Source organism: Gossypium arboreum, chromosome 9 (assembly GCF_025698485.1).
Source record: "Gossypium arboreum isolate Shixiya-1 chromosome 9, ASM2569848v2, whole genome shotgun sequence".
NCBI lineage: Eukaryota > Viridiplantae > Streptophyta > Magnoliopsida > Malvales > Malvaceae > Gossypium > Gossypium arboreum.
The window spans coordinates 76999923-77070424 of NC_069078.1; the positions used below are offsets into that span (position 1 = coordinate 76999923).

General features: G+C 32.9%; 7 protein-coding genes across 15 annotated transcripts; 6 read left to right on the forward strand and 1 right to left on the reverse strand.

Moving 5' to 3' along the window:
• Positions 1-3982: 3982 nt before the first annotated feature.
• Positions 3983-6160, forward strand: LOC108456271 (aluminum-activated malate transporter 8). The gene is made up of 6 exons (XM_017754866.2): positions 3983-4334; positions 4425-4565; positions 4655-4927; positions 5000-5112; positions 5254-5400; positions 5486-6160. The coding sequence occupies exons 1-6, from the start codon at positions 4049-4051 to the stop codon at positions 6014-6016; spliced, it is 1491 nt and encodes a 496-aa protein (XP_017610355.1). The 5' UTR covers positions 3983-4048; the 3' UTR covers positions 6017-6160.
• A 17958-nt stretch (positions 6161-24118) lies between these two features.
• On the forward strand, positions 24119-26495 carry LOC108457416 (protein LEAD-SENSITIVE 1). The gene is made up of 3 exons (XM_017756467.2): positions 24119-24334; positions 24447-24520; positions 25646-26495. The coding sequence occupies exons 1-3, from the start codon at positions 24315-24317 to the stop codon at positions 26317-26319; spliced, it is 768 nt and encodes a 255-aa protein (XP_017611956.1). The 5' UTR covers positions 24119-24314; the 3' UTR covers positions 26320-26495.
• Positions 26496-27604: 1109 nt separating this feature from the next.
• On the reverse strand, positions 27605-30276 carry LOC108454757 (uncharacterized). 2 transcript variants are annotated; one of them, XM_053018697.1, is made up of 10 exons: positions 30053-30276; positions 29832-29951; positions 29673-29740; positions 28990-29098; positions 28851-28919; positions 28666-28723; positions 28271-28506; positions 28134-28185; positions 27974-28037; positions 27605-27887 (listed from the first exon to the last, which is right to left on the reverse strand). In XM_053018697.1, the coding sequence occupies exons 1-10, from the start codon at positions 30053-30055 to the stop codon at positions 27620-27622; spliced, it is 1047 nt and encodes a 348-aa protein (XP_052874657.1). In that variant the 5' UTR covers positions 30056-30276; the 3' UTR covers positions 27605-27619. The 2 variants fall into 2 exon arrangements, with proteins under 2 accessions (XP_052874657.1, XP_017608813.1); XM_017753324.2 differs by having other exon boundaries at positions 27742-28037; positions 30053-30269.
• A 3472-nt stretch (positions 30277-33748) lies between these two features.
• LOC108456743 (receptor-like kinase TMK3) lies at positions 33749-38182 on the forward strand. 7 transcript variants are annotated; one of them, XM_053018865.1, is made up of 3 exons: positions 33749-34827; positions 34915-37169; positions 37474-38182. In XM_053018865.1, exons 1-3 carry the CDS (start codon positions 34817-34819, stop codon positions 37518-37520), a joined length of 2313 nt encoding a protein of 770 aa, XP_052874825.1. In that variant the 5' UTR covers positions 33749-34816; the 3' UTR covers positions 37521-38182. The 7 variants fall into 7 exon arrangements, with proteins under 7 accessions (XP_052874825.1, XP_017610871.1, XP_017610869.1 ...); XM_017755380.2 differs by having other exon boundaries at positions 34180-34827; positions 37484-38182; XM_053018864.1 differs by having other exon boundaries at positions 34180-34559; positions 34712-37169; positions 37484-38182.
• A 2007-nt stretch (positions 38183-40189) lies between these two features.
• Positions 40190-50647, forward strand: LOC108456744 (uncharacterized). 2 transcript variants are annotated; one of them, XM_053018866.1, is made up of 21 exons: positions 40190-40246; positions 40383-40443; positions 40530-40602; positions 40809-40931; positions 41131-41300; positions 42476-42625; positions 42998-43132; positions 43271-43331; positions 43850-44133; positions 44675-44806; positions 45987-46106; positions 46272-46358; positions 46466-46588; positions 46750-46867; positions 46957-47082; positions 47515-47649; positions 48066-48217; positions 48397-48537; positions 48838-49137; positions 49737-49855; positions 50249-50647. In XM_053018866.1, exons 2-20 carry the CDS (start codon positions 40387-40389, stop codon positions 49830-49832), a joined length of 2583 nt encoding a protein of 860 aa, XP_052874826.1. In that variant the 5' UTR covers positions 40190-40246; positions 40383-40386; the 3' UTR covers positions 49833-49855; positions 50249-50647. The 2 variants fall into 2 exon arrangements, with proteins under 2 accessions (XP_052874826.1, XP_017610873.1); XM_017755384.2 differs by having other exon boundaries at positions 40190-40443.
• Positions 50648-51390: 743 nt separating this feature from the next.
• On the forward strand, positions 51391-54507 carry LOC108456242 (protein CHROMOSOME TRANSMISSION FIDELITY 7). Its single transcript, XM_017754840.2, has 6 exons — positions 51391-51759; positions 51840-52104; positions 52389-52484; positions 52589-52657; positions 52924-53258; positions 54057-54507. Exons 1-6 carry the CDS (start codon positions 51587-51589, stop codon positions 54196-54198), a joined length of 1080 nt encoding a protein of 359 aa, XP_017610329.2. The 5' UTR covers positions 51391-51586; the 3' UTR covers positions 54199-54507.
• Positions 54508-55118: 611 nt separating this feature from the next.
• LOC108454884 (uncharacterized) lies at positions 55119-56728 on the forward strand. Its single transcript, XM_017753491.2, has one exon. The coding sequence runs from the start codon at positions 55684-55686 to the stop codon at positions 56374-56376; it is 693 nt and encodes a 230-aa protein (XP_017608980.1). The 5' UTR covers positions 55119-55683; the 3' UTR covers positions 56377-56728.
• The last annotated feature ends 13774 nt before the right edge of the window (positions 56729-70502 follow it).

Below are 70502 nucleotides of genomic sequence, written 5' to 3' on the forward strand. Positions count from 1 at the left end.
TCCACCTTTTTTATTTGGCCCCATTTCAATGATTATCTTTCAAATCGGTCATTTTTAGCTTGTTTTTAACTAATTGCATCCCTGACAAGATTAAATCATAAAAGCGCTTAATTAGCAAGGGGATTAAATCATAAAAGCACTTAATTAGTAGGGTTCAGTTCAAAAATAAACCAAATTAAACACAAAAAATATGCAAATTAACATGTTTATCGGCTAAAGTTTCATTAACATCACAAAACAATAACGAGTAGGAAACATCATAAATAAATAAATAAAAAGAAAAGACTAGTAGTATGAATGTAAAAAAAAAAATAGAACTCCTCTTCTATAGTTGCATCAATAGATGCTACCTCAATAAGATGTTTCAATAGGGGTGCAATGGATGCTAACTCTTAAACAACTCTATAAATATGAGTCACGAATTATGGAACAATAAGGATCTTTTCCACGAAATCTTGATAGAGTATTCATGATGTTTGAAATATCTTCATATTGATTTTCATTAGTTGTTATGTTGGTTGTAACTTCATGTTTGGTTTAAGCATCAATCAATCTATAAAGTTTTTGAATTAATTGCAACTATTGTAAACAACAAAGAAGTAAAAGCAACATGGTTGTTGATATTATCTTTGTCATCAACATCTTCACTTTTAGAATCACTCAAGGTAACTTCAAAATACTTCAACCTTTTAATAATGTTGTCACATTCAGCCTTGGTATGTCCATAGTGTTTGCATTCATGACATTTAGTTTTTTTTCTTCTTATTTCTATATCCACTCATAACATTTTTTTCTTCTATATCTGGATGACTTTCAAACTTTCTTCTAAGATCGCCAACTATTATAGCAAAACTTCCATAAGAGTTTCTTCTTTAATTGCAACTGGAGAAACAACTTACAAAGCAATGTTACTTTCTACCATTACTCTTCTTGAACTCATGAAGATTCATGTCAAAGGTTTGTTGGGATCCAATAAGCACATCAATCATCATTGTATCAATATCCTTTACCTCTTATATCATAGTCACCTTAATTGCAAAACGTTCAAGAACATATTGTAAAATCCTTTAAACCAACTTGGCACTCGAGTACTCTTCACCAAAAGCAAAAGCTTCGTTAAATATGTCACCTAGTTTAGGATAAAAAATCAGAAATTGTTTATTCATATGATAATCTCAAATTTCCAAATCTAGATGTTAACATCTAAAGTTTCAATTGTGTCACAAGTAGTCCATTCATGTGACATTTCAAAAGTGGTCCAAGCATCATGAGCAAAATTGCACTTGGAGATACTTAGAATTTCTAAGGATCTACACCATTGAAAATATCATTCAAGGTTTTTGAATTGAAACTGGTTACCTTGTCTTCATTTGCCGACCAGGTGGTTTTAGGTTTGATGATTTGAACTTCATCGATTTCTTGAGTAGGTGGTTCCCACCAAATAAAATAATCTTCCAAGCCTTTTTGATAAAAGGCTTTTGTTATAAGCTCTCATATGTGCCATCAAGCATAGTGGGTTTTGAGATTAAGAGTCCTGTCTCCTTTGGCTAATTCAATAGTAGAGTCGCTACTTAGAACACCAAGTGCCTAACTCTGATACCAATTGAAAATCAATAAATTTACCTTTTAGTTGCATGTTCAGTTGCAACTAGCTAATCTAATTGAAAGGGTAAAAAAGTTTCACCTAATTTTATAGCATTCTTCCTTTGGTGATTTGCCTAGAATTTTTTCTTTCTTTGCAATCTTTTTCTCAAGGGAACTTAAGAAAAAAGCTAGAAGAAAATAATGAAAAAAATGAGTATTGTCTTGATAATGTATTATAAAATAAAAAATAAAAAAATTGGAAAACAAAGAGAGAAATATGCATTTTATTAAGCTATAAAATATTTACAGATACTTTTCCAAAGTCTATATTTATATAAATAAGGAAGTATGAATTATACAAAGTTCTACTCCTAATAGACATTAAATTCCTAAAATACATCAAATTTCTCATCTTAATAGGCATCTATTTTATAATAGTAAAATATTTATAATAAATAAATTCATCAAATTGATGTGAAAAATTATATTAAAGTTGACAAAAGCGAGATTTCCTATCAAATAATCAAAATATAACAAAGCATTCAATTATATCTCGTCACAAGTAAGGTAATTCCATTGATTGAATTGATCGAATTCATTTTGAACCGTGCTTAAGAAAGAAAAAGAATTCAATCTCAACTCAATTTGATTCAACTTGAATTCAATGTAAATAATACTAATTTAAATTTATAAATTTACTCTTAAAATATTATATTATATTTAGATAATAAAACATGATATTTAAATAAATCAAAGGAAGGTAGATACGATTTTGAAAAAAGAAAAGCAAATTGTAACGTGACGTTACCTAGATCATCAACATCTATACATTAAATATACATTGGATTTCTTCACGTGGATTTCAGGCCATTCAAATGATATGTAAAGTTATAAGCACGATAGGAAGTAAAGAAAATAATTGGAAATCGGATAATGTTGAGATGGGAAAGCATGAGTGAGAGCAGCCTTATATATAGAATTCAACTACTCATTGCTTTGCTGTTTCCCTCTTCCACTCTCCTTAATTTCTTATTTCATCCACATTTTCAACCAACTTCAGGTATTTTATGCCAAATATGTAAGAATTTTGTGTAAAGGATGGAGATGAAATTCCTTCTCTAAAACTGGTTCAAATCTCCTTCCAACAAGGAAAATATAAGCATATCCATTGATACTATTTTCCTACCAACTGAAAGGAATTGCTTTTAAAAGATAAGACGAGTAGTGATTGTTGACGAATCATCTTTGGTGGGTTATGATTATAAGGTAACAAAATAAAAATATGGAATGTTTAAACCATAAGATTATCAGTGTTTACATCATTTAAGTTAGCTATATCTGTTTTTTTCATTGATTTTTTTAATATCTAAAAGCTGGAAAAGATAGTATGGAGAGTTCTAAGTATCGATTTAATAACATTACCTGTCATTCGCTATCTTTTCACTTCTTTCTTACTTTATTTCTTCTTTTATGCAAAGTCACCATCATCTAATGTTGTGCATCTATTTTCAATGTTAATAACTTACTGCAGGAAAGAATCATGGTGACTTACTTCTTAACTTTCGGTTCTGTTGAGAACTAGAGGCATACACTATGATTTGTTGGACATTTTTTGCTTTTTTAATTTCTTAATTGATTCCCAACTCCCACAGTTCATACTACTTAATGCTCGTTGTTATTGTTGAACCAAGTCTTTTTTTCCTCAAATATTTTGGCTTTAGGCTATATATAAAAATAAAAAAGGGGGGCAGCACTGATTGTTGTCCAATGCCATTAACACAATAGATTCTTTTGGCTAGATTATTTGGCAATAGTTTAAAGCTTTAGCCTCATCATCCTTCCACTTTGTTAATTAAAAGAATAAAAAAAACAAAATCCTAAAAAATAAATAAATAAATTTTTGGTTTGGATAATTCAATACCAAAGCTCAAAACAGATATAAACTGAGTTAGGAAATTGAGTATTGTTATCCAGCTGAGTTTAGGTAATTGACATACCCCAAATGCAAGTAAAAGAGATTTTAGAAAGAGGTCCAAATAAAGAAAAAAACTTGGCTGTCGAAGCCAATTTGACAGTGCCTATTTCTCAAGGAAAAAGTACAACAGATAGTGCTTCAAAGCCTTTGGTTCTGACTCCTGAATCCTAGTGGGCTAAACTAACCCACTGTGCCACTAACCATATATATTTGTGGTGTGAGAGTGGGCTAAACTCTCTATTCTTGTAATAAAGAGTGGGCTTCTGTTTGTAGTAATAAACAATGTGTTAGGTCTAGTCAGCACTAGAAAGTAGAAATCCCTCAAATTAAATGTTTGTCTCTCATTCCCCAATTAAATATTTTTTGGCACCCAACTTTTCTACTTATAAATATGAGGGCAGTCGAGGACAATATTCAATTCTTCATACACATTCCCTCTTCTTAGTTACCTTGACCAAAAGAAAAAGTAACAAGCACCTCTCCACAGCCATGGATATTGATTCAACAGCCCAAGATAAAGCCAGATTTTTTGCGGGTGCTTGGGGCAGGGTTAAGGCCTTGCCTGGCAAATTGAAGGCCAAGGTTACATCAACAGCTAAGAGCATCAAAAAGCTTGGCCAAGATGACCCAAGAAGGCTTACTCACTCCCTGAAAGTGGGACTTGCTCTCACATTGGTGTCACTATTGTACTATGCTAGGCCTATCTATGATGGTTTTGGGGTGTCGGGAATGTGGGCGGTGCTAACAGTTGTGGTCGTATTTGAATTCACAGTGGGTAAGTTACTCCAGGAGACTGTCAAAAAATCTCAACAGTTGAAAATTAGTGAAAATTACTCATATCTTTATCCTATATATATATGTCCAGGTGGAACTCTAAGCAAGAGTTTAAATAGAGGCTTTGCTACATTTCTCGCCGGTGCTCTTGGACTTGGAGCAGATTACTTTGCAAGTCTCTTCGGAAAGAACGGAGAACCCATTGTCCTTGGAATCCTTGTTTTCCTTTTAGGTATATATATGTGTAAAAAGAAACTATATATGTTTCTCTATATATGTTTTCACGTACTCATGCAAGTTGATTGGTTTTGATTATTACAGCGGCAGCAGCAACATTTTCAAGATTCTTTCCAAGGATCAAGGCAAGATATGATTATGGGGTGCTGATATTTATACTGACATTCAGTTTGGTAGCTGTTTCGGGGTACCGAGTTAATGAACTGGTAGTTTTGGCTCACCAACGACTCTCAACAATTATAATGGGAGGAGCAACCTGCATGCTTATATCTATATTTGTTTGTCCAGTATGGGCCGGTGAAGATCTTCACAAGGCCATCGCTTCCAACCTCGAAAAGCTTGCTACTTACCTTGAAGGTGTGCATTAACAAAAATAATATTGATATAAAATTAGAATACTGCATATATTAATAACAATACTAAATGCAGGATTTGGAGGTGTATATTTTCAATCCTCTGAAATTGATGGCATGGGCACCGGCAAGTCATTTCCTCAGGGATATAAAAGTATTCTCAACTCAAAGAGCAGTGAAGAATCTTTGGTGAGTTTGGCTTCTCTCCACTAAACTTGGCCATTGCAGTGTACATGCATGCCACTAACATTTGTACTTCCTCTAGAATTAACCTCTTCCTTTTAATATAATTAACACCATGATTTTGATCTAACGACATATAAAAAACAGGCAAATTTTGCAAGATGGGAACCTGGACATGGACGCTTTCGCCTCCGTCACCCATGGAAACACTATTTAAAGATTGGAGCCCTTGCTCGACAATGTGCATACCAGATTGAAGCTATTAATGGCTGCATCGGCTCTGATCATATCCATGTATATATTCTAAAACTTGTGTGTACAGTCTTTAAACAGCAAATTTGGAGAAAAGCATTTAATTTATGGTAGGATTAATTTGCAGGGATCAGAAGAATTCAAAGGTAAAATAGAAGGATCATGTACAAGAATGAGTGCAGAATGTGGGAAAACACTAAAAGCATTAGCCAAATCAATGAAAACAATGACAGATCCATATTCTTCAGCCAATACCCATGTGGAGAACTCCAAAGCCGCCATGAAAGACCTCAAGTTCGCCCTCAAAGCTGCTTCTTTAGAGAATGCAGACTTGGCAGCAATATTACCAGCAGCCACAGTGGGTTCGATCTTGGTTGAGATAGTGAAATGCGTTGAGAAAATATCAGAAGCAGTCCATGAACTTTCCCAACTAGCTCACTTCGAAAAGGAGACAGTGGAACCAACTGTTTCACCCGAGAAACCACCGCAGTTGCTTCATAGGGGAATAATCCAACCTGTTTTGGATGGTGATAGCACCGCCAACGATAATGCTGTTATCACAATACACGATATTATATCCACCGATTCGCCAGAGAATGGGAAGGCTTGTGATCAGCATCAAGTGCCAAAGCCTGGCCAAAAAATAGAAGCACTGTAAATATTTGTTGCTAACATGTGATTAGCTTGTCTTTCTTTTTATTTTTCTCCCTTTTGTTGCTAATCAAATTAGTTCTCATTTTCAATATGGGGCAATTGAAGAGGGAAAAAAACTATTAGTTAATTCTTTCCTCTTCTCAACTAAGTACACTCAAATTTTATTTTTCTTTTCACTTTTTAATTCAGTCAAACACATCTTAAAATTTTACATTTTGACACTCTTAGAGCATCTCTAAAATATTGAAACTTAGGCTTCACCAAAGCTTTGGTGAAAATATTGGTCATTTAATCATTGGTTTGAATACTTAATAGCTTAATCTCTTCACTTAGAATCTTTTCACAAATAAAGTGATGCCAAATTTAATGTACTTCGTTTGATGGTATTTAGAGATGAAAAATTCAATTTAATTGAAAAAATTAAAAATTTCAAATTTTGAGTTAATTGAATCAAGTTATTTAAGTTAACTTAAATAAGTAGTTTGAGTTAAGTTGAATTTTACAATTTGAATAATAGATTGGTATAAATACCCTTTGTTCCTGTCAATTTTGAAAATGAACAAATTGATTTGTCTCTAAAAAATTCAAAATAATTTTCAAAGTTCAAAATATTTATAAAAATTCCAAAATTTATATTTTTTTGAAAGATATAATCTTTTTTAATTCTAAAATTTATATAAATTTAAAATTTTTAAAAATAAAATAATAATTTTAGAGACTTAAATAAGTTAATCAATCATTTAAATTTATCATGCTAAAGTAATTTTTTTATTTAGCTTTGAAAATTTTTTCGGTTTCAAATTTATGTGCTCTAACATAAGAGTAGTTATACTGTAACAAGATTTTAACTTAACATGTTTATTTTTTTAATTTAACTCTAACAATTTCACTCGATCCGATAAAAAACAGAGCATAACTAACTTCTCACGTGTCTCCAGTCAACGTCTTCAACCAAATGCATTTTTGTGTAGCTATAGTTGTTGCCACCTATCTACAGCTTCAATATCAGGCAAAGCAGCTGCGTCTTGTTTTTTGCTACACCAAGAAACCATTGTTGAACTAATCTTGAAACAATATTTGAGTGGCATTCATTTGTATCTCCAATCCAATCTGCATCAATAAATTATAGAGAAACCATAATCAAGCATTCCTTTAACATAATGCATAATTCTTTTTGTTGATTGTTAACATTATGATTAATGGTAGACAATTTTAATGGCAAACAATCCAAGTGGTGCAAGTTTAGCACCCTAAAGTTGACTTTGAAAAAGTGGCATGGGATAATTTTTTTTTGGTCCTTGAGATAATGGGCTATTTATTGTTTGGTCCTTGAACCTCAACTATAAATAGGCCTTCTCATTTCTCATTTCAATTCATCCCAACCAATCTTTCTCTCTTAGATTTCTCTCTTCTCCCATTTGAGAATTCTTAAGTAATTCTATTTGTTTGTAATATTTTGGAGATAGTAAAGTTATCATCTGGTGTTAGTACCCGAGGACGTAGGTATAATTTACCGAACCTCGTTAAAACTCTTGTGTTCTTTTTTTTGTCCTATTTTTCTTTCAATATTTGAGGGTATAATAGTAGTATTTAATTGTGCTATTAAATTACTATAAAAGGGATATTCTGACTAAGGAAAGACTTGGTATTTAAGAGATCCTTGTGATCCACCTCTCTTTCCTGGGAATTGAACTTTGTGTGATTTTTTAGTACAATAATTTACATGCTTCCAAACCTATTGGAACAACAAGTGGTATCAAGAGTCAAGGTTAATCGTAGTATGCTCTGTGGTTGCGCTTTAACCGATCTTCCACATCGAAAAGATTTCCTTAGGTATATTGAAAGATTATGAAAAAAACGGTCGGTTTAGGAGCTTCAACATCGTTCTTGTGGACAAGACCGACAATTGCAAATGCAAGATTGGCCATGGAGATCTTTGATGGCACGGGCCATTTTGGTATGTGGCAAAGTGAGGTTCTAGATGCCCTTTTCAGCAGGTCTAGACATTGTCATTGATGAAGAGAAACCAGATGATGTACGGAGAAAGATTGGAAGGCGATCAATCGGTTGGCATGTGGCACAATTCGATCATGCCTTTCTCGAGAGCAGAGGTATGCTTTTTCAAAGGAGACTTCTGCAAATAAGTTGTGGGTGGCACTTGAAGAAAATTTTTTGAAGAAAAACAGTCAAAATAAGCTCCACTTGAAGAAAAGACTGCTTTCGCTTCACTTATGTCCCAGTACCACAATGAATGATCACATCACCAAATTTAATCAGTTAGTCACCGATTTGCTAAATATGGATGAGACATTCAAAGATGAAGATTTGGCTTTGATCTTTGTTGGGGTCACTTCGAGGAGTTTGAGTTCCTAGAAACTACTCTACTTCATGGCAGGAGTGATATATCTCGAGCGAAAGTCATGCGGCCTTATACAGATTATGAGCAGAGAAAGAAGGACAAATGAAAAACTCAATCAGAGATACAGAAGCTTTAGTAGTCCGAGGTCGTTCATACACTCGGAAGAAAACTCAGAAGGGGAGATCAAAGTCAAAGTCCAGACTCGGGAAAGATGAATGTGCCTTTTGTCATGAGAAAGGCCACTGGAAGAAAAATTGTCCAAAGTTGAAGAATAAGGGAAAAGCTGTTGTAGATGCTTGTGTTGCAAAGCATGATACTAGTGACTCTGAACTATCACTGGTTGCATCATCATCGTCATTCCATTCAGATGAGTGGATTTTGGATTCGGGTTGTACCTATCATATGTCCCCTAACCGGGAGTGGTTCTCTGATTTAGTAGAACTAAATGGAGGAGTTGTTTATATGGGCAATGATAATGCCTGTAAAACTGTTGGGATAGGTTCAATCCAATTAAAGAATCAAGATGGATCAACCAGAGTTCTGACTGATGTTCGGTATGTGCCCAGTTTGAAGAAAAATCTCATCTCATTGAGAGCCTTGGAATCCAATGGTTCAGTTGTTACTATGAGAGATGGGGTTTTGAAAGTGACATCTGGCGCACTTGTGATATTGAAGGGCATCAGGAAAAATAACTTGTATTACTACCAAGGTAGTACAGTTATTGGAACAGTCGCTGCAGCTTCCGGTAACAAAGACTTGGACTTAATGCAGTTGTGGCATATGAAGTTGGGGCATGCAATGAAAAATCCTTGCAAATTCTGGCAAAGCAAGGATTGTTGAAAGGTGCAAAGGCTTGCAAATTAAAATTTTGCGAGCATTGTGTTCGGGAAAGCAAAAGAGAGTGAAGTTCGCATCGCTATCCATAATACAAAAGGTATTTTGGAATATATTCACTCGGATGTGTGGGGCCTTCCAAAACACCTTCGTTGGGAGGAAAACACTACTTTGTTACTTTTGTTGATGACTTTTCCGAAGAGTTTGGGTGTATACCATGAAAACTAAGGATGAAGTGCTTGGAGTTTTTCTTAAATGGAAAACTATGATCGAAAACCAGACTGGCAAGAAAATCAAGCGGCTTAGAACGGACAATGGAGGCGAATATAAAAGTGATCCGTTCTTCGATGTGTGCCAAGAGTATGGTATTGTTTGACACTTCACAGTTAGGGATACACCACAGCAGAATGGAGTGGCAGAGCGTATGAATCGAACATTGCTGGAGAAAGTTCGATGTATGTTGTCCAATGCTGGGTTGGGCAAGCAATTTTGGGCTGAGGCTGTGACATACGCTGGCCATCTTGTTAATCGTTTGCCATCATCTGCATTAGAAAGAAAAACTCCTATGGAGGTATGGTCTGGAAAACCGGCTACAGATTATGATTCCTTACATGTGTTTGGATCCACTGCATATTACCATGTGAAGGAGTCAAAGTTAGATCCGAGGGCAAAGAAAGCTCTCTTTATGAGAATCACTTCTGGAGTGAAGGGATTTCGTCTTTGGTGCTTAAGCACAAAGAAAATGATCTGTAGCAGAGATGTTACCTTTGATGAATCTGCCACATTGAAAAAGGTAGCAGATAAAGATATTCAGACGAGCGATACTCCACAGCAGGTGGAGTGTACTCCAAAACAGGTGGAGTTTGAGCAGATGGGGATTTGCCCAGTTAATAAGTCTAATTCTCCCGCCACAATAGAGGAATTAGAGGTTGAAGAGGTTCGACCCAAGAATCGTTAAGTACACAGAACCGATTTGGTTGCAAGGCCACGAGAGAAATTCGTAGAGACCTGCTCGATTTACTGATATGGTAGCCTACGCCCTTCCCGTTGTTGATGATGATATTCCTATCACTTATCAAGAAGCAATGCAAAGCTTAGAAAGTGATAAATGGAAAAGCGCCATAGATGAAGAAATGCAGTCTCTCCGTAAGAACAATACTTGGGAGTTGGCGCAATTACCGAAAGGTAAAAGGGCAATCGGATGCAAGTGGGTATTCGCAAAAAAAGATGGATCTCCTAGCAAGAAGGATATTCGCTACAAGGCAAGATTGGTAGCTAAAGGCTACGCTCAGAAGGAAGGAATTGACTACAATGATGTATTTTCCCCTGTTGTGAAGCATTCCTCCATTAGAATTTTGTTGGCCTTGGTAGCACAGTTGAATTTGGAGCTAGCTCAACTTGATGTTAAGACGGCTTTCTTGCATAGTGAGTTAGAAGAGGAGATCTATATGACTCAGCTCGAAGGATACACAGATGCTGGTGGTAGAAATTGGGTTTGTAAGCTGAACAAATTGCTATATGGATTGAAGCAATCCCCGAGGCAGTGGTACAAGTGATTTGATAGCTTTATGAGAAGGCAGAAGTACACAAAAAGTAAATATGACAATTGTGTGTATTTGCAGAAGCTGCATGACGGATCTTTCATTTATCTACTCTTGTATGTTGATGATATGTTAATCGCTTCGAAGAGCCAAAAAGAGATAGATAAGCTGAAGGCTCAGTTGAATCAAGAGTTCGAGATGAAAGATCTAGGTGAGGCCAAGAAGATTCTCGGTATGGAGATAAGTAGAGATAGACAGAGAGGCAAGCTTTGTTTGAATCAGAAGCAATATTTGAAAAAGGTATTAGAATGTTTTGGTGTAAATGAAAACACAAAACATGTAAGTACCCCACTTGCTTCTCATTTGAAACTTAGTGCTTAATTATCTCCGAAGACTAAAGAAGAAAGAGAATATATGGCAAAAGTCCCATATGCTAATGCAGTTGGGAGTTTGATGTATGCGATAGTGTGTACGCGGCCTGACATTTCACAAGCTGTTGGAGTTGTGAGCAGGTATATGCATGATCCTGGAAAAGGACATTGGCAAGCTGTGAAATGAATTCTACGGTATCTTCGAAAAACTGTAGATGTTGGTTTAGTTTTTGAGCAGGATGAAGCACTTGGTCAGTTTGTAGTTGGATATGTTGATTCCGACTTTGCTGGTGATTTAGATAAACGTCGTTCAACTACGGGATATCTGTTTACTCTTGCTAAAGCCCCATGAGTTGGAAGTCTACCTTACGATCTCTGATGGTCGTGTCTACTACTGAGGCGAATATATGGCGATTCTGAGAAGTCATTAAGGAGGCTATTTGGCTTAATGGATTGTTGAAAGACTTGGGAGTTGTTCAAAGTCACATTAGTCTATATTGTGACAGTCAGAGCGCTATTCATTTAGCGAAAAATCAAGTCTATCATTCAAGAACCAAGCATATCGACGTAAGATATCACTTTGTGCGGGAAGTCTTTGAAAAAGGAAAAATTCTACTTCAGAAGATTCCGACAGCAGATAATCCCGCAGATATGATGACCAAGGTGGTAACAACAATCAAGTTTAATCATTGTTTGAACTTGATTAACATCCTGAGAATTTGAGCACCTTCAGGTGTATGGCGCTCGAGAGTGCATTTGGAGGCACTACAAAAGATAGCTTTATCGAATTTGGGGAGTTGAAGGAAGTGTGTGAAGATGTGATTATCCTAATCAAATCTTCAAGGTGGAGATTGTTAACATTATGATTAATGGTAGACAATTTTAATGGCAAACAATCCAAGTGGTTCAAGTTTAGCACCCTAAAGTTGACTTTGAAAAAGTGGCATGGGATAATTTTTTTTTGGTCCTTGAGATAATGGGCTATTTATTGTTTGGTCCTTGAACCTCAACTATAAATAGGCCTTCTCATTCTCATTTCAATTCATCCCAACCAATCTTTCTCTCTTAGATTTCTCTCTTCTCCCATTTGAGAATTCTTAAGTAATTCTATTTGTTTGTAATATTTTGGAGATAGTAAAGTTATCATCGGTGTTAGTACCGAGGACGTAGGTATAATTTACGAACCTCGTTAAAACTCTTGTGTTCTTTTTTTGTCCTATTTTTCTTTCAATATTTGAGGTATAATAGTAGTATTTAATTGTGCTATTAAATTACTATAAAAGGGATATTCTGACTAAGGAAAGACTTGGTATTTAAGAGATCCTTGTGATCCACTTCTCTTTCCTGGGAATTGAACTTTGTGTGATTTTTTAGTACAATAATTTACACGCTTCCGACCCTATTGGAACAACAGAGGTGTTGTTGGATTCTGCATAATCTTGAGATTTGGCTCCATTGGAGTAGTGTTTTTTTAGACTCCCCCATACTAAGCGCTCCAAAAGACCTTTTGAGAAATAAAGTATTTACACCATCAAAATTTCTAAACCAAAAAAAATATCCAATCTCCCTCAATATTTTCATTTCAAAACGAGCAAACAAGTCATTCCTCAAACTAGAAATTTCGGATTCATAATCTATAGTTATTATCATATTATCAATGTATAATAATACCTAAAGTTTTTCATTTGATTCTAAGACCAATATGGAGCAAATCTACCATATCATGTTTGTAGTGCTTGCTTTAGGTCAGCTTTCTTCAAATGACAAACATATTCTAGAAATCAATAGAGACAAAGCTTAAGGGGGGCTCTATAAATACTTCATGATCCAAATCTCTGTAAAGAAATGCATAGTTTCCAACCTTTAAAAGCAACAAGCCAAATAATTGATCTCATCGGTTGAAACGCTCCAAAATTTTCAGTGCTGAATCTCGTAAAATTCCAATAAAATATCACAAAAATTACTGAGAAATAATTTACCGTAACGGTCTCTTAGTGCTTAGTATCCACATTGTATTTTTTTTCCTCAAGTATGGTCCGTTTTGGTATTGTTCTTGCGGCTGAGGTTTAACAAGTAACATGATACAGGTTTAAGGACATTTGATACGGGGGGTGAATATTAGTGATATGATGGTGTCATGCCATGTGTTAAATGTGTGCTTAGTCTGTTAAGAAAGTCTGGTATTTTGTCTTAGTGTGTGTAGTTAATTTTGTTGTAACAAATGAAACGTAGGAAGATTCAAGAGACTCAGGCAGGTATACTTGTTAGTTAACTTCTCTTGATAATTTCAGGTATATATCCCAGTTCGTCTCTATTTTGAGATTTTAGAGCTTTCTCAATAAAATAAGTAGATATCGTTTTTCACTCAACTATTTTCTTCCTTTCTCATGGTGTTTTCATTTATGAAACTCAAAACACTTTTGTTCTCACTGAGATGGCGTTCAAGACCACACTGGCAATGTTTTAACGACATTGACCAAATTTGGGAAAGTTTTCTGGTGAATGTGTTCTTGGAAGATATCAGCATGGCGGACTTTCTGGAAAAGACGACACTCCAGTGAAGCCAGATGTTTAAAGCTTGGTGGGATTACTGATTGGTTTTTTTTTTTTTTCATATGTTCCGGTAGTGTTGTATTTTTTTTTTTTAATTATGGTAGGTTTTGTTTTGTTTCTGTTAGTTGACACCAGGTGCCTTATTTTGATTTTGTAGTGTTGTATTGTTCATATTAGAAGACAACAGTGTTGTATTGTGCATGCCTTGCCCTTGTCCTGATTATATCTTGTTAGAATCCCTTATTAATAAAACGTTTGATTGGTGGAGAAAATGGCATTATCTATTTATAGTGATTACAAATGAAATATTTAAATTATTTTATTTTTTCCAAAACTATAAAACATTGTATTAATAAAATTAAAATTATAAAATCATTATTTTCATTAATTTCTTTTACTGAAAATTCACTATTTAACTTTTCAAACTATTAATTAAAATTGGTTCATAGATGAAATTAGTAAATCTAGAATTTAAACCTCAATTCCTACGACATATTCTCATATATTGCACCTTTCATTGCTTAAAACATCAAAAATAATTTCATTTAGGCTAGGAAAACATGGTTTCATATTCCTCTCTTACTCTCCTAAATTTTGACTAACAAGAAAATTTGATTATATATAAAATTATGAAGAAGAGTTTCTATAATTCTCTACTTTTGCTTACAATAATTAAATCTCATCAGGTATACAAGATGTTGTCTCTTGAATTCAAGATTTTCTTTAGTTTATGTATACTTAATTATTCTTTTGTATTTAAGATACGTTGTATTATTAGAGGATATCTTAATCTTTTTATTTTAAAATAAAAATATGGATATGATAGTATTTCATGCTAATTGCAGTAGAAAGTCTTAAATTTATCATTCAATCGAAATTTTATTTTAATATTTTTATGCATTTTAATTTTATTATGCATAATTTTATTTACCTCCATTAATTGTATATATATTACTAATATTATTGATTGAGCTTGTGATACAAATTAACTCTATATCAACTTAAAATTGATGACGACACCACGATAAACAATTACTCATTTAGTCTATTTTTTTTCATTTTAACATCATACATATTTTATATGTTATTATTAATTAGACCTAAATTATGCACTTCATAATTTATTATATGTTATTTTAAACACACCTCTATATTTTAAGTATATATAATTTTTACACTATAATAATTTTTAATATATAATTATTATTTTAAAAGAATAAAAGATCTTCTCACATATTCCAACCCCAAACCTAGTAGTGCGTACAAACATAAAACATACATTAAATTTTTGTCGCTGAAGGAAAAGATAATTTGGAAGTGAAGGAAACAGTAAAGTTGTCATATTACGGTGGAACTGGAAAGGCTTATATGTATAGCAAACTAATTAAAGTGCACCCATACTAATTAAGGACGTAATACTGCCCTTGGGATTAGCATAAACCATGGGCGAGCAACAGCAAAGTTGAAACTACAGTACAGACATTCTAAAATTGAGGTCGGAATTTTGAGTTGGTCACCACTTATAATTCCATGCAAGTGGGCATTGTTTATTGATCCCAATGCACAAAGTAATAAGACAATATATCCAAGGGGTTTGGGTTTGGTGTGTGAATTTTTAAGTTCAGATCCCAGCAAAACCTGTTTTGCTACTCAGGATCAGATTAGTGTATATATATTCCTTGTTCTACGTTTCATTATTTTCTTTGATGTCACCAATTTGACCGCTTTAAAGATAGCCCATTTTGATATAATGAATTAGATTTAAATTTGTTATTAGTCTGAATTTAATTTTTAATATTTTAAATTGATTATTTTTAGTTTTTATATTTTTAAAATATTTTAGTCATTATTAAATGATAATTATTAAATTCGTTAAGTTCAATTCTATTATTTTTAAAATATGATGCAGTAAATATATTATCATATATTAACGTCTATATCAACTTGTCATTTTATATATTACTCATTAAAATCTTTAAAAAATGTAAAATTTACACTGATTTAATTAAAAATTATAAACTGAATCTACAATTAAACACATAATTAATAATTGAAGGTAATCAAATGAATTTAACTATTATTTAAATCAAGACTTGAATTTTTAAAATTCAAAAAATATAAAAACTAAAATTAACGGAATAAAAAATAAATTAAAATAAATTAAAACATAAAATTTAAATCCAATCTATCTTTCACGTAGCAGAACTTAAATCGCTTAAGCAACTAATTGTGTTTTCCATGCCAATGTCAAAAGCCATTCAAATTAAGTGCTGAATATGTGAAATGTACATAACAGCAGTTAGCAGGTGAATGATGCTAGGTGATACTAACAGAGTTATCATTATCATCACCATTACTACTAAAATTGTTTGATGTAATGGAACATATCCGAAAATTAAATAAAATTAAAAAATTTATTATAATAATTTATTTATAATTATAATTTAAAGAATAATATTTTATATATTATTATTGGAGTTTTTAAATTTCAGAAATAAAATTAAGACTTTAACAAATGTCTCTTAAAATATAATAAAATATTTTTAAAAATAGGTGACAATTTTAAAATTAATTGTTGAATAAAAACAATATAATATACCAGATACAACCCATAATTTAAATCTAAAATAGATTTAGAAATAATAAAACTTGAAGTTAAAACATCGAAAATTCCAAAACCTTAATTTTGTCAATACAATCAAAGTGCTGTCATTTATTTTTATGAATATTTTTTCAACATATATTTTTGAAGGGTTATAAATGATAAATATATACAAGCTATTAATTTTGATTAGAAAAGTTGCTGTAGAAAAATATGGAATTGATAATTGAGTGTTAAAGGGGTGTCCATCCTTTGAGTATTGAAGTTGTTTGAGACATTTTCCTTATTTATGATATTTACAATCTAGTGAATAGTATTTTTGGGTTGTTCTAATTATGTAGATAATATCTAATCCATTATTGAAGAATATATCATTTGAGAAAACATGTTTGGAGAATCAGATCACCCTATATAAGCAATTGGATCGCAGATATTGAATTGAATTGGAACACTAATTGTTTAACTGACATGACCCAAGAATTCATATTTACCTTGCTCGTAATTAAATTTAAAAAATTACATTTATTGCATAGCGTTGATATTATTTTTGACAAAAAAAAATCAAAATTCTAAAAAGAAATACTAAAGTGAAAGATATTGTGCAATGGAAGGAGTTATTTAGTTTTCTCAAAACAGTAATCCTTTTTTATAGTTGATTTAATCGGGACAGAACTGAAGTTGTTTAGTGGAATGAGTAACTCGGCTCTTTTCTGAAGGAAGGAGTAGTTTGGTTGTTTCCTCTTTTTCTTTTCCTAAATATTACTCATGAGGAGCTACAGAAAGGATGCAAGTCCGTCACTCATTTCCCATGCTATATATTGAACCAGGACAACGCACCCAATGTCTTTAAAGTGAAGTGCCCTGATTACAGCTTAAAAAGTTTACGATTTATATTCAATATTTTACAGCACTAGCATTATGGCTTGTCAAAGTTAATTTCAGATGCGAATAGAACGTGGGAAACACAATGCAAATTGCAATATAAGTGGTTCTTTCATTACCATGTTTTTTTTAGGTAAATGTCAGTAAAGTTTATTACTTTTTTTGAAGTTACCAATCGGCTGCAATCCCACAGCTTAAACCAGCTGTAAATTCAATTAAGTAATAACAAAGGAACCAATCACTTAAAATGTTTTACAGTCGTAGAATCAGTAAAAAGTTTATAAAATTAGATCAGGTTCATGAATGACTTTAATTATAGAGAGAAAGTGTTTCAGGATGAACCTAGACAGTAATGAATTGACGGGATTCCAACCATATATACTCATCATTGAAGACCCTTTCCACATTTTGGTTACAAGGCAATTTGATAATTATAAGATCAAGATATCTCATTCTCAGCTCGAGTTATAGTCATGATGCATTAAAAATCTCTGAAACTCTGACGGACAAAGCTAGGGTTCTTTTTTTAACAGAGAAAAACGATAAATAAATAAAAAAAAGTTGTGTAACTTTGTGTAGATATAGAATCCGAAGTAATATCAACATATTTGAATACATATCTTTTATGGCTTACGTATGATTGAGTATAGAAGTTGTTTTAAGTAATATAATTAGTAAACATGAAAGTGTATGGGCTAAACTGAAATTTCCAAACAGTCGCTGCTAAAATAATCCCTCGTGTGCTTTGAGTTTGACCACTATAAAGCCTGCTTCCCTACTTGTAAATTTGGATCCATCTTAGGGTTTTTCAACTTGTTGAAGAGTCAGTTTGTGGTGGTAAATGGGAATCACATGGCCACTTAAATATAAACCACCCTACATCACCACTGTAAACTCTTTAACTCCATTTCTGTGTGGTTTTAAATACAAAATAAGTTGGATTGACACATGAAGCGCACGCCAAAAAAGTTTATTGCCAGCAGTTTCTTTGTCTCCCTTGATGATTTTCTTTTTCTGTGTATAACAGGTTTTGTATGATGAGTTAGAGATTAATTAACCTGCAGAGGGGTCTTAACTCTTAACTAAGGGATCCGATGTTCATACATCGCATCTTTGCATGTATTACCCTCCGAGGATTTTGTAAAAATTACAGCTGATTCATCCCCAAACACAGCTGAACAAGTCCATAACCATAAATACAGTGCATCACACTAGTTTCTTCACCAAACATTTCAACCAACTCAACAATAAAATTAGTTTTCAGAGGTGATAAGATAACATAACCATTGACGCAAAATTTCGATTTGGATATTTTGGTTTTGACTATCAACAAGAACCAAACCTTTAGATGAAAACTAGCATTTATAAGTCCTATAACCATTGTTAAAGCCAAACCATTGATGACCTTCCTATTGTTGGCTTTACTTAATTATTCCAATTATTCAAATAACTCTAATTCTATCTTTCAACTTAAAATTTTAAACAATTTTAGAATTAACTCCCTCCTAACTTTAGTCACAAGATGGAGACTCAGTGGGCTTCTCTTATGTATTACATAGGCCTTATGGATTAGTTGCACTACCCCAGGCGGATATCATTGGACTTATAAGCCCATTAAATAACTTCTTCCTTTTTTAGTTTGTTACATTTCAGTTTAGAATTATTATTAACCCTCTCTTCCAAAGTTTGAAGTCATCTCTCTTTAAAATTCATTTTATGTTCAAATGTAAGTAAGAACAAAAATAAAAGCTATATTATCCAACAAAAAATCATAATCATCCTCTATGCGCGTGAAAATCTTAACTTTACACAATCAAACATGTGGTTGGTGCTATGTATACATTAATATAGTTAAATTATATGAGATGGGTAAACCAAAAGTTTATATTAGCATTGTTGAATCATTTGCATAGTAAATAGTATATTAATTGGTATGATCGGCTAGACCATCCCGATCAGTAATGATGCGACAAGATAAGAATTTACATGGAAATTTATTAAAGAACTTGAAAATTCTTCACTTATTAAGTGTTGCTTGTTTTCAAATAATATTTATTAAACTTCCCTAGAAAAAGTTGAGATTAAACCTTTTACCTTTCTAAAAGAAATATGGGCCCGTTTTATCCAGCAAGGGAATATTTTGATATGATACTAGTAGATACCTCTACAAGATAATCGCATATGAGTTATCAACTCACAACCAATTATTTGTGAAATTACTTGTTTAATGATTTGTTTAAAAATAAAACTTCCAGATTATGCAATCGATTCTAGCCAATGTTGGTGAGGTCATTGCTCAGACTTTCAATGATTATTATAAGCTAGATTGTTAATACGAGTAAGTATCATAAAGTTTAATGTTTATACATATAAAATGGTGTTAATAATTAAATGCCTCCAATTAGTAGTTAAACCATATCCTTTTTAGAACACAATTTTTTAATATGTCTAATGATGTGATATTTTATATAAATCAGCACTTGTAGGCATCATACTAATAAATTGTGATAAATACTCCCCAATACAATTAGTTTTTGGTCAGGAGTTAAACATAACTCATTTTAGAATTTTTGAATGTGCGATATATGTTTAAATTGCTCCACCACAATGCACAAAATGAGTGTTCAAAGGAAGTTGAGAATATACATTAGTTATGAGTATCCTTGTATTATTAAATGTGCTGAATAAATATTGGATATTCAATTAAAACATGATTTGTGATTACTATTTAATTTGATAATTTTCCCAACATTAGGGGAGAGAAATGATAATGGCTGGATGAAATAATTGATTGTAATGAACTATCATTATTTAGATCATCGTAGAAAGTTATTTGAAATTAGAAGTTTAAAAAGGATAATTCACTTTATTGCAAGTCAACTTACAAGTGTATTTATTGACTTGATGAGAATAACCAAGTATTATATATCAGTTGATGTGTCAAAGTCCCAGTAAGACAACCTATTAGAATAAATAAAAGTAATCCATGCATGAAATATGGTAAATTAATTGGTTCCAAAGATAAAAATTCTTGTAGAAAAAATAATAAATCAATATGGTCATAATAGTGGAGGCGATGCTATTGAAGAAACTCAAAATATAACTAATTATTACAACTTTACGAGAGATTCAAATACCTGAAATTCAAGAAAAAATAATGAAAATAAAGATATCTCAATAAGTTGAGTTAATACAAGAAAATGAGGAATCAAGAACAAAAAGTTATCGACAACAATTTTGCGCGCAATAGTATTATTAAGATAATAAAAGGAAATGAGGATCTTGAATAAATTTGTTGAGAGATATAGATATGAAATGGATTGGCCAAAATGGAAAAACTCAATTCAAGTAGAATTAAATTTAAAAAAAAAAATTGGACCAATAATCCAAACATCTAAATGTATAAGGCTAGTGGGGTATAAATGAGTAGTTTTGCGAAAACAAAATAAGTATCTAAATGTACAAAGTTTTTTTAAAGTCCTAACATTGATTATGAAAAGTATAATATGTTCTTTTGTGGTGGATGAAATAACTTTTAGATATTTTATTAGTCTAGTAGTTCATGAAAGATTTGACAAGTATCTTATGATTCTTGCTACAACCTTTATATGAATCACTATATAGTGAAAGTTTATATATTAAAATCCTTAAAATATTTAGAATACTAGAAGCATATATCATTTTCGGGAAATTGTTCAATCTATTTGCGTAAATATTTATTAAAATGATTGAACATATGCATTATTATATAGAAAGAATACGATCAACACTTGTTATGATTGTTGTTGAAACTTCTAGAAAGATCAAAATATATTTCTCCAAAGTTCTTCCTCACTCATGATATTAAAAAGAATGATAATATGAATATTTAGGAAATCTGTTTAAGTGGTCATTTGAAAAGCTAAGATTATTATATATCATGTGATGTTATCATGAGGGGAGTCAAATACACATTGTACTCTTTTTTCTTTAATTGAGGTTTTGTCCTATTGAGTTTTTTTTTATACTTTTTTAAAGAGACATCATATTATGCGTACTATAAATATGTATATTTTTTTCCTTCAGTAGCAAATTTTATTCCCATAAGTTTTTATCTTAATAAAATTTTAACGAGGCACATTATCTAATCATGAATATTCAAGGGGAGTTATGAATATTTTAAGTAGATGTACATTAAAATCAATGTAAGTTTGGTATACATTAAGACTCTAATGTTTATTAGAAATAAAAGATAAAATTTCTATTTAATTAATAAAATATTACTTTTTTTTTACTTTCCCACTTTTTTTGTTGTTTAATTTTTATTTTATAACAATTATTAATAAGCTTTAATTTAAAATTGTTAATTAATAAAGTTTAAAACTAAAACTCCTAAGGGTTTTAATTCTAATTTAATTATGAAAAAAGGCTTTGAACTTCACTGTAAATTGGAAACCGGTGTTCGATGACACGTAATAATAACACCTGTCTGCTGTCGCCGTCGTTCTTTTTTTTTGGAACGGTCGCCCTTCGTTTTCTTAAAGTCGAAGCAAAACTTTAAATTCCAGCAACAACAATCCGCTATTAACTGCTTACACGTTCGCCACGTGTATTTTGTATTGTGTTCATAACATACATAGAATAATAATTATTATTATAATGCGATAAAAAAACATAATAAAAAAGAATATATTAATTTAATATCACTTAATTCAATAAGCTTAAATTACGTCAGTTAAGGATAGGCAAGTTTTAAAAACATTTATTTTAAAATATAAATATTCATTCACTTTTTAACCCTAAATTTTCTTTTATTCGGACCATAGAAAGTATTGCAATTCAATCAATTAAGGTGTTATTTTATAAGTTGAAAATTTAAATGTCAAAATTTTAATATTGAATTTGTATAATAAATTTTAAGAATTAAATATAATTATTTGTTTCATAAAATTAAATTCTAATTTTTAAAAATATTTATTTGTAATTTTAATCTTCAAAATATAATATTTTATATTATTTTAGACCATTTTGAATAAAATTTAAATAGGATTATTTAAATGTTTTGTTTTCTTAGAAAAGTTATCATTTATTTAAAAGATAAATAAATTTTTATTTAATATATTTAAAATTAAGTGATAAATAGTTATCTATTTACTTATTTTATTCTAACACTTTTCTTTTGAAAATTTGTATTAATTAAAATTTTAATAACATTATTAAATAAATATACATAATAAACGATGAAAATAAATTTTTTAATAAAACTAAAGTTTCAATGATTTGTGAAACGGTGATAATAGAGCAGCAAAAGATTTATGTTAAAATGAAATTTTAGTCAATGCTAGGTTCCCAAACAACTTATATCTTTTTGGAAGTGATATCAGTACGGTTTAATTAGATTTTTGAATTTTTAATTGATGAATTGTAGTTTAATTTATTTTTCAGTTTTTCATATTAATTTTAATTTTTAATTTTAATTTTTAAACTTATTTTGATAAAATAAGTTTTATTTTATAACTTTTAAATATTTTTGAAAAATTTTCAAATTATTTATTTATATACATTCCTAAAAAAATTTTTAAAATTTAAATTAATTATATATTAAATAAAAATAAAATTTAATTCTATTTCGAATAACCACGTTTTCTAAACTTGCATTTTATAAATTATCAAAACATCTTGATTGAAGTTATTTTTCTTGCTGACACTAATCCTTCTTAGAAAAAATTGCCATGAATTATGTTAAACAATTTTTTTATTTTGGAAAATATCAAACATATTATAAATAAATGCTTTCAAAAAAGGTAAACTATATTGATAGCCACTAAACTATTGATAATTTATTTTTCATCATTTATTTATGAAAATTATAAAATAGTCATTCAACTATTTTATTTTATTTTTTTGTCACCATGCCATTAAATAATTAATAAAAGATGAAATTATTATTTTAAATTTAGCATAATAGTAATTTTAAACCTCAATATTTATACAATATGCCAATTTAGTTTTGATTTTAAAATTTTAACACTTAACATTTACAGATTGTGTAATTTGGTATTTTTGTAGTTTTGTGTTTCTTTGTGACATTTCTACCTAAAAGCTAAAAAATAAATTTATCCACTAGATTTGATAAAAAAATATACCAGAAATGAAAACATCAAAAATTTAAGATAATATTTTTTTTCTTTTAAAATTAACCCTTAACGTCGTAAAAACAACAAAACTACAAAAAGATTAAATTATACAATGTATAAATGTTAGAATTGAAATTAGAATTACAAGCTTTAGAATTAAGACTAAATGAACACAATAAATGAATATTGAAAATTAAAGTTACTATTATATTAATTTTAAAAACTATCAAGCTATCTTTCCGTTATTAATTTAATGACTAGTAATCGAAAAAGAAAAAATCAAATAGTATAATTTTATAATTGTACGATAAAAATTAATTGGTTTAAGGATGTAAAAAAGCCCTCAAACTTAAAAAATAAAAAAATAAATAAATAAGCTCTTTTCTTTTCACTCAATCAAGTACGTGAAATGCATTAAAAATATCATTTGATCATAAAGTTAATTGCTCGTTAAAGTTAAACCACGGTTTGATATGTGATAAAAATTATAAAAATAAAAAATCATAAAAATATAAAAATTGTAAAATTTTATAAAAATTATAAAAGGCATAAAAAGTCCTTTAACTATTAATTTTAACTGTTAAAACTAATGATTCTTAATTTTTTCAATTAAAGCCATCACGTGTCGTAACGCAGCATGACATGAGACGAAAAATGATGCATTTTGACAATTTTAGTATCAAATTGAGTATAAAAAAATACAGAAGCTTAATTATTTTTTGAAAAATTTTTAAATTTTTTTTAATGCATTTTAAAAGTTTTAAGTATGAAATTGAGTAAAAGAGAATAGAGCTTAATAATATTTTTTTATAAAATGTTTGATTACTTTTTACACTTAAGCGAAAAGAATTTTATTAGTAGTTAAGGGATAGACGCTTTAAAATTAAATATAATATCTTAACGATTATTACACGCAAATCTAGTTTACGGGAATTCGGATAAAAAGGGAAAAACGATACTTAAAAAGCAAAGCAGGAAGAAGAAGACGAACCGGATTTTCAGAATTACAATCTCCAGATCTGGTTTTACCAAAAAAGGAAAAGTATGGGACTGCTTTCTAACAGGTTCTTTTTATCTTCTTTTGCAGTTCATCTGTTTTTGTTTTTTTAAAGATTGGTATGCTGAACTGATTCAAAATCATTTTGCTTCTTTCTTGTTAACAAATGGGTAAAACAGAATTGATAAGAAGAGCCTGAATCCAGGGGATCACATTTATTCATGGAGGACTGCTTATATTTATGCCCATCACGGTTCTTTACTTACTTCCACCCTTTCCTTTTTTGGGGAATAGTTTGCATTTCTATTTGTGGATGTGGGTTTGAATTGAATTTTAAGCATGATCTGATGGTTAAGGAAGTATATGTTACTTTTGAGAAAAGCTCAATTTTTTTCCTTCTGTGTTTGGCCAATTTTTGGCGTTTGAAAAGCACTGTTTCTATGCTTTTATCTCAGAAGATCCTTTCCTCTTGAAAACCTATATTTTATTAGTTAAGCAGGAGGACCATTCTATAATATGCTTAGCCTCATTAGGTACTCTGGTATCCATCCTATATCGTATAACCGTAATTAAAGAACTGTATAGTTTCAATGATTTTGCTTAACCCATGGCACTTTCTATTTTTATAATGGACGTTCTATGAAATGCAATAACTGGTAACATTATTTATCATTTTCAATGCATTTTGTTAAAGATATTACCGTATATTGTGACCTTAAGAGTGACTTCAGCACATTTGTTACCAAATCCTATTTTAAATGTAAGTGGCAGTGCATTATCCGCATTTAGTTGTATTTAAGAACTTCAACTCTTGGCCTAATGGCACTGGATGTTTACCCTAAAAACCCACATCATGGGTTCAAATCATAGGGGCAGCCTTGTTTATGGTATGTGAGTTGGTAATGATTTGCTTTTGTCAGGGTGTGTGAATCAATTGCAAATCTAATATATATTTATATTTATATGAATAGAATTGGTTAGTTTTTCTACCTTCTATAAATAGTTTTGCATTTGCAGCAATGCTCTAACGAACTACTTTATTAAGAAGCTCTTTGTATATAGAGAAGAGTGACCAGATTGAATTATCTGTTTCATGGTTCTTGTAATTTTGAGTTTGAGATCGGGTATTGCAAAATAGGAGATGTTGGAATGCATTTGGAGGTTAGAAATGATACGTATGAGTTCAGAATGGTAAATATTTTGCTATTATAGAGATTATGATACGAATTCAGAATGGTATATATTTTTCTGTTATCGAGTATGTTTTCGGATTATCTATTGGAGAGTTATGTGTTTACCTTTATGTTTTTCATTTTCCAGTTATACTTTGCTGGAATTATTCTAATAATTGTATCTTTTTCCTTGTGTATGAGGACAGGCATCTATGTTGGAAACAATACGGTCATCCATTTTACAAGACGTGGCCAAGAAGTTGGTACAGGAACTGTGCTTGATCTCATCCTGGTAAGCTCTGGACCAGCTCAATCTCAACTGCATTGCCCTACCTGCACTCCACCTGAAGAAGGTAATGGTGTTGTTTCCTCGTGCTTGGACTGCTTCCTTGCTGGTGGAATATTGTATCGTTTCGAGTATGCAGTCACCCCTGCTCTCTTTATTGCAAAAGCAAGAGGTGGAACCTGCACTCTTGCAGTCTCCGATTCGGATGATTTAGTGGTTCATCGAGCAAAATACTTGCTCGAAAATGGATTTGGTTGCTATAATGTATTCAAGAACAACTGTGAGGATTTTGCGATCTATTGCAAAACTGGGCTGCTTGTTCTGGATCATTCGGTTGGACGAAGTGGTCAAGCAATATCTATTGTAGGAGGCCCTCTCGCAGCTGTGTTGTCAACTCCATTACGCCTTGTTACTACAAACATTTATGGCATGGCAGCTACAGCAGTTGGGATGTACTGTGCAAGTCGATATGCAGCTGACATCGGCATAAGGATGGATGCAGTGAAAGTTCCAGTGGAGGATCTTACGAGAAGACTGGCAACCGGCTTGCTTCAGGTGATTGAACCTCAACCTTTGGCAGCCACTGCTCATTAGCATCTTGTTGCTCCAAGTTTTTAATCCGGTGAAACTCTGATCTTTCAAACGCGTTGTGAGGATTTCCAGATTTTTCATTTGCTGTTTGCATCTTTATTATTAAGATGGTGGTTTGCTTGATAAAGTTGGCTTTTTTTATGCCCTTGATATGGAGTTAATGATTTGTGCAACAATAATGACGACTTATATAAGGAGTTTATAATTTATTTGTTTATCAGCATTTCTAATCCACAAATTGAGGACACACCCGTATGGCAACATCTTGTAAGGTGACGTCTGGTTGTCTTTCAATGAGTATTTGGTGATGGAACCTAAATCTCTTGGGAAACGTAAATCCATAGTTAGGATTTTTTTCAAAATTATTTGCATTAAATAAAATATTAATTTGATATTTCCCAATTAATACACTAGTTCTAACAAAATTAATATACGGTTAAAATTGTACTTGAAGTAGATATTGATTTAATAAATAGGTGTGGAAATTTGATCCGGAAGAAGAAACCTCGGTAAACTCTTTTCGAACAATGGCTTTAGAGGAGATTGTACTAGTAACAGTCCAATGGAAGAAATCGTGGAAATTAAAGTTGCCACTCAAATTATAGTTTTTCCATTGAAAATTGAAGTAAAGTGTCTTCCCGCAAAAGATGAAGTTATTAGAATATCGGTTAGTGTGAGTGATATCTCTCTCTTATAACAATTTTTTGTCCATTGTGAGTTTGCACGGCCATCTAATTTAGAAGTTCATTTTCTGTGCAACATTTCTTGTTGAACACAACTAAGGTAATGGATTTTTGGTTTGAATATAATCACCTGGAACCTAAGGAAGCAAGAAGCTTTTACTCGATTTTCATTTTCATTCCAAGCAAGAAAAGCAATGGTTTGAGAAGTTCTCAAACCCAATTCGCACGAACAGACGTTACGCTATATTCATGAAGATTTTGATGTACCACCAAATGCGACCTCAAGTGGGAATGAAAAAGGTTGTAACTCACACCTCAATTTAGAAGTAATTGAAAAGTGATCTTGTTAAGGGCAGTAGATAATAATAACTTTGAAACGGCGAGGCTAACAAGAGACTCGAGGGGACTCAATAATTGTTTGTAAGAACCTTAAAATGCAGTCGTAGCTTCAAACTCGGATTACGATTATAAGATTGATGTTGCAGTAGGATATTTTGAGCAGGACTACTTAACAGAACTAAAACATGGGCCAGTATTTAAGCATTTGATGGTATTAGACTCGATAGACACAATCAAAGTATCCTTGATGAAATAAGGCAACAAACAAATGCAACTAGAGGTCAAGTGGTGGACAAAGTGATATTATACCAAAAAATTATTCTATAAGATAATGAAAATAAATGAGAAAAATGATAATTGTCCCCAAAAAGTTCTATGCTTTTTAGCATCAAGAAAGTCATCATTCTATCACCAATTAAATTCCTTACGAATTGATCACTTTCTATCGTACCATACACCAAGGGAAAAGGCATAACTCTTATAAACTCAGATTTATAAATAAACAGATTTGGTTCAAAAGCATTGAAATATCTAAATCTAAATATAACACTGAAAAAAATGAAAAAGAGAGAAAGTTAGCAGACTTGATATGAATTGGATTATCAAATTTGAAATGTCTGTTGTAAACCTCTTACACAAGCAAAACTGCATTTATACAACCATCATTCTCTGGGTTATTTGTTACTTGAGCATATTTTCCTGCATTCGAAAAACCAAATAGGAACAAGCATTAAAATGAAAAAGCAAGATAGGGTATTTATTCATCATGCTTGAATATAGTGAGAGGATCTTTACCCCAAACAACTTTCCCAGCCGGTGTGACCAGACCCAATTCACTTACATTCACCTGAATTCAACATAAAAATATGGACATCAGTAATTTTGAATTCATGCCAAATATATAAAAAAATAACAATGAAAAAAAAAAAAACCTCGATGATTGTTCCTTTGGTCATAACACCAAGAGAGGTATACATTGGACCATTGGGATTTTTCTTCACCCCAATGATGTCAAGATTGAAGGTGCATTTGAGTTCAGGGTGTGTAACATGAGCTTTAGTAAATCGCAATCCCGACGGACGGATAAAACGCTCGTATTTGGGAGGTTTTCTTGTAAAACCAGGTCCTACAAATGTGCACTTTGTGACCATCCTCTTCCATTGTTTAGCTGCAAGAGAAAGAAATTAACACAGAAGAACCAGAATTTCTCATAAAAATCCAACATTATCCTTTCCTCTGGTGCAATCCAACTCCAGATGCAAAAAAGTTCATGTTATGCAAGTAAAGTTAGCATAAAAAGAGGAAGAAGCAATTTATATATACTTACTTTTTCGTTTACCAGATCTGATCACCTTAAACATCTCATCTTCTGCCACAGGCCTTACCTGAAGGTCAAAACTTAAGAAGTCAAACAGCTGTAGTTACAAGAAAAATAAAATACAGAAACAGAAAAAATACCTGAGAAAGCACATATTGAGATGCAACAAACAGAAAGTTTGAGAATCTTTTTACCTTGGGTATAGGGACCTCCCATTTTCCAGCTTTCTCTTTCCTTTTTTGCTTTATCGTGTTGCTGAGAACCTAAAATAGTATAATGTTACATGTATTGATGATTGGATTCATGTGCCATCAAACTCATATGTCACCATACCTTTGCACGTGTGGTGTTTTCACGATCCATAAGATATGCAGGAATAGCGCCATCTTGCACTTCATCATCAACCTTGCGCCTAGTTGACGATTCCTCATGCATGGCCAATCTGTTGATGTGATGCAGAATTAATGGTTATTATGGTTAACAAGGTATAGACCCAAAGCAAAAGCTTTATAGTGTTAACATCTTAAAAAAATAAATTAACTGTCTCAAGCCCAAGTTCCATTTCATGACTCCATAACTGGCCTCAGAAACGATAGGCATTTAATTCCATTCCATCCCTTCTCTATCATTAGACCTTATTATCACAACAAATTCACAGTACACGCGAATAGGTGATTACGGACCAACCGAGTGAGGAAAATTTAAAATTTTGAGCAACATGAATATGGAAAACAGTCATGTTAATTTCCTAGGAAGAAGTGGCATGAATAAGACATTGATTTAATGGAAGACAATATGATCATTATGGGCATTACCACAATGAATTTAGCCCATGAAGTCAATCAATTTACAGAATCTAATTTCATCTGAAAAACTATTAAAAAGACAAGTTATCATCAATTTTTTAAGTGCAAAACAGAACATCATTCCCATAAGATCTTAATTGGATTAAAACATACTAAAAAAGATGGAAAAATCCAAATTAGAAAAAATAATAATTAGGAAATAGAACTAACGTTTTCTTCATGAGGGCCTTCTCTGCATAATTTTTCTTGGCAATCATCTTACCCTTAATACCAAGGGCCTACAGAGAAACAAATGAATTAGCTCATAAACCCCCGAAAAAGAAAAGAGAAAATAATCAAAATAAAAGGGAAAATTAAGAAAATAAAGACCTTCTGAGCCTTAGCGGAACGCTCGTGAACTTGGCGAGCTTCCTTCTTACGCTTCTTCTCGAAGAAGTCATGGCGATAACCCTGCCTCTTTCTGTGTAGCTCTATGTAATCACCTTGCGGCTAAACAGACAAATCAAATAAGAAATTAGCAACATCGACAAAAATTAACCATTGCAGCCACTTCTTTAAAAAGAAAGAGAGTGAACTCGAAACGAACAAACCATCGCGACGAAGACTTGATCTTTATTTCGGAGAAGCAAGTGAAAACCCTAGTCTAGGGCTTTAAAATTTTTTGTAAAATAACAAATGGAGGTTTAAGGTATGGTGAAAATGGTATTGAAATGCGGGTCGGGTATTTGTTTGCAAGACATTTTGGTCGGTTAAAAATTTGTGCTTCATTCAAGAAGCCTGGGTTTAAAGCAGGGACTTGGACTCGAATAAGAAATACCTATTATTTAGATTCCAATTCAAGGCTTGCCAACATCTATATATGGTAAGATAATTCTAAAAGTTAATTCAATTATTAAATGATATATCAGAATTTATACAACATAATATAAAATTAAAATTAAAAATTTTTTGTTGAAGTAAATGTTGTCAAAATATTGATTTTGAAGTTTTTACAAATGATTTATTATTCACTATCTCTTTTTCAATTGTACTTTATTTTTAATTTTTATTTTTATAAGTTAGCCACAACATTTAAAATAATAATAATTTAGTAACATTAAAATTATTTTAATAATGAAAGGATTTAATTAATTTAACTTTGATAGTTTAATAAATTTAGAATGAAAATTATAATTTGAAGATGTTTGATGTAAATAATCATTCTATATAAATTATATAATATAATTACAGTTATATAAATGAATATTTTATGAAATTATATAAAATAACGGATATTTTATTTATTCAGACTAACCTATCCAAATCATATCTACCATACTACTATCATTTTTTTTGGTACAATAGCAAATACACCAACTATATGAAGTCTGATATGTTGTTCTAGCCACCAATTTACTCGTCTTTGCAAGCCATCCCTTGTTGGAGCACCAAGAATTTGCACTTCCCGTTGTAGAATCTGTAAATCCTCCATAAGAGGTTGCAACTGCCAATTTATTACTGTTTTCTTTTCTAGAATATTGCTTAATTTCCAGGAGGGATCCTTGCATAGACAATTCTTTACATCCATATGCTCCATATGCTTGAGAGGTAGTAGAAGGGTCCGAAGAAAGATGAGTGTAGAAAGATGAGTGTAGAATAAATTTTGGTGGATCCCTCTATTGCCTGCCATATGATAATTTGGTTGTCTTTCTTGTATTGAAAAATCGCTGTTGCACCAAATTTGCTAGTACCTTGGTTCCCAGCTATTCCAACAACCATGCCCCAGTTAACTTCATCCCGCTGTTGGTGTGGTTCTCCTTCCATGCTCGGGGCCCTTCGCTCTAAGTGCGTACATTGAGGCGTGCTTGTTTTGGAGAGATACTCCAACCATGTTATACCACTATCATTCAGGTTTATTTTTATATATTTGTTAACTCACGATATATTTCAATTTATAACAAACAAATTCTTTGATTATATTTCAAATAACACAAATAAAACTACGTGGGTGAAAGAAAAATAATCTATACTATATATTAAACACTTAATTATAATAAAATATTTTTACTTTACATAGTAAATTGTATTATTTTGAAAGTAGTCATTTTAGAAGAAAGATAACAAAAGAAAAAAAAAATTTTTACATGCTCATCTTTCTTCTTGGTGGCCGAATTTGGGAAAGGGAAGATTGAAGAGGAAAAACCAAGGTATTCGGCCATGGCTATCCTAGTTTAAGGTATGCATTGTGATTTTCTTTTTAATTGACAATGAGATTAGATTGATAAGTGCATAGCTTATTTAACCCATGGTTTAATTTCATGCATCAATAGACAAATGTTCATTCGGTCAAATGGGGGAATGACTAGAATGGGGTAAAGATTTTTGGATGAGTGGCTTAGAGGCACCTTGTACATTCAGTCAAAGATTGAGTCTATTTAGAATGTTAATTTCTTCCTCTATGATTATTTTTTTTGTTAAATTAGATACTACAAACATTTTAAAATAAAAACAAAACCTATTCAATTAGTAGCCATATAATAAAAAGATGTTACAATTAACGATTTAATCTGAATTTTAAAATTTGAAAAGTTGAGACATTAAATTCTTGAAAAAACACAAGGACTTTAGACATATTTTAACCTATTATTTATTATATATATTTTTGGTGAAAAATTATATGTTATTTTTAAACACATCCTCTGTTATACAGAGGTGGATTTCATGTTATAAAATTTGAACTCAATCCTTCATAGTTTTCAACTCATTCATTATTTATATTAATTATTTATAAATGTATTTGCTACATAATTTTTGGTAAAGTCCTAAAAGCAACACAACTAGCGCGACTCAAACTCAGGCCACACCTTGTGTGATGAACACTTTGACCATTAGGTCAACACACAAGATTCAATTTTTATTTTATTTTTAAAATAGATTAAATTGTTCATATAACTTTTTTTAAATTAAAGGTGTTCACGGAGTCTAAGCCTGATATTAATATATATTTTGCTCAAACCCACCTATATTTACAAAAGACTAACTCAATTTCATTTTAGGTCCGATATATTATTTTTAATTTTTAAAAAAATATTTGTATTATACTATTTTAATATTTAATAATTTTATACATTTTTATTTATTAAAATTTTTATACAATCATCCTAACATTATTTTAATGTATACATTAGAGTCAGATTATATATTTAGTATAGCTTTACTTTTTTAATTTGTTCTAAATTACATAATATATAAAAATAACATAATATAAAGTATTATAAACTTAAAATGGGTTTGACTTGGGCTTGAAAATGTTCCGGGTCTTAAATGTTTAAGTTTGAGCCCAATTTATATTTTAAATGGGCCTAATTTTTTTTTGCCTAAGTTTATTTTTTGAGCCTAATATTTTTACCTAAACCCTCTCAAATTTCGGACATACTTTCGGGCCTAGGTGAGTAGCCTAATTCATGAATAGGTATATCTTTTAACATATGACTTTACAAAAAAAATTTAATGATTTGATAAATTTTCGAACTAAATTAGTATATGATTAATTTTAACATTAATGCAATCAAAATCATTGGTTAGGATAATTAATATTATTTAAATTAGGTTTAGTTGTCCTCTACTAACTTACCAATAGTATAGTATCTTCCTTCTTTAATATAAATACGTTTATGATAGAAAAAATACTGCTGAGCTATTCGTCACTTCATACCAATTAACCACAAGTTTAAGTAATGATCCCAGCTACGATTTCCAATTACTCTAGTGCTTCATTTTGTTTTTTAATTGAGAATGCGAGCGAGACTCATAGTTTACAGAGAAATATTGTGCTTTTTTCACCCACATGGATCATCGCTCCACACCTACGTGGACTGTAGTTTAGGATAAGATCTCTCAACTTTAATACAATATCGATCAGCGTGATTTTGAAGGGATATGCAACATAAAAGTTTATGCTTCGGCCTTTGAATGAGCATATAAAATATAGCCCAACAGTAAAAATGATTAAAAACGAGTGTGAGCCCAAAAGTATATGCTATATATTAATATTATATTAAACAGCTTAAGCTGAGTGCAATGATTATGTGTAATACGTCGAAGAGCAAATGAGCAATAGAGAGGTTTTGATATCACTTTTTGGTTAATCATGGCATAAGTTTGTTTCTTGTTTCTTTTTTAAAGTATTGTTTCTCAATCAAATCAAATCTTCTTAGATTCTTGTTTAAAGTAATGAATAGTGTATCTTGTGATTTTAACAAAATAAAAATAAAAAAATCTTTTTATATTTTGACGGCCTGAGTGATTACATCTAGTGAAATGATTCTGACTATTCTTTTATCTTCACCAAAAATCATAAAAGACTTGGGAAATTTGAATACTCAAATCTGTTCCTATATCAAACTCTCCATGGAAGAAATGAAGTAAATATTGGAAGAAAAAAATAGAAAAATCTAAAAAGAAAATGCAGGACCACAATTACACCATTATTCTTCCGACCCCAAATTAATTGGGCAAAATAATACTAATAAAACTTGTTTGGTCTGCATTATTTTATTATTTATTATCTGCAGAAGAATATTAATAATAACTTGTACCATGAAACAAGCCACCAAGGCATGGAAATCAAAGCACCTCTGAAATGGATCAGTGTTCTACTCAACAAAAAATGACCCACCAGCTTAATGCTACAATAAAAATATATAACTTTAATTAAACAAGCCATAAAAGTGGAATTGATTAATTAGTTAATAGCAGTGAGTGCTGTTTTAATGAAGAAATGAAAAGGAAAGAAAACTGTTAAAAGTAATGGCACCTGGATGTAGCATCCTACTCAAAAGACAGTACTGCCCTTGTCTTTTTTGCAGTTATTGATAAGGCAAGGGGAGAGTGAAAAGGAAATCTGGTATGGTCTTTGGTGGTGTCTGGCAAATGAAAAACTACCTTTCCAGAATATTGAAGTTGATGATTATATGTATTTATATTTGTAATGCTAATTGAGAAATTCACCTTCAGGCTATAAGGAATCGTCCAAGTTTCATTTTTGTTTTTTCGTTAGGCTTATATTCTTCAATAGTTCAACTTTGATCGAATACTTTGTTTTGTTTTGTTTTTCATGTAAAAAATCTGCCCTTGTTGCTCTATAGCTCCCAAAGTTTGATTATTTTTTTCTCCTTGTTTGTTTTCATGAATTATTGTGTCTCTTCTTCACTGTCTCTTAGTATACCAGAAATCTAAAATCTATTTTTTTTTTAATTATTTGATGGAAGGCTTGAAGTGGGTATTTGAAGAAACCACCATTGTTGCTCAAGTCAAGCTGCTTTTATAGTAGTTGAGGTTATCTGCTCCAGTGCAGCAGCAGCCAAATATCTGCAATGAGAAAGAAGTTAGCCTCAGTGCTTATTTTGTGTCTTGTTTTAGTGGTTTTTAGCACCACTGACTCTGGTGACCTTGATGTTTTAATGCAATTCAGAGATGAACTTGATAATCCGGAGCTCTTGAAATGGCCCGAAAATGGTGGTGATCCTTGTGGTCCTCCAAGCTGGAACCACATCTATTGTGAGAATTCCAGGGTTACTCAGATTCAGGCTCAAGGTATGGGTTTGAAGGGTACTTTGCCTAAAAACTTGAACAAGCTCTCCATGCTCAAGAACATTGGTCTCCAAAGGAACCAGTTGAGTGGAAAGTTGCCATCTTTTTCTGGTTTATCTAATTTGCGGTATGCTTATTTGGATTACAACAATTTTGATTCTATTCCATCTGATTTCCTTGATGGTTTAGATAATCTGGAAGTCTTGGCATTGGATGACAACAATTTTAATGCTAGTACCGGCTGGTCATTCCCTAAGGCTTTGGAAAATTCTGCTCAATTGACCAATCTTTCTTGTATGAACTGTAATTTGATCGGGCCATTGCCAGATTTCCTTGGTTCCATGCCTTCCTTGACAAACTTGATGCTTTCTGGTAATAGGTTGTCTGGTGAAATTCAGGGAACTTTCAATGGCAGTGCTGTACAGATGCTTTGGCTGAATAATCAACTGCATGGAGGGATGACTGGTCCAATCGATGTTGTGGCAACAATGAAGTCCCTCACAGTTTTATGGCTGCACGGGAACCACTTCACTGGAACAATCCCAGAGAGTATTGGTAAGTTAACTGTCTTGAAGGATCTCAATCTTAATAGTAACAAACTTGTTGGCCTAATTCCTATTAGTTTAGCAAATATGAGACTGCAAAACTTAGATTTAAACAATAATCACTTGATGGGTCCAATTCCAATGTTCAAGGCATCAAAGGTAACTTTTGCTTCAAACAAGTTCTGTCAGGCCACTCAGGGGCTTCTTTGCTCCCCAGCAGTTATGGCACTTATAGAGTTTCTTGGAGGGGTGAATTACCCTTCCAAGCTTGTATCTTCCTGGTCTGGTAATGAGCCCTGCAACTGGTTGGGAATTAGATGCAATAGTGGGAAGGTTTCAGTCATAAATTTGCCCCATTATAATCTCTCTGGTAGTTTGAGTCCTTCAGTTGCAAAGCTGGACACCCTTTCTCAAATCAGGCTTCAATCTAACAACCTAAGTGGTCCCATTCCAAATAACTGGACTAGCTTGAAATCCCTAGAAACTCTGGATCTCAGTGGCAATAACATATCTGGTCCTTTACCAAAATTTAGTAGAACTGTGAAGCTTGTCGTAACTGGTAATCCTTTATTGAACGGTGATAAGACAGACCATACCAAAGGGGCTAATATTCCACCTGAGAGTTCAGATTCTCCACCCAATATCCCTACTACCTCATCGCAAGATACAGTTCCGGGTTCCTCTGCCACTAACTTTTCTCTGAAATCAACAAAAACAAAAGGTTTCAAAAGAAACACATTTGTTTTGATCATGGCTCCTGTTGCAAGTTTTGCACTTGTTGCATTTCTTGTCATTCCTCTATCCATCTACTTTTATAAGAAGAGAAAAGACAGTAATTTGGCTTCAACTTCCCTGGTAATCCCTCCCAGGGATCCATCTGATCCGGATAACATGGTTAAGGTTGTTGTTGCGGCCAATAACACCAATGCAAACCCTTCTACACTAACAGGGAGTGGCTCTGCAAGCAGAAATAGTAGTAGCATTGGGGAGTCTCATGTTATTGAAGCTGGAAATTTGGTCATAGCAGTTCAAGTTCTTCGGAGTGTAACAAAAAATTTTGCAGCACAGAAAGAGCTCGGCCGTGGTGGCTTTGGTGTAGTTTATAAAGGGGAACTAGATGATGGAACGCAAATTGCAGTTAAAAGAATGGAGGCTGGCGTGATTACAAACAAGGCTTTGGATGAATTCCAGGCTGAAATTGCAGTCCTTTCAAAGGTTCGGCACCGTCATTTGGTATCTCTTTTGGGTTATTCCATTGAAGGCAATGAGAGAATTCTTGTTTATGAATATATGTCTCAAGGTGCTCTTAGCAAGCATCTTTTCCATTGGAAGAGCCTGAAATTAGAGGCTCTATCTTGGAAGAGACGGCTAAATATCGCCTTGGATGTAGCCAGAGGAATGGAGTATCTTCACACCCTGGGTCATCAAAGCTTCATACATAGAGATCTCAAGTCTTCAAATATTTTACTTGGTGATGATTTCAGAGCAAAAGTTTCAGATTTTGGTTTAGTCAAACTTGCTCCTAACGGGGAGAAATCTGTTGTGACCAGGCTTGCTGGGACTTTTGGTTACTTAGCACCAGAATATGCAGGTAAGCAACCTGTCTAAGGTTGTCTAATCATTTGAAATGAGATCAGGCTTAAATAAACATAAGTTTTCTCATGAAATAGTTTACTTTGCTTAAAACTTTTAACCATTCTTTCTTTCAATATGAATGTAGTTTGAAGTCCTCCTTGTAGTTACAAGGACTTTTTGAAAGTAATATATGCCGCTAGTAAGCTGATCTAGAGGATTTTAAGCTGATTTGTTCTAGTCTTTGCACAAATGGAAGCATATCCCGTAGTTGTTATTGATGTCATTTTGTTTTTGTACTGACTCTAACTTCAAAGTTTCAGTATACTTCAGTTACAGGAAAAATCACCACCAAAGCCGATGTTTTTAGTTTTGGTGTCGTGCTGATGGAACTTCTGACTGGATTGACTGCACTTGATGAGGATAGGCCTGAAGAGACCCAGTACTTAGCTGCATGGTTCTGGCATATCAAACCAGACAAGGAGAAATTAAGGGCTGCTATCGACCCATCTCTCGATGTAAAGGATGAAACATTTGAGAGTATCTCCATCATTGCTGAACTTGCTGGACATTGCACTGCAAGGGAACCCAGCCAACGGCCAGACATGGGGCATGCTGTGAATGTATTGGCTCCACTTGTTGAAAAATGGAAACCACTGGATGATGATAATGATGATTATTGTGCCATTGATTACAGCCTTCCTCTTAATCAGATGGTGAAAGACTGGCAGGAAGCTGAAGGAAAAGATTTTAGTTATTTGGACCTAGAAGACAGCAAAGGTAGTATCCCGGCTCGGCCTACTGGTTTTGCAGAGTCATTCACTTCTGCCGATGGTCGATAAAAAAGAGGTACTTTGTTGCATTTCTTTGAATTCCTTGTTGTTATAAATAGTAGTTTGTGTTCTATCTATTTGAGAATTCAATGTTGATATATATTTCCGCATTAAATATAGTCGTTTGTAATATTTTGCTGCTTATGATGGTGTAAGTTGCTTTGATTAATTTTATGGGCAGAGACGTCTTGTTAGCCAACAGACATTACAATTGGTATTAGAACCAGATATCTAAACTAACTTGTCGCCCCACCGAAACAAACAACAATATCCATGTCTCTCTGTCTCAACTCCTCCTTGTTCTTCCCAACTAAAACTCTACATCGTAAGAGGTTTGCCACAAGGATGGATGCAACAGATTTCTGGATTGACATTAACTCTTTTCGAATTATGAATTGGATTCTTTGTTATTTGTTTATATTTTTTTCTGATGAATTAAAATCAACAAGTTATTCGGGAGACAATACTAGATTGGACAAATGGACCGAAAACCATAAAGGCAAAAAACATGTTGCAAGTATGTCGGAAAGCAATGATATATAGGGAGAGAGGCAACCGAGTAAGTACATAATTGCAGGGGTATTCGTCCAACGGGAAGTAAGAAAGGTGCTGCTTGAGGTTGTAAATTATGGCGGAAGTAGGATGCTTCATGAGTCCATCATCATATATGTTTCTACAAAGCCAATGGATAATTCCAATCCAATCATAGTATTATTTTAATTAAGGCAATAGCTTAACTTGGTTTTCAGTTTAAAATAATAAGTTTTTTTTTTTTTTGGTTCTTTTTGGAAAAGATACTACTAATAAGAATAAATAAATAAATAATTCTAGTTTATTAAAAATAATAAACTAAGAATTATTTGAATGCAATAGATCAGCATTGAATTTATTTTAATTTTTAGAGTGTTTAGTGATTTCTTTAAATGCATTAAAATTTTAAAAATTGGTTAATTAAAGTAATAAAATTCAATTCAAATCTATTTATTTTTGTAAGGGTTAAAAGTAAATAAAAGTAATTAAACTCTTAAAAATTTCACTTTATTAAGCCTTTAATGCCAAAAAAATTGTTAATAGAAATTGTCAATTAACTAGTTCGATGATTAATTATGTTGACATGGTAAATGATGCTGACGTGGCCAGACTAGAACCGTTGTTTTTGTCCATTTTTTTGACAACTTTGCTCATTTTTTGTTATTATTCTTCTGATTATTGAAAAAAAAAATAGTATCACGGTTCCATTTCTTTTTCTTTTTGTCATAATAGAACTGTTATTCCTGATTAATACAATATCTTAAACATGTAAAAATTAATGATTTTCTATAAATGAGATATTGACTTCACAAGAATAAATCTAGTTTGATCCTTTAAAATTTTTGTATTTTTCAAAATTTAAAATTTTAATTTTAATTAAATAATAGTTAATTTCATTAAATTATAATATAATATTATTACATGTAGAGGTGATCATGGGCCGGGCGGGTTGGGTTTGGGCTGGGTCCAAATAAAATTTTAGGCCCGTATACTAGGTCCAGGCCGGCCCGCCCGGCCCAAAATATGGGCCTAAAATTTTACCCAAGCCCGCCCGAAATAAAATTACTAAGCCCAAGCTCTGGCCCGGCCCGCCCATATTAATTTTTTTCTTATTTCATTAAATAAAAAATTTAAAAATATAATAAATCAAATATATTTAAAACATAAAATAAATATTAAAACAAATAAAATAATACTAAAACAATTCTTAAAACAATACACAAATTAACAATATAATAAAAATAGTTATATTAAAAATTTAAAATAATTAAAAATAAAATAAAAAATATATATTAATATATAATTCGGGCCGGGCTGGGCCCGGGCCAAAAAATCTTACCCGAGGCTCTGCCCGTTTTTTAAACGGGCCTCGTTTTTTTGCCCAAGCCTATTTTTCGGGCCTATATTTTTACCCAAACCCTCCCATTTTTTGGGCGAACCTTCGAGCTGGGCCGGGCCGCCCAGCCCATGATCAGCTCTAATTACATGTCAACATGATGCTATTTTCACCTATTATTAAAAATAGCTACTCTAATGATATATTAATTCTTTCACTCGAAAAGAATGGCCTACTCAAATTACCTCAAAAAGAAAAGCCCATAAACTTAATTAGTCGAATTGTTGGGCTTTTGGGCCGATTACAAGAAAATAAATAAGAGACTTTGAAAGGGGTTTTATCAGATGCCTAAACCCTTACTGGCGATTGACCTATAAACCAGAACCTGGAAACCAGGTTCGTTGTTTGAGTTACTGTTCATTATCGGAAAGCAAACGCAAATATTTTGCTAAAACTTGACGAATTTCGTTAACATCCTTCCCCCCTTTTTTCATTTATGCGAAGTACTGTGATTTTACGTCTATTGGTGTAGTAAAATGGTGCGTTCGAAGGCTTCTTCAAAGAAGCAGCAAAAGAAAGGCATAGATTTCAAAGTAATTCTACTGCTAATGCTTCCTTTCTGTTTTCTTGTATTACTCGTTACTATTTAAAAAAAGTATTTATTTGAGTTTATTTACAGAAAATAAAGAGAAAGCTAGGCAGGAAATTGCCTCCACCGAAGAATGCCACAAATACTGAAATTAAATCCAAAGGTGAGGGTTAATAATTTAATCTGTTATCATATTTTTACTTTTGAATTAGGGAGACAATATGTTTAGCTGGAAAAAGTAATTAGTGGAATTTGAAACACTTCTTTTGCTACAAAAAATTCTTAGTTATAATCTCGAAAAGCATTATTGTTAGCTTTATTGGGGATCTGATTGATCGAAATTTGCTATTATGTGTATTGCGAGAGCAGCAATTGTACTTCCTGAGCAGAGTGTGGCAACAAACAAGGAAGGTTTAGCTGTGAGTAAGAAAGGATTGACTTTGAAAGAACTTCTTCAGCAAACATCTCATCATAACGCCAAAGTTCGAAGGGGTACTTTTTTTTTTATGATTTTAAAGAATTACAGCCTTTTTATTGTTCGATTGCATTATTTGTTTTCTAATTTGTGATTCATGAATAAACTTTTTCTTTTAGATTTTAGATGATTTGTTCATTGAGTATAATTTATGAATCTGTGTTTGTATTTGAGATCCATAAATTGTTCTTTATATGAGTTTTCTTCTCCTTGAAGATGCATTAATGGGAATCAAGGATTTAGTCCTTAATCATCCAGCAGAGTTGAGGCTGCACAGATATGCAGTTATAGAGAAACTGCGGGAGCGGATAAGTGATGATGATAAAGTAGTTAGAGAAGCGTTATATCAACTGTTTAAGTCTGAAATTTTCCCTGGTTGTGCTGAGGTTTTTTTCTTTCCCTTTTGTTTGTTTGCTCTTAAATTCAAGCTGGTGTTTACTTTCAAGATTAAGTTTTCCATGATGGTGTATTGCTACATGCTTATATTATTCGGTAGAAATTCTGGTGATGCAGATATCTTTATGCTTTAGCTTTTGGTGTTATTTATTAAATATTTAAAGGGCTGGTTTAGACTAGCTTATATTGTTTTATAAACGAGCCAGAGTTGTCAAGGGCACAAAGCGCACTCTAGGTAGTAGAACTCTTATATTGCCTTAGGCACAAGGTGCAAAAAAGGCTCTAGCCTAAGTGAAGTAAAGAATGATATGTATGTATGTATGTGAGTTTTTTATGTGTGTGTGTGTGTATAAAGCTTAAGACATATAATAAACTCTAAAGTTTGGTCTAGTGTATCTACAAAATATGCAATTTTTTTATTAGTCAATTTGTGTGATTTCCTTATGGTTCATGTCTATAGTTGAATACTAAAATATTGAAAAGTATAAATTTAGATGCTATGCCTTTCTTACAAGTAAATATATATCTAAGAAAAGTGAAAAAAAAAAGAAAACAAAGAGAACTTGGATCAACTGGGCTTTTTCTATGCCTAAAGCTTTACAAGACAGCATGCTTAGGTGCAGCAGGGATGTGCCTGATCAAATGGGCCTTGCCCAAAAGTGTCTTAAGGTGCTTTTGTCGTCTAGTGCAAAGGCACAAGCATGGTACACACCTTCACAACACCAAAACATGCTGGAGAAATGCTAAGTGGGTTTGCTATTTTTGTTTGTCCATAAGTTTGGTATTCTTTTTTGTATGCTGATGTGTCTCTTAAGGTGTGAAATTACTCTCATAGTTCAAACGTGGCTCAGGGTGGAATGCTGTTTAAGGCGAAGGAATTATTATCATTTTTAAGTGTATGCTTAAACCAGATTATTGTTCTTAGGATCAATACTTGACTTCATATGTATGTATATATGTACGTGTTTGTCGTATACATATACATATATATCTTTTAGAAAATAATCCTGCCCGAGTTTCTTTCTGCTACCATCTTTTCTACATGTGCTTCATTTGTTGTCCTGTGAGTTAAGATATGGCTGTACCTATTTTCTCCATTTATTATTTTTATAGTGATTATTCTTGTCCATTTAACTGACAATAGGTTTTGGCTTTTCTTTTCCAGGATAATCAAGGACTTCTCATCTCCTTATTGATGACATATATTTTCAATGCAATGACAAATTTAGCAATTGACATCCGCTTGATGGCTTTCAAATTTTTTGATCTTGTTGTGCAATACTATCCTCCTTGCTTTTCATTATATGCTGAGAAGGTATCATTTTTTTAATCATTGCAATTATTATATTTTTATTGGCTTCGGTAAAACAAGAAGTTTGTTAAAGGAATTAATATATAGTGCAGAAAAGAAAAGTCACGTTGATACTTAATAATATCAGATATGAAGCTTTTTTGGTTTCATTGGAACAGGGTATTATTGAGTTTTCAAGATAAAATTAAGTGATGATCTTTTAAAATTGTGATATAGCCAGTCCTTATTCTCTGTAGTCGTATTTCCTTTTTTTTTTTCCTGAACTTTTTTTATTTAGGACGGTGATATCCCATTCTGAATTAATTTGAGTAATTGTTTCTTATTGTTTTATATATATTCATGTTTGTGTTTCTTAGTTGGTTGTTTCATGACCAGATTCTTCAGAGCTATGAAGATATTTTAAGGAAAAACCAGTATTATGTAGAAGACAAGGGAAAGCTCAGAACTACTCTTTCAGGGTTAGTCCGCTGCCTGTCACTGTTGCCAAGCAAAAAGCCAGAATCTGAAAAGGTATGTTCCTATTGTCAATCTTGTGTATACCATCTTTCTTGGCTCTATTATTTTGGCAAACAAAAACATGAGGTGGTTCTTTGTCTGTAATGATACCAGCTTCTAATGTCTGTATTTATTTTCCATTAAATATCTTAGGGTATTTCAGGAGACAGGATGATACATGCTTTTGAGCCTGATGCACCAACAGCAAATACTGGTATGTAAAATCTTAATGCACCCTGTCTTCATTACACTTTTTTTCTCCTTTGTGTTGGTTTTCTATTCCACTAAATGAATGATGGTTACAATTAATTGGAAAGTGTATGGTCTGGTTTCTGTGTTTATGCCTTGTGCAATTCCCCCCCCTCCCCCCCAATTTTTTTTTTTTAATTATTAGGTTTTTTTGGGCTTCAATTTCTGTTTGTTATTTAAAGTATTAAATTGTGCATTTGCTGCCAGCTCTTCCTAAGGAGTTAGGTGACTTCTCTATCTAACAATCAGAGTTGAGGAGTGTGTTTTCTTCATTATTGTAATAATAAGTAGTGTAAATTGCAAAGTTTCTTAACCTTGCCCCGCTAAACTCTCTTTTTCCCCCGCTACATACTCTGCTCCAAATTTTGTCAACTTTGTTATTTTGTTCTTTTCTTTTCAGCTTCTTTTGTTTTAATTAGGAGGTTAAGAAAACCATGCTGGCATGCTCTGGTTGTATTAATGACTTTATTTTTGTTCCTGTAGGTTTCTCTACCATTATCAAGAAACTAAAGGAGCTTGTGCTAGTTCTAATAAACTGTTTCCAAGAATTTATTCCATTGCTCATTTCTATGCCACAACTGGATGCACAATCATTTGATTGTATATTATCCATACTTCAAAGCATAGATATTGCTGTAAGATTTTTTATTTATGGTACTCATGAAGTGGCACCTGAGTCAATATGCAATCAAACTCTCTCATCACCCTTGTCAAAGAAGTTATTGGGAGCATTTCCCCTTTATCCAAAACACCACCTTTCTGTGAAGGTATCTCCTTAACATGATTTCCGAATCTTTGTTTGGCTTTCCAATGGCCTTTCTTATCTTTTGTCTCTTAACAAATACATCTTAATTTCTTTCCAATCTCTTGTGTAAGGAAAACATTCAGTCAACCCATTTCGTTTTAGCAGTAATAAAACAAAAAGATGAACAATTTTGAGTTCTGTTGGATGCTGATGTATCTTGCATTCTATAGACTAATGCTTCAGCTGGTATCTTAGATTATGTTTTATGACTGTTGCTGTCTTTTCCTTCTCTGCATATCCAATACTATCATTGTTATGTTGAGGCTTTTGAAAAGAAAAAACAATTGCCTGTGTAGAAAAAATATCTCATTGAGTAATATGGCTTTTGATCAACCCCTGTTGTTGACCAGTAGAATTGAGAACCATGTATCTTGCCCTCTCCCCTGTTCCTTCTTGATATGCGTGTGTGAGAGTAACCCTAACCATTACATGATTTCTTTAGAAACTGTTGTTGATTTTTCCTTAATCTTATTGCAACTGATCCTTTTATATTTTGAATTTAGGAGGATGATAGATATTTTATCCTGAACATTGTCATAACGGAGATATTTTTGCACCTCCGGGGATGGATCTGCCCTTCTGCAAATTTGTTTGAGAAATTTCTCGAGTTTATAGAGAATGCACTACTCGGCACGGTTGGCTTCTTGAAACCCTCTTGCATTCCTTTATCTGGTTTCTTTCTGAACTTGCTCATTGAAGTAAAAGTAAACTCTCAAGTTTAAAGATCATGTAATGGTTTTTTTTCTTAAAAAACAAGGTTTTGATCCAACTTATGAATTCTTAAGATTCAAAAGGTTTTGTACCCACTGTAGCTTCATACTGGAAGGTAAAGAGAACAATTAGGGTGTTGAGAGAGGGTGTCTTCATTTTTTTCATACCATATCACAATTATGATGGATATGTGCCTTGCATTAAAACTTGGTTAATAGTCTGATATGGACCTTTGGAGAACCAAACCTCAAAAGCTGGCTATTGAGGTTGGAGAGCCTAGGTCCATATGAGCTCCACTAGGAAATTCCTTACTTTCCTATGTGGGATCCAAGTCCCACGCCTTGCAATTGGCACATAAAAATCTACCACGCTCTGCAGCCCCGGCGCCCACGCAGGCTAGCTTTATTCTAGCTTAATCTATCCTCGGGCAAACACTGCAATGCCAGCATCACCACCCACGCCACACGATTGCAACTGAGAAACATGATGGTTGGCTCTGATACCAATTGATACGGATGTTTGGAGAACCACACCCCAAAAGCTAGAGGTTGGAGAGCCTAGGTCCATATAAGCCCCACTAGGAAATCCCTTACTTTCCTATGTGGGGTCCAAGTCCCATACTTTGCAATTGGCACATAACATAGTCATTGCGATTTCTTGGAGATCAGTTTTTTCCTGTTCATGATCTTTCAAAATTCAGCAATTCAAAGGTCTGATTGTAGATTGTAGTAGGGAATTGTTTGGAATAGTTCTTGGAAAGGTTGGGATCACTGAAAATTGGAATAGGATTTCTGTGGTTGAAGTCAGAGAAAATTTAGTGGCTAAGGAAGTATTTCTGGCTAGTTACTCTTTTTCTTTTTCTCTTTTTTTTTGCTTTCTAGGTTTGATTTAAAAATCTATTGTCTACCTGAGAACAATTTTCCTCGGGTTATTAGCTTTGCATTTTAAATTACGCAATAATTTCAAATTTTATTTTGTCATCATACTTCTCTGAATTAGTTTAAAGGTTCTTAAAGTATTTTGATGCTCTTCAACTATAAGACTCATTTTATGTTATGGAGTGCAGTCTTTATAGAATTGCTTCTGATAACTTGCATCCTGTAGATTTGTTGTAGCACACGTTCTGGTAAAGCAGCATGGGAAAAGCATGTATCTTCATTGCTTCCTTTCATTCCCAAACTTGCATCAGAAGTGGAAACTTGTTGGCAGTCACGCATTCTTGAGGTTGGTTTTATTTTGAGAGCACTGTTTAAGTACATTATGTTGATTAGTTTTTCTCTTGTTTTCTGGGCTTGGCTTTTTTTTTTCCCTCCAGTTTTGTTGGCCATATAGTTCAAGGTGTTTGTTTCATAGGTCTTAAGAAAATAACCATTAAAAACTTTGTTGCAGTCATTTACTCAGACATTCAAGGGTTGCAATCCAGAGTCTTCACTTAAATTGGCTTGCCTGTCCATGATTGAAGAAATGTTAATTCCTGTAAGCTCAATTCGATACATTTTAAGTGTCACTAAAAGGCAACTCCTACTTTGGACCTCATTTGCATCATCTGAAAATTAAGTCTAGTACTATTTTTTAAATAACAGAATGGAGATAAGCACTATACTGAAGCAAGTGATACTGTGGTATTAGACTTTCAGACTGTTTGGATAAGAGAGCTGCCCTTGTTGTTAATGCTACTTGGTGATAGACAACCATCCTCTTCTCAGGTATTAACCTATTTTACTTTATGAGCTTCACTAACATGGTTAGATGGTGGACAAAATTGTTGAAGTTGAAAAGTTTGATCATCGTTTATAATCATCTTAACCAATGATCCACTTTGTTGTGAGTCCTCAAAACACGAGTAACTATTTTTCTTGCACCTTAGGTTGTCTTGCGCCTTCTTCTTCGTCTTGGGCAATTTTCTGGTTCAAACTCTTTTCTTTTTTGGGAATATGAAAATACTCAATTTGCACTCAGTGAGTTTTACAGCACATGTGAAGAAGGTATAAGTTAATTTTTGCCGAAACTTTAGTTGATGAAACAAACTTACCTACTTTAGAATTGACCTGTCATTTCATTTCTTTGTTTGCAGGAAACATATACTATGGTCCTTTCATGAGACTTCCTAGGGATTGTCAGGAGTTGTCTATCTGTTGCCTTTATTATTTCTCTAACTTGAGTGCTCTTTTTCTGAAATCAGTAGCTTTATGTTGCCTGTGTAAGTGTTTTTTTATGATTTGTTTGTTTTAGGTCTTTTATATTAAAATTTTATACTTTTATAATTTCAAAACCTTCATATTTTTTAATCTGAATCCAATACCAAAAAGATAAAAAATTTGAGGTTTTCAGAAAAGAAAGATGACAGTTTCAGACGTCCCAAAATGGCAAGTGTTTTTTTTAAGGTAACCCGAAATGGAAAGTTGACGTATAATTTAGAGACATTATTATTTTGCTTTAGTAAAAGACAAAAGAAGTGAGTTGTCCATTTGGACATTTGTGCTGCTGGATGTTGCCGGCACCTTCTTTTGGCCTTTTGGTGGATGATCTTATTGTAAATTTGGTAAGGAGATACTTAAAATAGCAAAGCTACATTTTCTCTGTTTGACATATAATGTCTTCTATTATCTTCATTTTCCTCTGTATATTTCAGGTCCTCAATTGGAGCCATTTGTATCTTTCCGCATTTTAGAGGTTCTGCATGCTGCCTACAAAGCTGGACACATCCAAATTGCTGACCACATCAGCTTCTTCATGACTTTACTATCTCGTTTCAAAGTTTTCCCTGGTATTTCAGAACTACCTTCACTTTCCAATTTTGTTGGTTATATCACTTGGCTCTTTTATTTTGTCTTTTCAACAAATTTAAATATTTTGGGTATCTTTTAACTTAACCCTTTATGGTGCATATGCTTGTAAATTTGTATCTTGTAAGTTCATAATAGCCTGCTACACAATAGGATGGTTTTGTAAAATGTTTTTACTTCCTAACTACAGAGAGTTGGCCCTTTAGATTCTATTGATTTGGTTGCTCCTAAAACTCCTCTTTCTATGAGCGGGGAATAAGGTGCATCATGGTGCAAGTGCTTATAGGGGAATAAATGACTGCTACACTCTGTTCTGTTTTGATACTTTTATAGTTTTACTTGTGATTTTACTTTATCATTATTTGATATCTATCTCAATGGGATTTCCTATTTGCAGAAAATATAGATCCTGTTAGAGAAAGTGATGTGAAGGTTTCAAATCATGGAGCTTTTAAGTCTCTCACCAGCGTGCTTTGCTCATACTTGTCACAGATGGGTGATAGTTCTGTTGTTTTACAAATACTAGATAAAGCAATCATTGGCTTGATAGTAAGTTGACTGAACTGCTTGCATCTTCTTTTCAGTTATTTCCTTGTTCCCGTAGCCTAGGGTTTATCCAAGTTTTTGATATGTTGGATGAGTTGTTTCTCATTTTCCATTTGGTCCCTTTCCTTAAAAATTTATCTGCAAGTCAGAATGCTTGACAGTGGTAATGTAACCTTTTACAGTTGTTGCAACCACCTCTTGACAATGCATGTGCAATGTTGAGAGTGCTCATTGTGCTGGACTCTAAACCCACTAGGCTTTCTGAACAAAGTATAATTGCTCTAAGCAATTTCCTTCCCGGATATCTTATGGATGTTGTGCATGTAAGTTGTCAGCATTTGCCTTCGACTTAAATTCTTCACATGTTTCTTATCTGCTATCTTGTTATATTTCGCATTTTTAGTTTTTCTGTTGGTCATCCTCTTGCCTTTATATTGATCCTAAGTACTATAAATTGTTCTTACTTAGTTCTTGTTATTTGTGCATCTATGCTTGAATTTGCTAACTCCTACCAGGAGTGAAAGGGAAACCAGCAAATAAAAATTCTGTGCATCATCATGTTGTCTCTGTAGACTACTTTGTTTTCTTGATTCTAGTTGCCAAATTTCTTTTGATTTATGCAGTGTATTCCAGAAGATGATGTTCGCACATGGCGTTATTACCTTCTACCATGCTTTTTCTTGTTTGATAGGAGTAACAGGATTCTGAAGCTTGTATTGGATGTAATTGGTTCATTTTTAACTGACAGTAATTTGTCGCTTCCATCTGATACCTCTACAAGATATGCCACTGACAGTCTCAGTCGGATAAATGCGACTATTTCTCTGCTACTATTAATGTACAAGGACATTAAAGTTCAGAAAATTATTTCTTTATTCAGAACAGAGGTCAGCTCAATTTTGCAAAGCATAGCTTCTTTACAGGTATGGTTTTGTATCATGCATTGTTCCTTCTAAAAATATTTTTATAAGCAAAGAAGCAAAAAGTATGGATGAATCTTGTTTCTGTTAATCATGACTGAAATTTCACTAAAATTCTAGCCTCTGGGATCCTTTTAGCATTTATACTTTTATTTGTTTATCATGCATCCTGTGCTTAGTAACATTGATTGTTGATGTGTCAATCCCATTGTTCAGTTTCTGTATATGAATATGATTTCTGCCAAAAGCACATTTTGTTTTAGGTCTTTGGTTTGCATTACTTGGTCAAGTATGCTCTTCTAATCCTATGGACTTCAAGATTTCATTAAATGATGAAAGAGTAGAACTTCTTCGTTGGATATGCCCTTTTTCATCCGATTTTGGCAATTTATGACGTTACAACTTTTTTCCCTGCTGGGTCTGCTTCCTACTAGATCTGTCTGCCTAGTACCTTTTGACAGCCATATGGTTTTGAAAATAAATGGTGCTTTAGTTAATCCTTTGGACAAGGCACTGCAAATTAACTTAAATTATAGAACTCCGTGGTTCTCATGTTGTGTGATTAATTCATGTCTTTGGTCTCTTTTCTATTGTTACTGTAGTCTTCAGAAGTCAAGATGACCCTTGAAGAAAGGCACAGATTTCAATGTTCATTTGAACAATTAAAGGTGGTTACTAGTACATCACCAGCTGGCTGATTATCCAATGAACTTTGGGCACTGTGAGTATATTTTATTTTCTTCTATCATTATTATTTTGATACAACTCAATTTTTTATTTTGTAAAAGTTTTTCATCTATTTTGAAGATTATACCTCCAAACCCTTGTTCAAAAATGTGTTCGATGCAGTTAGTTAAGGAAAAATGAAGCCAGATAACATAGTTTCTAACAAAAATTTGTGCAACAAAAGGAGAGATTTTCATGTGATGGAAAGGTTAAACAAGACAAAAGAGTCTTAAGAATATCTAAGATTACTGCTATAGATTGTTGTCTGAATCCAATTATTTGAAGTTAATAGTAATGATGCTTGTAAATAATTGATTCTATTGGGGAACTATTGTAACTTCAAAAAGAAAAAGGTCTTTAATATCTTTCACATTCCTGTTTCAAGCAGCAAAAAGGCATTTACCCCTTTGAGGGTTTGGGATCGGGTCTAAGCAGAAAGCAAGCACAAAAAGGGAAAATGAATCAAGTGGAAGGAATATTGATGAAAATGCTGGTTCAGCTAATCCGACGTTGGTAAGGGCCCTGCTTTGGTTGTTTGTAATTTTAATGGTGGTTAGAGGGGAAATTGTTGATTACACCACGTGGTTGTAGGATGAGGTACATGCATTGTATATTTGAAAAACATAGATATAGCAGCCAGCCTGCAGTCCAAGGGAAAAGCCATTGAAATGGATCCCAAGGATTACATATTCCAAATCAAATCAGAAATCCTGCCTCGTAGATGATTTAGCAGACGCTTATGAAATTTTTTATAATCATCCATTCTATAATGTAAAATTTTCGGATATCCTCTTGAGTATCTTATTCTGCCTATTGCAGCAGTCTCTCTTTGTTTATTTCAATTTAAATATTAACTTTTTGTAATTGAAAATTTAGAAGTACGGAACGATTTATTAATTTGACGTTATCTTTAAAAGAAAAAAAAGATAATAATTCAACAGAGCATACCTTGAACCTATTCGTAATTTCTTTTTGCTAAAATAAGGATTTGAAAATTGGTTTGGTAGCAGCTAGAAGTTTGCAAATAAACCTGAAAGGTATGCATGAATGAAAGCCTGTACTACTTCACTTTATACTTGAGTAAATAAGAATAAGTTAATTAATAAGGATAGAATTAATCAACAATGACAAATTAATGGAGAAAATCACTTGCATTGATCAAAGATGTTCTACGCCAAACAAACTGAAAAAAAATAAAGATTTTTGTAACTACTACTTGAACAAACAAAACTCTAAGGGAAGGGGAATGTTTAGTTCAATGTTATGGATAATCATTATAAGTTTATCTTGTAGGCTCTCGCAAATAATTATTTGGTTTGATAGAATACTTATTAAGGGTGTATGCTATTCTAGATTTATGTAGGAAAATTTGTTGATTTCTATTTTTTTCTTTCTTCACTGATTACTGATTTGGTGCTTGAAGAATTTTATTTTACCCTCGCCAAATTCTCACTTAAAAAATATTCAAACTATAAAGGAAGAGAGTAAAAATGGGATGAATCCAAACGTAACCTTCATAGGATTTAAAATAGGAAACTTGAATTTTAAAATGGGAAGGGAAAGGAGAATAGGAGATTCATAAGGGGCTATTCCGGTCTGGCGGGAAGTTTTCAATAAAAATTTAAAATATCTTTTAAAATCTTTAGAGCGCCAATTCAACAGCAACAAAAAGTCAAAAACTCCACCAATATGCCATTTTGATGAATCATCCAAAAGAGGGTCGAGGATGCAATCCAAAATAAATTCCTTCTTCAAGCCTCCTTCTTCTTCTCTGTCGGTTGAGCTCTCAAATTCACCTCCAGTTTTCAGCGATGATGAGAACGATGAATTAGCCACCTGGGAGAAGAGTCAGCACACCATTGTTAACACCTACACGCGTAGACCTTCAAATTTTAATGGGTATTTTCTTTTCTACAAAAAGTCTGGATTTTTGTTTTGTTTTGTTTTTTTAATTTTATTTACTTTGGGGACTTTTTAAGGAATGACAAGAAAAAAGAATCTGGCGATGACAAGTTCGATAAACCCATATCAGAAACTAGGGTTTCAAGGGAAGAATGTGGTTCAAATGGGAGAAATCTAAATAAGAAGAGAAGTTATGCACAGTTTCATTTGGAGTTAGGTCAATCTGATTTTCTTCTCCATGCCTGTTCAATTTGTGGGGTCAAGTATTCTCCCGGGGATGAAGCTGATGAAAGGAACCATTCCATTTTTCACAAGAATTTCACTCTTGGGGTTCAATTCAAGGTACATCTCTAATTTGCTTAATACTATATATATATATATATATATATATATATATATATATATATATATACACATGAAGAAGCTTCTCTATGTTTTCGCTTTGTGCTTTTTAACATGTCTTCTGCAGTTCAGGATTGTTCCTCTGCTATTTACATAAATACAATAGTAGCAAAAAAAGAAGTTTGTTCTGATCCAAAAGCTAATAGAGTATTTTAAGAATTTGAAAAGTAGTGAAAGAATGGTAATTTTCACGGAATCTTTTGACTTCTAGATTCATTTTACAGGGATGGAGAAATGAGAGGGTTGTTCATGTGCCCAATGTTGAACGAAGTCGAGTCATTTTGGTTTTGGATTCTGATCCTCTAGCTCAGAGGAATAAGGTTAAGATTTTGGGTTTTTGAGAATATTACACGGTTTATCTTTTATAATTTATTTCAACTTGATGATTGTGAGGTTCTTTGTTGCAATACTGTCGTGTTAGTAGGTGCAAGAGGTTGTAAAGATGATGGAGACTGAACTTGGTGAGGGCTGGATTTTTCACAAGCTTTGTAAGGTGGTTTGATTGCATTTTACATACTGGCAATTTGACACGCTATGCACAAAAATCTGTTTAATTGTCGTAGTAAATGATTCTTATTTCTTCCAAAGTTTCCGCAACTACTTCAGTATGCTTTGCTTTACTTCGTATAGTGTTGGTTTATTACTTAGTTGCTTGCATTTGATAAATTTCTATATCACTGTATTACAGTCCAAATAGTTGCAAAGTACAACAATTTATGAACTCCAATCTTGGGAATTTTTATATTCTACTGTTTACAGGTATACCTATTCATTTCCTCCCAACGGATTGCTGGGTGTCTAGTTGCAGAACCAATAAAGGAAGCGTTTGAAGTTCTTTCATATCCAGTTGGTGAAAGACAGGATGGTGCCATAGCAAAGCGAAGGTCAAACCCAAGCAAACTTCAGTTTGGGGAAATTGTTTTAGAGAGGGAAGTCATAAAAAGAGCTCCTTCAGAGGTATTGCATGAAAATCACACTGGAGCAATTCTCTGTAAAAAGGAAGCAGTACACGCTGTTTGTGGCATTAGAGCAATCTGGGTCACTCCCTCCAACAGGAGAAAAGGCATTGCCACTCAATTGTTGGAAGCAGTGAGGTAAATCCTTGACCATTTTAGTTAACTCAAACTGTTGTTTCAAAATGGCTTTGGTTTTTGGTGATGTTTGAGTGTCTTACACAGTATACTGACTCATTTTGAATGCCTGCTCATTTTAGCCTTGTACTTATTTCTGTTGACAATATATATCACAATGAGAATCAGTTAAAGCATAACCTAAGATATTATTATTGGATATCAATGAGATAGTTAATATATATAAATAGCAAAAACAAATAATTAGGTTAGCTTAATCTCAAAAGAGATGAGAGCATAGCATTCTGTTGTTTTTTATGCGTAAATCAGCTGATTTGACTAAGAAAATAATGCTAAGGGTTCACTTATGTAGCCTTCTTTCGATGTACACTTCCTTTTTTGTGCTCTGGCGGTCAAGCAGGGCACTTCCTAAAATTGAGCCAAAATTCATAATTCAAGCAGGCAAAAGTTATCTTAACCCAACAATGCCTGGTATTTCTTATGTCATTGTTGGTTGGTTAACTCTGTAATATCCCTGTCAACATGGCTGATTTGATGCTTATGTGATCCCTTTGATGCTTATATGATCCCCTGCAAGATCAAACAAATTCCCCAGAGTGGAGAAGTTAAAAGTGTTGAAAATAGTAATTGCAATGAAACAGTCTTGCATGCTTAGTCATATCTCCGAAAGTAGCTACTTTTGTTTTATGCTTTTGGGAAGCAGTACATGAAATTTTGAGTCGGAATTTGGTGATTGAACCGCAAGGCCTATTTCTAGCTCCAATTCAGTTTGTAATGACTATGCTGTTTTGTAAATTACAGGAAAAGTTTCAGCAACGGATATGTTACTGAAAAATCTCTGCTGGCATTTTCTCAACCAAGCTCAGATGGACAGGCTTTGGCATCCAACTACATAGGTACCAGGTCTTTTTTGGTGTATAAAACGGGCAATTTGTGCCGCTAGATATTATATATATAGCCAAATTCAAGTAAATTTATTTATTTCTTCCATTTTGAGTTGAGAATGTGTTGTTATCTTGACGACATAGCTACCAAAGCCTAACCGTGTTGGTTCAATATCTAATGGAACCACATTAACGATGGAATTCTTTCGTATAAATTCATTTCCCCCCAATATTCAGTCGAGAAAGAGGCATTAGCTATTGCCGGTGAACAAATATATCTTGCTTGATTCTGTAATGAACTTGGATCCAATTCAAGATTTTTGGAATTGGATAGGAGGTTGAATTAGTAAAGTTATCGATTTGATCAATCTGTTTGATTCAATTAAATACATCATTAAAAATTTGGTTCAATCAGTTTATATTGTTCTTAGACCAATCCATTCAAAGCTCTTTTTTGAATTGACATCTTGGCCAATTTTTTTATCCAATTGGTGGGGTTCAAATAACCTGGATTCAATTGCATTAGCTTTTATCACAAAAAGTGTTCTTTTTGACATTCTCAATCCGCCACCACCCCCCGACTAACGAAGAGTGGAGTCTTTTTTAGAAAAGTAAGATACTAGTAATACGTAGCCACTGAATAGTAGAACAGCAGGTTGATAGGATTTAAAACCCATGATGTCAAGCTCTCCATTGTTTTGCTCTTAAATCACCTGCTGCATCCAATGCATAGTTCATACAACACCAGTATTCGCATTATGTTTCATCTTATTCCATTACACTCATCAAACTGTTCTCACCTTACTCGTAATAACAACTAGGGTGGACAGTGTAAGCGTCTGTTACTTCTTTTCTACGCAACATTCCTTTTTAGTAATAAATTCAATTCACTACTTTTTTTTTAACACTAAAATTCAAGGATGGCCCAGCAGAGTTTATGTTTAACCAATAACAAGACTATATTAACAATTTCAGTTCTAACTTACTAAAGTTTTACCCAAGATGGAAAATGATGAACAAACGTCCAAACGGAAAATGACCAAAAATCGAACCAATGGGAAGACGTTTTTAGGACCTTCAAATTCAATCCCATATAGATGCCAATGGTACTTGGAGCAGACAATAATAACATTAGAAAGATATACATGAGGGGGACGGGCAATTTCGACTTTCAATCCCATAAAACAAATGAATTTCAGTTTTACTGCGTCGTTTTGAGAATCTCCATCCCAACCCGTCTTTTACTTGAGCCCCAAGTTTTTCTCTAAACTAAATTAAAAAACGTCCAAATGAAAAGAGTACCCGATACATATCTATATCTCCACCTTACGTATCTCTCTCCTCTTCTTTTCGATCCTCACCGCCTTACTTTAATTTACCCTTTTGTACTCTCACCCTCTGCCCCCTTAAACCCCCCCTTCCTCCCCCAAGCTTTTTATATATAATAAACCCCCCTTTCTCTTTCTCTCATCACTCTTTTTCGTTTTCCACTCCTGATTCTTCCGCTTATATTTGCAGTTTCTTCTGAAGCTGACGTCATTAACATGGTGGAGGCCGCTGCCGTTGGTGGTGTTGTTGCTGGAGGGGGAGTTCCGTTCCCGGTTGTTTTCTTCGATGGAGAGTGTGAAACTGGTATAGGGAATGTCGTTATTCATCCAGCCATGGATTTCAAGGCTTTCCAATCGATTCTTAGCCGTAAGATCGGGATCTCGCCTCATCAATTCTCCGTCTATGTTGCAGACGGCAACAACCCGCGCAACCGCTTCCCTATAACTGGGAAAATAAATTTCTCAGCGCTTTCTTACGAAAAGGACTGTTTCTTCCTCGTTGTATTGAAAAGATCACGGCGGTCACGCACAAGGAAAGGAAAGAACGCGGAATCGTCTCCTCCGATGGCGGAGATAAAGAAGGAACCGCCAGCGAATGCTATGTTGTTGAGGCGAGGCGGTGGTGGGGGTAGTGAATTGGTGGAGGCGAGGGTATGTACGGGATTGGATGAATTTGAGAGGAGGGTAAGGGATTTGCAGATGGAGAAAGAGAGGTATTTGGTGAATTTGGGAAGTGCCAATCTGAGAATTGCAAGGGAATCGAAAAGTTTGTTTTGTGAAGAGTGCGAGAAGGCCAAGGTTATCGGAACAGATATCGACTTTCATTGGTGCGTTTACGACGCCGTTACTTTCGGGTTCCGGTCTCACGCCGGTCCGATTGCCCGACCCGCAAAAGGCTCCGGTTATTGAAAGTAGGCTTATAATGATGATGATTGTTATTATTGGTTTTAAGTAGAAAGGATGTTTTTCTATTTGTTTTTAGCCCCTGCGAAGAGAGGGGTTGAATTGAAACAAGAAAATTATTTGGGCGCAGTTGAGCTTTTACATGTATTTTTGGAATGAAGAGGTGGAATTGAAAATAGTATGAAAGGAATATATATATATATATATATATATAAAATATAGTTGGAAGGATTATAGGAGCTTTGATTTTCTTTTTTCTTTTTAGGGAATTGATGATTTGCAGTAGCATCCTCCCTTATTGTTTGTAGGGATGGAAAATTGAAGTTAAAAGAACATGGTGTTCTCATGGAAAGGAAAATTATTTATAAGTATAGGACCTTTTTTAAAAAAAAATTTCTTTTGTTTTTTGCTTTAATTGTTTAGCGTGTGGTTCCCCTGGAAATATTTCTCACTTGAATGAATAATATCATCATATCAATCCTTATCCTGCTCTTTATATCTTTTGCCTCATGTTTTCATTATAAACATCTTTATTGTATAATCTTTTAACATTTAAAAAATGATTAGTCTTGGGTTAATCCGCTACAATTCGGATTAATAAACTGGATTAGTATTAGTAGATAATAAACTATGCTTTAAATTTAAATGAAAGATAATAACGAACACAATTTTCATGACCATTACTTATACCTGCACGTGTTGGAATCTCTTACATTAGATTATTCTATTTAAATCGTTTCAATTTTTTTTAATTTAGTTATTTTAAACAAAATAATTTGTATGAATTAATTGTTTTAGTTATATTAATTCTAACATATGATTTTTTTTATTTTTTACTAAAATTTAAGATTTTTTAAAAATAATTATAAAGAAGTCTTTGAATTTTAGTTAAAAGTTAACAAAAAATATCAAGTATCGATCACTTAATGTACTAATGTGTTACAACATCAGCAGCCCATTAAAAAAAGAAATTTTTAATGATGATAATTAATTCATATAATTATCTTATTTAGAGTAATTAAATTAAAAAAATTAAAAAATTAAATAAGATAAATTTTATTTTAAAGTGATAATCTAAGAAAAATAGAGACAACATAACTAAAATAATGATTCACCTTTCTAATATATGGCTGTTTGGAAAGGGTTTGTATAATTTCTAATCCATGGAGAATTTGGGTACATGACCGATCATTTTAAAACTAATAATACAAAAAAGAGAAAAAGGAAAGAAACAATTTTATGGTAATGAGACTACCCAAAAAGTAGTACTAGGGGTTTGAAAAACCTGCAATGCCTTTCTAAGAAGGTCATATCATTTTCATATATTTAAAATTTATAAATATAATTATAATTACAAATAATACATATTCAGAATCAAGCGTTAAATAAAATAATTAAGTTAATAACTAAAGTTAAACTAGAACAATGTGATTTAAGTCGGAATAAATATATATAAATATGAAAAAAACCCGAATATGATTCATAGGAAATAAATTTATATTGTATTTTAAATTTTAGTATTTCTTAATTCATCAAATCAGAGGAGTAGATTTCAATTAGTATACAAAGAAAAGCGAAAGTCAAACTTAACATCTAATTTGGTTGTATAATAAGCAAGTTTTCAGTTTTTTTATTAATTTAGTACATGCACTTTCATTTAATTTACCACATTATTCAATTTCTATTTCTTTGTTATAGAAAACCGCTAAAGGCATATTTACAGAATTAATTTTCACAGATGTATTAATCTTTTATTTCTTAAACTTCCTTTTTATTATTTTTCTTTTTTATTTTCCATTAATTTCTATTGCTATTCACAATCTAAATTCTGGCATTGATTGAAATCAGAGATAAACCCAATGTTTTTCTATTTTAATTTTTTACATAATATTTAAATTTATTCATAACCTCAACTTTTAAATAGAATAATAAATATGCTTTAATACCCTTAAATACACATCTTTTATACTAATAATAATACTAATAACAACTAAATTAACACTCAATCTATTTTCCTATATATTTTGAAATCCTCCTCAAATTGAAGTAAATAATAGCATATCCACCATTTGATTTTGGTGATCATCTTCCCAATGTACCACCGATGGAATCATCCCTATTGTTGTAACAAATCACGACCTCCGTTTCCAATAATGGGCCAAACTAGAAGGCTATTTTCTGCAAAAAGAATCAAAAGAGAAATTTAAAAAATAAGTTAAAATAAAAAAGGGTTTTGGTGAAGTTGAAGTTTTAAGGTGAAATTTGATTGATATTAGTATTCAAAAAGGGAGAGATAATAAGGAGATGGATTCATCTATTACAGGTGAAGAGCTAGAGTAGTTAAGGAGGAAGAGGAAGAAGGTAGAAAAGGTTGTAGACTACTTAGGACAAAATGCTTTAGGAAGTCAGGAAGGGAAAAAGATCCTCCACTCATCGTGTGTTGGAGTATTTATAGGGGGAAGGTCCCTATGCCTTGTAATGCTATGTCATCGACAATTCAAATGGTGGCATACTCATGCGGTTGGCTAGGTGGCAAGTCTATTATATGTCGATTGTGTAACACCTCTCACCTAATCTGATAATAGATCTGAGCAAGAGATGTTACATTTAAGCACATAATCATTTTTTGGAATCACATTCATACACTTGCTTGATAACCTTTCTGTTATACATTTATAGTTTATATTTATACTACCAAACCTAAGTACGTGTTATCTTTAAACTCCAAAATTTATATATATATATATATATATATATATATATATATATACCAAAAGAACTTTGTCTTGTAGCTTAGATTAGTAATGTAGTCCAAGTTGACCTAACAATCTTTATAAAAAGAAGTCCACATACCTTCAATCTACTTTCTTTCACCTACACATTTAAACAAATACGTTAAGCTATGCAAATAGTTTAGTAAGTACTCAATTGACTTTAATCTTACCATTTATAAATGTATAATTTAATTAATTTTAAAAATATTTATTCACACAATATCTCTCATTGATACACTTAAACTTTTAATTCATTTTCAAAACATAAAATTATTTAAACTAAATTTAGAATTTATACTTTTCACTTTGACATATTAAAATTTCTTCCTCAGTTCACAAACTTAACAAAATCACTTAACACTTAATTTACATATATTACTGAAACACATATATCACTGTAACACTTTCATCACTATAACACTTGCATCAGTGAAGCACTGATATTTCAATACATTTGCATAGATCTAGGTTAAACACGAACTCCCAACCTATAACGAAACTTTGATAACGTGCACTCCAAAAAATATACACGAACTCTATTAAACAAGTAATATATCCCAATACTTCTCTCTTAATCCCCTTTAAGCCTTAGCATCATCAACCCGGTTCCCATCTAAACCCCCGGCCCCTTTCAACCCATAATCACTTCAGAAATCACAAGTTTCGCTTTATTCACAATTATCACTTTGCACAATCACTTTGAATCACATAAACACATACACTATAATTTCATTTCAAATATTCACTGTAACACCCCAGGTCTAGCGAGTATGAATTATGGCGTGGATTAAGGAAAAATAATATGTTCGGCAAAGTCCTATCCGCCCAATTATTTATTTTGGCATGTAACATGGGCGAATAACAACCATTGTGTAAGTAAGTATAGATCCTATGTTAGACTACTCTGACTTTTGAAGTGAGTGAATCATTAATTAAAAAGGTAATTAAATATAAAGTACGCCAAAGGGATAGTACGCCCTGTTAGTCTAAAGTTCTATGCTAGTTAAATTGTAAGGTAATTTGGTTAGGAACTAACTGGATAGATGGGACTGATAATTAATTTACGTAGCAGCTCATAGACGAGAATAGCAGGGAAGATCGTTTGGTTGAAAGCTAGGAATAACGAACGTTCGCTAAGTCAAAAACACATGTACGAATTTAGTTAAGGTTTATTACTTTTAATATCACAAACCGAGATTTTTCCAACAGTACATACAAGACTTCTGTGTCTATTTAACCATTTGTACCCTTACATGCATAAACTCCTTAAACACATTTCCTTAGACATGAGTATCAGAACCAAAGGTTAAAGCCACTTACCTGGCTGTAAAGTGAGAAAGGTTAAACATAATAACGAAGATAATAGTCTCAAGGTACAAAGGAACTCACCAGAAATCTTCACTCAAAGCTTTTTCTACTCTACGGGCTTCTTCCCTTTGGCACTAGGATCTTCTTCCATTTCTTTAGCTAAAATAATAAAACGAATTCTTTAAACATAAAAAGCAACCAAAACTTTATAAAAATAACATGAATCTATAGACATTCAAACAATTTTCTGGATTGAAGTTTCCTTTCTATCCAGTATCCAAATGAAAGCCCTACTGAACCGCTCTTACAATAACTTCTTTCTATCTGGTAAAACTTAAAGAAAGCTTTAAGAGTTTACCAGCAGACAACTTAGGACAGAAGCTCTTATAAGTTTAACAAGCAACACATTCGTTAACAACGAAGAACTATTCTTGTTTTTCTTCAATGATAACAAAGGCTAGCAGAGAAGATTAAATAGAAATCTTCTCTCCATTACCAGGTTATCCTATTCGTAGCTAACTCACATCCAAATCCCACTTAGGATTAAATATAATCAGTAATCATTCTCACACACTTCTACTAATCACTACAGGAAAACAGATATTTAGCGGCATTTTTTTTGGAAAGCGCCGCTATAACTATTTGCGGCGTTTTCACAAGCACCGCAAAAAACGCCGCTATAGGAAACGCCGTAAAAATTTGCAGCGTTTATTTGAAAAAAATGCCACAAAGATCATGACTTTTAGCGGCGTTTGTGGGAAAAGCGCCGTTAAAAGTCATGGCTTTTAGCGGCATTTGTGGGATAAGCACCACTAAAAGTCTTGGCTTTTAACGGCATTTGTGGGATAAACGCCGCTAAAAGTCATGAGCGGCGCTTTTGTTACAAACGCCACTAATTTTGGCAGATTTGCAATATACATTTTTCACCAATATCCAACCCTTCCTACATTAAATCCAACCAAAAACAACAAATATAGCATAAAAAATACAACCAAAAACATTAAATCTAAATGATACTTCAAATTCAACGAAAGACATATGGTGTAAATTAATAAATGAAGTATAACTCAAAATATTCTTACAATAATGTTAAATGTGAAAATGTTAAAAATATTCTTACAACGAGAAACAAATGTCTAAGATGGCGGCTTTTGCGACTGCTGAAACATCTTCATCATATGCTGAAGCTGTATCTGGAGCTCATTGTACTTTCTACTCTGCTCTGCTGCCATCGCTGCAGTCGCTGCCTCCCTCACTACTACATCCGTTCTAAGTTGTTGCTGTAGTTCTTCATATTTTCTTTAAACGTCGGCAATTTGCTCAACTATACTCGCTTGCATCTGAGCTATCTGGTCTCTTAACCTTTGAACTTTAACTTGAGCTTGATTCCCGAAAGGCATGTATTGCTGAGAGCTGGATCCAAAATATTGGATTGGGGTAACACCAGATCCTTGAAATCGAACCCGACCATACCTTTCAGGACCAAAAACTTCAGTAATAATTCTGTTACCAATGTTCTCAAGATTAATAGAACTATCAGTCGAAGCAATCGCTTCATACTCCGCCTTCTTCTCTTTTAGTTTCTCCTAATAAATCAATCAAAGAGTTAGAAACAAAATATATAATAAAAAGGAATGCAACATAACTTAACATTATTTAAAACTACTAACGACGAATTAAACCATTTTAATTAAACATTATAAATATTTATAATAAATCAAATTTTATTAAGTAAATATACTATAATTTCTCCAGCTTCGGATGTCATAGGAGATCCATCTTTCTGCCTATGCATAATCTCAAAAAGCTAAAGGCGTCCAACTTTTTGACCAAACGAGACTTCCTACAATATAGTAGTAAAAAAATTATTTAATAGTAGAAAGCCATTAATATTTGACAGAATTAATAAATTCATAATACCTCGGCCTCAGCTACAGAAGCAAAACTTCTCGACCTTGCCGTGTGCGTGAATTTTTATTTTTGCCTGCTGCTTGTTCCAACTCGCTCACGGTCCTACATAATGAAATTATTATTATGTACATAATAAACACTATATACCAAAAAAATTATAAGAATTTGGAAGTATGTAATACCTCTCATTTCTTTGAATTCCAGAATCTAACCGCATCTTCCATTGGTACCTCAGCATTCCCGGTGGGACATTTCGCAATTTTTCTTCGAGGCTTATGTCTTTCTTAAAATATTCTTTTTTCAAAATGCTTTTATGGTCTCTCTATTTTTTACCCAATGCCTTCTCGATATAGTCATCCGAGACCTCTAAAGCAAATCTCTCCTAAAAAAATACAAGTTTAAAATGTAAATATAAATGAAACTTAAACCAAAGTATTATAAATTACATTTGTAACAGCCCAAATTCGCCCGGGCCCATGAAATAAAGTGTTCATTTACAGTCCATTTACAATAAACAGGCCTCAAAGCCTGATAAGCCTAAAACCTATTACAGTTGTAGCCCAACTGAATACTTAAAACTACCTAATACCCGGTTACACCCAACCCACAAATGGACGACCCAAGTAGACCCAAAGCAGCGAAGCCCAAGAAGGCCCAAAACCTAAACTGAATCAGGAAACCCTAGGGTTTCCAGAAGCACTAGCGCCGCAAGCATGATCCTAAGCGTCACGCCATAGTCAACGACCCCTCGTCTTACGCCGCAATCAGCGCGCCCGCATGGCCACCGCCGGAATTCTCGTCGTCACCTGTAAAAGAAGGAAAGAACTACGACAGAAAAGAGGCAAACAAGGAAAGAAATCGAAAGATTCTTTCCCAAAAATGTAACCGGGGGTTATAAAACCCCTCTTTTTTTTTTTAATTTGTATACACGTTTTTTACACAGAGATTCAATAAAAACAGAATACATTTTACACTAAAAGAAACCAACAGTCGACTGGAGAGTACAGAGGTGATTATTTTATTCTTTTTTTCTCTAAATACATACTGATAATAAAAAATAAAAGAAAAGAAGCGTCTGATTTAGTCCACGTTGGAAAAGGAAACTTTCCAGTTTCCAACTGCCGTAAGTGGCGGCGTTGGCGGTGGCGCGTGAAAGCATGCAAGCCTCAGACGGAGTCTTGATAGAACTCCGATGACATCTCCCCCAACCCTCTCAGAGGGTTTCTTTTTTTTTTTTAAAACAAGGTTTCAAAATGATTTCAGGCTTAATATTTGGCTTATATAGCCTTACTAAAACGGTGCCATTTTGGCTTAACTCAATAAGCACCAAACGACGTCGTTTCGAGGCTTAGGATCCGCGTGTTGACTCGATTACTCGGGGAGGATCCGTGTGTTTTCGTAAAATGGGATAATTTCCCAATTGGTCTTTCCGTGTTTTCTGTATTTGCAATTTCATTTTATTTTATTATAATTTGGCCCTAACATTTTGATTTTATTTCAATTTAGTCCCAACAGCTCCTTTGAGGCTTATTCTGGGAACGATGTCGTTTCGGGGATAATGGCTAATTTCCTAATGAGTCCCTCAACTTTTAATGCGCGTTCCAGAAGGCCCAAAATTCATTTTTTTTAATTTTTAAATTAGCCCTAAAGTTTTGATCATTGCTAATTTTAATCATTTTTTAAATTTATTTATTTTAAATATTATTTGTTATTTATTTATACATATAAAATTTATTTATTTGTATATTATTTTGTTATTTTCAAGTATATTTATATATTATATTATTTATTAATATATATTATTTTATATTTTAAAATTATACATTATATATTACATATTATCATGTATAATTTTAAAATTTTATAAATTATTATTAAACATTATGTTTTTTATATATATTATTATTAAATATTTAAAATTCATTTATCATTACATTATTTTATTCTTTTATATTTTATATGTTATTTTATTATATATATATATTTATATTATTAATATAGTATTACACTATTATGAAATTTATAAATTATTATTAAGCATTATATTTATGTGTATTAAACATGTAGTATGTATGTTATTATAAAGTTCTATTATTTTATATGTATATATATATATTATACATCGTTTTTAGTATGTATTAAGCACTTTAAAATTTCCTTTATTATTCATTGTGCCAAATATGTGATTCTTCCTAAGTTTTATTTTTTTTATATATGTTCATATGTTATTAATATATTTGTGTTAATTGTTTAAATATGTAAATTCATTACGAGTTATTTGTCATCATTGATTTTATATGTTTGCATGAAAATTATTTATTTATGTAAGTTATATTTTGGTGAAGTATGATTATATATCTTATCCTCATTGTTTACTATGTTGTATTCTTGCATGAAATATTAATGTATAAAGATTTACGATTATAAAATATTAATGTATGTTGTGATGTTAGCTTTTAGGTTATATTTGTATTAAAGCGTATATGATTTTTATTATTTTTGATATCTTGTAACCTTTTAAATGCATCACTGTTTTAAAGAAATTTATACCCAAAAGGATTTTTTTTCTTTGAAGTAATACTTTTCGTATTTAGGAATTTGGGAAATAGTGCCTTAACAAGCTGGGTTGCGATTTCCCGTTTGTCTAAATGCCTAAAGTATCCTTCTAAATAATTTTTATAAATTACGAGGTGATTTCAGTACAAAAGTTTGAGAATATCGTGTCCTATCATGCTGAATGTGATGTTCATCTTCTTTTGGAACGAAGGATTCTCGGTTTTTAAACTCAAACTGTTCCGATTTTAAAAAAAGGATCTTATTTTGAATTATTTCAAACTTTGACAGTAAGACAGAAAATAATTCAATTTGGTACCAATTTTGGACGTTGTGAGGGTGCTAACCCTTCCTTACACGTAACCGACTCTCGAACCCGTTTTTCGATTTTACGTAGACCAAAATATTTTATGAGGTGATCCAATTACACTTAAAAAGGTTGGTGGCGAATCCCGTTTTCAAAATACCCTTTGCCTTTTTTTTTAAAAAAAAAGAGGTTTCAACAGCTTGGCGACTCCGCTGGGAATTATAAGATAGTCAAGCCAAGAAATTGATTTTTTGTGTTTAAATGTCAAAAGTTTGGAAAATTTTAAAATATTGATCATTTTACATGTGTTTGCTGCATATGTTGTTACTTGGATTTCGCACATTGCATTCGCATGACCGTTGTGGTCGCACCTTTAAGTGGGAGTGAGAAGCTACGCTTTCGTGAGGTTTTCACCTCCGTATGAGCTAGTGGATTGCTTCCGGGATACTGTACCTATGTCTTCGTAAGATTTACATCTCCGCATGGCCATAGGGAAATGTGTCCCCCTGAACTGAACTTGGTCTATATGAGCCTATAATGGGTGAGGACCGAGGAATCTGCTGGTTCAGGTACCCTCGCTTTAGAACTGAAACTCATATAGTGAACTTTAAGCGCTTACCCTAGGGATTATGGTGATAACTTTTAGTAAACTACCCTTATAAGTGTTTGTTTGTTATATTTTTATACGATACTAATTTATTTTGTTTTGCTATCATTGCATTCAAAGGTATCGATTCACGGTTCGATTTCTGGGTTAGAAAGTTTTGTAATGGGGAACGAATATCTTGATAAAGTAGAGGACAATGCCTCTGTCTGTACCTGGTCAGAGAAAACCCAGTTAGAGAAAGGAGATAGTGTCATTGAGGGGCATACATCAGAGTTATGGGACTTCACCCGTATTAATTCGACGCAGAATGAGTTTCAGGAGTTGAGAGACATTTGGGCCCAATGGGATGACAAGGCTAAGCAGCTTTTCTATCAGAATTATGGAGACCTTCCCTATTTGCTAGACGTCAAAGTAAATAAGCACTTGTTTCAAGCTATGGTACAGTTTTGGAACCCTACTTATAGTTGCTTTACATTTGGTGATGTTGATCTTGTACCTACTTTGGAGGAGTATACGACTTTACTGCGTTGCCCAAGGATTCAGGGTCACAAGGCTTATGTTAGGCCTGCTAGCCTTTCAACTTTTGTGAAGAAGTTGGTGATGATTACTGGGATGAGTAAGCAGTGTGTGCAGCAAAAGGGTGATAGTAAGTTCATTCCATGAGCCGTTTTGAGGGATTTGATAGACACATCCAGACGTAAAGAAAAGGGTTGATGTCCTAACTTTGAGTATTTACGGTATGGTGATTTTCCCAAAGGCGTTGGGCCACATAGATGAGGCAGTTGCGGATTTGTTCGATCGCGTTAGTAAGCAGAATACACCGGTACCAGCAATCCTAGCTAAGACATTTAGATCTTTGACTGCATGTCGGAGGGCCGGCGAGGGTAGATTTATTGGATGTGCGCAATTGTTGCTAGTCTGGCTCCATAGTCACTTCTGGAAGCTTGATAAGGCTCCTTGCTGAGTATTCTTTGAGGGTTATTCTCCCTTAAAGGAAGTAGTAGACATGCCTAGGAGAGATGACATTTCAGAGGAGAGGTGGATAGACATTCTTCCGAATCTTCGAGAGTAAGATGTTATGTGGAAGGCTCATTGGTTAGTTCCTAGTGAAGTTCTTTACCGCTGTGGAAGTTTTGATTGGGTCCCTTTGCCAGGAATTTGGGGAGTTGTTGGATATGCACCATTGCTTGTTCTAAGGCAATATCAAGCGATGCAGTTCATACCGGCTACACAGGGTTTAGCTCAAAGTGATTTCTCTTATAAAGGAGATCACTATAAGAAGAGGATGCAAGAGATTTCTGAGACTTGGAAGAAGCCTTTCTGTATGAAGATCTTGACCGAAGGCTCGACGTCATCCCGTGAGTATAAATGGTGGTTTAGTAGGAGAGTCAACGATAATGTCCCTAGGCCGATTTTAGGGGTGGCTCGATCATTAGAGGAGAGCTTACGAGTGATTTCATTAGAGTTGGAGGTTATGAAGCAAGAGTTCGAGAGAAAGAATTCGGAGCTTGAAAAGAGGATTGAGAAGCTCGAAGAGGAAAAAATATGCTTGAGTCTCGACATCGATATTCAAAAGATGGAAGTCGAGAAGGTAAAAAATGAAAAGAGAAAGATCGAGGAAGATCGAGATGATTTAAAGACGTACTACAAGAAGGCCCAGGTAACATTGAAAAGGGTCGAATTAGGGAGATCTTCAGAGCAGTGGCAGCAAGATATTCAAGAAGAAAGAGCCGAAGCCGAGTATTGAGAGAAGAAGTTCCAAGAGATGTAGTCGCATAATCAGGTCTTAGAGAAGGAAAATCAAGGATTAAAAACTAAGGTGGTTGAGTTTGGACGATCTCTTCATCATCACCAAAGTCGTAACTCTGCGATCAAGTTAAAGGCAAGCTTGGATAAGATCGAGGAAATGAGGCACAATATTGGAGGGTTGGAAGCAGCACTACAGGACAGTGAGCTACGGATTGAGCAGCTCGAGGCAAGAGAAGAATAGTGGAAGTGAGAACTTCACCATCTTCAAGATCAAGTTGGATATAGGGATTATCTCATGGGAGAAGCTATAGTCCAGATTCGAGAAGTTGCTGATCATTTACAAGACCTAGCGGCACAAGCTAATGTATTGAGTATGAAATATGAGTTAGTGTCAGATAGAGGTCTAGAGTTAGCTTTGCTATTGGATAGGGTTAAAACTTTGGGCCTGAGGGCAAAGGCATATTTGTAATCCGTTTTGTGTAAAGATTTTTGTTTCTTAAATAACGTTTTCTAAAAAGAAACTGAATCAGAATCGATATATTTTAGCATTCATGCATTTGCATCTCATCACATCATATGCATTCAAGTTTATAGAAAGACCCTAATTAGTTAAAATTATTAGGGAGAAAGAGAGAGTAAGAGAAAGGAAATATGGAAACAACACATCCTTACGGTACACGCGCTAAGTCAAATAATATGGATCAAAGACTTGAGCAGATTCAAAAAGAGATGCAAGAACAGTTACAGGAGCAATTGGCAAAAATCCAACAAGAGATGAAGAATCAAATGTTGGAGGCTCAAAGGAATATGATGGCTGAGATGGCTCAGCTGCTGAAGGGGGCGACGGATAAAGGAAAGGCCCCTATGACTATCACTGAAGGAGATAATGAGGATCATCCTCCGAGTTTCACCCTACCCCATGTGCAAACTCAATCTGAAGCATATCCTCGAAGGCCGTCCATCACGATAAGGCCTCAACAAGGTCAAGTCGATGCTAAAATACCCATGATGTAACGCCCCCACACCCGAAACCGTCACCGGAGTCAAGCTTGAGGTGTTACTAAACTTATCTTACCTTTTAAACAACTCTAAATCACTTATTTTAATTTTCGGAATAAACTATTTTTCTGCGTCATGGTTACTTAAAAATTCATTTCTCGAGTTTCAAAACTTGAAATTAAGATCCGTAAATTTTTCATGAAACTAGACTCATATATATATCTACTAATTTTTTTCTAGAATTTTTGACTTAGCCAATTAGTACAGTTTATTAGTTAAAGTTTCCCCTGTTTCAAAACTTGACTGCACTGACCTCTTCTTACTACGAACCATTTTTCTTCCTGTACAAAATTCATATGACTAAGTTGTTTGTTTCTCTCAAAACTAGATTCAACAAGAATTATAACCATATAAATTATACCTTCTAATTAGTTTTGTACAATTTATGGTGAATTTCCAAAGTTGAAACAGGGGATCCAGAAATCACTCTGACCCTGTTTCACTAAAACTCAGATATATCATAAAATATAATACTTTTACCTGTTTTGCTTATTCCATAAGAAAATATACATAATAAGCTTTAATTTCTTATATTATTCATCTTCAAACTATGTTTCTACAATTTTTAGTGATTTTTCAAAGTTACATCATTTCATTACTTGAATCTGTTTTAGGTTACTTTCACATTTTCATAATTTTCATGTGATAATCATCATTCAATCATACATATTAATAACATGTATATCATCAGCTATTTTCTTAGCTAATCACTAGCAAGTATTTACACATCATTCATTATTCATATTATACCAAAAGTAGCTAAGTTTCTATACATGCCATACCCAAAACAAAACGTCTAGTTATACCGAGTTATTTCTTTGATAGTGTGATCGGCCTCCGACATTTCCTTCGATCCCGAGTGACTAGATAAGTACTATAAGAAGAAGAAAATAAAGAGATTAAGCACTAGGCTTAGTAAGCTTACAAGCAAATAAATCACAACATTCAACATAATGGATAATTATGCATAATATCATCTAACATCATAAATTTCTTTACTTCTCAATTTCTATCTTCTTCTTTATTCCCTTACCTTCTTTCTTACCCGACCTTTCCTTTTCATAAGTATAATCTACTTTTCCTTTGCTGTTAATTCACTGTAATTTAACTCGTATCCTGACCCGTTGAACCACTCGGAATACTAAGGATACTAGGGTCGTTCCTGTCTATCAATATCCTGCCAATGCCATGTCTTTGACATGGACTTACATGAATTATTCCTGTCTCCAATGCCATATATAATATGGACTTACATGGCTCAATCCTGTCTCCAAAGCCATATTTCTAATATGGACTTACATGGCTCATTTACATTACATCTGTCAACCCTAATATCCTAACATTCCTAGGGTTCAACCGAGCTTTCTAACACTTTTCCTCTGTCACTTCACCTTAAATTCGACTTTAAATATTTTCATAACATAATATATAAATGCTGAAATTGACAATAATAATGTAAAATAAAAGAATATTGCATTTATTTCTGTAAACTTACCTTGATACAAAATGTGACTAAACCTTACACTTTTGTCCTTTACTTTTCTTTTCCTCGTTCTTCTTTGGATTCTTGATCTATAATATAAAATATTTCTACTCATTAGCATTTATTTGATTTCTATTTCACTTCACAATTTATGCTGTTCAAAATTCGAAATTGCACTTTTACCCCAAAATTTACAGTTTTACAATTTAGTCCTGCTCAATTCACCCATCAATTGAACTAATTTTTATAAATTAACACTTTTATTTTATCATTATAAACTATTTCACAGCCTTTGATATTCTGAATTTCAACACCAACATCTAATTCACAATTTTGCACACAATTAGGTCCTAAATACCATTTTCTATCAAAATGACATAA

Excerpts from the sequence above, each read along its gene's own strand:
- LOC108454884 (XM_017753491.2), top strand. The coding sequence starts at position 55,684 with ATGGTGGAGGCCGCTGCCGTTGGTGGTGTTGTTGCTGGAGGGGGAGTT.
- LOC108456744 (XM_017755384.2), top strand. The coding sequence starts at position 40,387 with ATGGTGCGTTCGAAGGCTTCTTCAAAGAAGCAGCAAAAGAAAGGCATA. Across the intron at positions 40,932-41,130 it reads TAACGCCAAAGTTCGAAGGG|ATGCATTAATGGGAATCAAG; the intron begins GTACTTTTTTTT and ends TTCTCCTTGAAG. Across the intron at positions 44,807-45,986 it reads AGAATGCACTACTCGGCACG|ATTTGTTGTAGCACACGTTC; the intron begins GTTGGCTTCTTG and ends TGCATCCTGTAG.
- LOC108456271 (XM_017754866.2), top strand. The coding sequence starts at position 4,049 with ATGGATATTGATTCAACAGCCCAAGATAAAGCCAGATTTTTTGCGGGT. Across the intron at positions 4,566-4,654 it reads AATCCTTGTTTTCCTTTTAG|CGGCAGCAGCAACATTTTCA; the intron begins GTATATATATGT and ends TGATTATTACAG. Across the intron at positions 5,401-5,485 it reads TCGGCTCTGATCATATCCAT|GGATCAGAAGAATTCAAAGG; the intron begins GTATATATTCTA and ends ATTAATTTGCAG.
- LOC108456242 (XM_017754840.2), top strand. The coding sequence starts at position 51,587 with ATGCAATCCAAAATAAATTCCTTCTTCAAGCCTCCTTCTTCTTCTCTG. Across the intron at positions 51,760-51,839 it reads AGACCTTCAAATTTTAATGG|GAATGACAAGAAAAAAGAAT; the intron begins GTATTTTCTTTT and ends GGACTTTTTAAG. Across the intron at positions 53,259-54,056 it reads CAATTGTTGGAAGCAGTGAG|GAAAAGTTTCAGCAACGGAT; the intron begins GTAAATCCTTGA and ends TGTAAATTACAG.
- LOC108454757 (XM_053018697.1), bottom strand. Across the intron at positions 28,724-28,850 it reads GGGAGGTCCCTATACCCAAG|GTAAGGCCTGTGGCAGAAGA; the intron begins GTAAAAAGATTC and ends TTTGACCTTCAG. Across the intron at positions 27,888-27,973 it reads ATAAATGCAGTTTTGCTTGT|TGTTATATTTAGATTTAGAT; the intron begins GTAAGAGGTTTA and ends CATTTTTTTCAG.
- LOC108457416 (XM_017756467.2), top strand. The coding sequence starts at position 24,315 with ATGGGACTGCTTTCTAACAG. Across the intron at positions 24,335-24,446 it reads ATGGGACTGCTTTCTAACAG|AATTGATAAGAAGAGCCTGA; the intron begins GTTCTTTTTATC and ends TGGGTAAAACAG. Across the intron at positions 24,521-25,645 it reads TTATATTTATGCCCATCACG|GCATCTATGTTGGAAACAAT; the intron begins GTTCTTTACTTA and ends GTATGAGGACAG.
- LOC108456743 (XM_017755378.2), top strand. The coding sequence starts at position 34,817 with ATGAGAAAGAAGTTAGCCTCAGTGCTTATTTTGTGTCTTGTTTTAGTG. Across the intron at positions 37,170-37,483 it reads CTTAGCACCAGAATATGCAG|TTACAGGAAAAATCACCACC; the intron begins GTAAGCAACCTG and ends AGTATACTTCAG.